Consider the following 60,948-nt stretch of genomic DNA (forward strand, 5'->3'; position numbering starts at 1 on the left):
CACGCAATTAATTGACAATCTTTATCGATCTTACAATCCTATAGGCAGGATATCTATGTGAGAAATAGGCGAGCAGTGTTATATAGAAGCAGTTTCATTGAGGCGAGTATTAGGACCTATTATTTGCCTACTGATTTTAATGAATATCGTCTGGGTACTTCAAACAGTAATACATCATGCTCACATAATCCAGAATTATTATTAAGTCTTATAGGCATATTGTCTAAGTGATTGACAGTGGCGATAGTATTCAGAACCAATTAGTAAAATCTTATAGGCGTGATATCTAATGTCGAAATGGTTTCAACCCTATGAGCATGATTTCTAGATGCACGCTGATTTTAGCTTCATTGACATGTTTCATAGCCTTGTATTTTCCTTTAATCCTACAGGCATGCTTTCTAATTACTGACCCGACTTAAATCCTGTAGGCATGATCTCTAGGTTTGAAGTTGATTTTAATCCTATAGGCATGATATCTATTATTGAATTGATTTAAATCCTATAGGCATGATATATTGATTTAGATCCTATAGGCTTGATATCTATCAAGCAGCACAAAGGCAGAAATTGTACATATTACCAGCGAACAATTGAATCAAACATTGGGGTCCTATAGGCATGATTGCTAACACATATTGATGCGGCCTATTGGCAGGATTTCTAATGTATACACCATATAAAAGTTTTACGAGTTTAAGCGAAATTGACATCGCCAATAAAAGTCCTACAGGCAGGGTTTCTAAACACATTGCAGAACTTCACAGTTACGACAAATGAGCAGAATTAATAGCATAGATGAATCCCTACAGGCAGGATTTCTACCCAGTTTAACAAAAGGAAATAAGAAATCCCCCCCCCCCTTGATTTTACTAAATATCCCAGAGTCTGTTTATTACAGACCAGAATAGCAAACAAATTACAAAATAGTAATAAGATACACTATAAGGAGCCTTAATTAGGCCCAAACAGACCTGGAAACTAGGTCTTCAAACCAATCAACTTCGAGGCTCAATTTATAGGTACAACATAGCCAAATATGAATGTCTCACCCATAACACATGTAGAACCAGGTTTCCAATATGTCAAAGTTCCCAAGGGCTTCAGGGAACCAGGGCAATGCTCACACCAGAACCATATATTCAGAAATGATTCAACAGAGATTGGGAACCAGTTCCCAGTGCGTCACAGTTCACAAGAGTCTCACATGGACCCTGAGCAGTGCTTGCACTAGGGTGGTTGAGGACAAACCCTAAAGGACTAAGGCTGGGAGTTTTTCTTTTAAAAGAGTGACAGCATACAAAAGGAGGTAGAGGCAGTTTAAAACAGTTTTTGATTTCAGAAGAGAACAAAGTTTAGAATACAGAACTTGTAGGCAGGATTACATTATGAAAACAAGCAAGGTTCATGTTCAAACACACAGCCCAAATAAGTTGAAATTTGGAAAAAACAGTCTAGTTAAGCTTGGTGTTTAATGCTAGCATTTAGGACAGCCAAACAATCAGAACACTTACATGAATTTCAGACATGTTAGAAAGAAAATTATCAAACATATAAACGACAGAACAAAAAACCTAGTGACAATACAAGTTCAAAGGCTTAAGACTGATTGACTACTTAACCTTCTAACATTGTCCTAAAGGTGCTCAAATTTAGAATAGGTTCAAAACATACAGGAGACAGATTGAGCATATTTTCTTATGAGGATTCATATTATTCAAAACAACTAATCTAAATTAATAATGTTAACTATAGGATTAAAAGAAAAGCATGTAGACAGGCAGAATCATGCTTCGAGAGGGATTTTAGACATGCTGGATTAGAAACACAGATCAGGAACACATAAAAAAATAGTATGACAAAGGATAGTCACTCACCAGTTAAGCGAGCAAAACCAGAATAATACCACGAAGTTGAGAGTCCAGAATGTTTGGCCTTAGCTTTCGGTCGGCCAAGACCAGTAGTAAGTGAGAGAACAGAGAGAGTATAGAACCAGAAACTTTAAATATTAGTGAGAGTCTATAGAGTTCGAGTCTCTCCAAAGGGGAAAGGGAGAAGGGTTTAAATAGTATTCAACTAGGCGAGCAAATAGGGAAACAAATCAAACACACATAAGTAAGGAAAGAAATTAATCACAGAATCAACTGAAGTCTAGTTTAAGGACAAACAATACATAGTTCAGTAAATTATCAGGGAATAATGGCGTGTAATTAGGCGAGTAACACTTAGAATAAGGAAAATATAATATGGAATCAATTAACAATCAGTTTCAAGGCAAAATAAGGTAAATGAATAAAGAAAACACGGTAGACTGAACAGAAATAAGGAAAATATTAGTCCCATATAGAAAGGAAAGAGTATCAAAAAATCATTAAAAGTTCCGAACCTTAGTTTTAGGTAAACCTTCACAAAATCGGCAGAAAAATAAGGCAATGGATCACATAATGCATACAATGAATGTAGACAGAAGATTATTCAAAAAAAGAGTTAGTACCAAAAAACCCCTCTTGGCGAAAAGTCAAGAAATCCACAAAAAAGAAAATTGAATATAATTAGGCTAATTTAGGGGATAGAGAATACGAGATAGGGAATATAGATTCTTTTGCATCTCGATTCAGTTTTTGAAAAAAAAAATGATTCATCGAAGAAAAAAATCAGAAACAAGAATCACATTCCAGCTAACATTTCGATTTTAAACAGAACATTGTTAAAAAAGCAATCTATATTCTATGAGAATATATATATGTTCTGGGACGGAAGGATTCGAACCTCCGAATAGCGGGACCAAAACCCGTTGCCTTACCACTTGGCCACGCCCCATTTAGATTTCTATTCGATACTAAGAAAGTATATTGTTGTCGACCGCTAGAACTAATGGTTTTAAAGCCCGAAATAAATAGGCTTACTTTTTCTTCACTTGAATCAAAATTACAAGAATCTAGATTTGAGTGAATCTAGATTTGAGTATCGTGTCGTAAGAAAAAAAAAATTGAAATCGGAAAAAAAAGATTTCTTTTTGTATTGAATTGAACGTGTTCATTCATTTTGACTACTTTAGCATATTTTCTCATACTAATTTCTACTCTACCTTCCCGGAGTTCATTCTCCGGGGAACTCCATTTAAATTATTCTGGTGGACCCTTTCCAATCTACTTCCTTTATGATTTCGTTCGAAATCATATAAAGACAATTCCTATTTGATAAACCAGAATCGAACCAGATTTGGTTCAATCAAAGATCTGAAACCCTTATTTTAGTTAAACAATAAATCGATAAAAGATAAAGGCAAAGAATCATATATTTTAATAGAATGAACATGGACAGGAGGTTATTCAGAAGAAACATAAAATCGAACCGGATTTCGTTCAATTAAAGAAGATCTGAAATCCTAATTTGGGTAAGTAAAGGAATAACGGAAATAGGCAGATTCATGCGTAATGGAGTGAATATAGACGAGATAATGCTAAAAATCAATGGTTGAACCAGTTTAGGTTCGAATCAAAGAGAATCTGAAACCCTAACGTTTAGGGCGGAGTAAGAATCCACAAGAGATACGTAGAACAACCGTACCCACAAAAAACACAAGATGAACACAAAAAGAATACACAACAGGTTAAGGATTTTGAACCAGATTTGGTTCTAATCTCTTAAGATCTGCTTTACATTTTAGGCAAGCCATTAGGAAATATCAAAATCGGGTAGCCAGTAAAGAGAAGGGGCCAAATAATGTAAGGAATCATCGATTGATTCCATTTTTGGGTTTAGAATCAGGGAGGTTTGCCTGATGGCGCTATGGTTTTGAGAGGAAGAAGATGAAGGAGAGGGAGTGTATAGAGGCAGCGAGTTGGGGTAAAAATGATTAGGGTTTGGGCAGATGGGTATAATTAAAAAGGGGTGAGGTGATATGAGCCGTTGATCTTCAGAGATCAACGGTTGTGATTTAAAAAGGAATTGGGTCAGGCTTTTAAAAGGGTGTGGGTCTGGGTATTGGGTGTTTGATGTGGGCTGGTGTATTGGGCTGGGGTAATTGGGTAGTGTAGGTAATTGGGCTAGGTCCGAAATTGGAATTTTAGGGGGCTATATTTTAAATACCTAATTTAACAAATAAATAATTTATAAAAAATAATTAATAAATAACAAAAATATCACTTGTGCATGAAAATGATTAAAATAATTACTTAACATTATAAAAATATAAAAAGTTATTTTTTGTGTAAATAATGTAATTATGTATACATATGGGCTATTATTGCAAAAATATGCATTTTTAGCCTAAGGATGCAAAATAAGTATATATAAAAATATTTAAAGCATAATATGGATATAAATGATGAAAAATTAAATAATAAATCATTGTAAATTTATTTGTGATACAATTAATAATTATTTATATAAAAATACAGGAATAAATTGATTAAAAGCCTTTAAAAATTATAAAAAATTATGAAAAAATACTTGGTGATACTCATGCACTATTTTGAAGGCATATATGTGTATTTGAGAGATATGAGGGAAAAATTGGGTATCAACACCATGTCATGCTATTTTGGATTTTCACGCTATGACCGTGACATTGGCAATGCCGGAATTGCCTAGGATTGAGTGGAGAGGTTCTCTAGACTATGTTCCCGGTAGGGTGATCTCGTATTTGAAGGCCCAACGGATGATTGGGAAGGTTGTCTGGCATATTTGGCTTTTGTGGGGGATATTGGTGGTGATACTCTTACTATTGATTTTGTTCCAGTGGTGCGAGACTTTCCGGATGTGTTTCCTGTAGCCTCCTGCTTATAAGTGTGGTGCACGACACACCCATAAACAAGACTCTACTAGACACGACTTGTAGACTCCCTAGGACAGAACTGCTCTAATACAACTTTCGTCACGACCCAAACCGATGGGCCGCGATGGGCACCCGGTACTTTATTCAATCGAGTACCAACATAACGTATCTTTTCATATCATACTAGCATAGATAACTGAGCCGGAAGGCTGCCGTGAGATAAGTAGAATACAACATATGATATCAACTTATACATAAGACATACGGGCCTATAAGACCAAAATAACCACTCGTACGCTTAATATGGGCCGACGAGGCCATACAATCTTTTACGTACATGACATCTGTCTACAAGCCTCTAAGAATACATAATTTTCATAAAGGTCGGGACAGAGTCTCGCCAGACCAAATAATACATGTCTAAATCATACTAACCAAACAAGAAACTCCAAAGCAACTGGAGCGCACCAACATCTTCCGCTGAGCTGATAGCCTACTTGGAGGGATCTCGACCTGTCAATCGGGACCTGCGGGCATAAAACACTGCATCCCCATGCAAAAGGGACGTCAGTACGAATAATGTACCGAGTATGTAAGGCACATAAATAAGTACATAATAGACATGGAAGAAATATAGAGTAAATGACTCAACCAGTAAGTCTGGATAACTCTGTAATTCATGAAATAATTATAGTGCCATGCATATGCGTATGAATGTCATGTCATGCATAGGTACATGTTTCATAGCATCATCAGGCATGAATTGCATAAGAAATACGTTAATAAGATTTTCTCGGAATGCCATAAAAATCAATATGCCTTTCGGATAAACTTTATCAAATACGTATTTTTCTGAGACCCATGAACAGAAGATATAGTAATAATTCACATGGGGAATCAAGAATATTGACACCCCTAGTATTTCTATGAATAGAGTCATTTATGAAAGTTGCGTATTTTGCTCGTTTCATTTGTATCGTATGGATCATGCCAAAAAATAGAAGGGATAGCCTTAACATACCTGGAGTATGGAAAAATCCGTGTGATATTCTTGAGAAGGTTTACACCGTACTCCCTTAAAATTACAAAATCTCCGTTCGATCTTTTAAAGATCCGTACATAGGCGTAAAGGTTAACACCTTCTCTGTTCGGTCTGTTCGATCTATTGCAAAATATTCTTGCATTTTTTTGGGCTTCAGGTAGTCTCTTGGAGAGAGATCTTTTCTATGAAAGATATTCCTTGGTTTATCATTTTTGGAATCTGATACCATCATTCTAATTGTATCTAACTAGTCACTCTAATGACATTGCTATTATATTGTTTTGCTACTTGGGTGTGTAGTAAACTTGGATGACACAAAGAGAGAATCTTAATATAAAGTTTGCATTATGGTTTACGTAAGGGGGGTGAATGGGAGAGGTGATGACTAAGCCTCCTAAATTCTAAAAATGTGACATTTAAGCAATGACTCACTCAAATGGGATAAGGGGCTGCCACGTTCATACTTTGATGCTTATCCAAAGTTTTCAATTAGTATATGGGTAATATCCCGCTACCCGGTAATTAACCAATTACCCACAAAATTAAGAATTGCCTCAAATTACTTAAAATTCTACTTATTTTTAATAAACTTTTTACATCCCACTACCATGGTCATATGGTACCTTGTATGGTACTAGTTCACAAATATCGGGTATTATTGCTCGGCCTGTATTTTATCCCAACATGCCAAACTTGGACGAAAATTTCTTTTCCTTGACTTGCTTCCCCTCTCACCTTCATGAATTTACTCATCACTTGCTTGAAATATCATAATCTTTATAATCTCCAAATAATCTTTTCCTTGGTACCTTACGACAAATTCAACGCACAATACTACAGGGTGCAACATCGTCGTAATTTAGTAGTGCGAAGCGTAACATCATCTTAATGTAATACTGCAAGGCGTATCATCATCGTAATATAATACTGCAAGACGTAACATCAACGTAACATTGTGGGGCGTAACATCATTCCCCCCTTTGGAACATTCATCCTCAAATATTGACTGATGCTCTTATCATTCTCATAACCCATAGGTCTTGCGAGTACTTTAGTACTCGTCTTACTATCTAGGCGACTTTTCTATGAATGAATCTCAAAGGCTAGGGCATTCCCCCTTTAAGCCTCTTTCTCACACCACGACTTGTAGTCGGAATCCTTCTAATCTCGTAACTGTTGCTACCTTCTATCATGCAACCTTTACGACTTTAACTTTGTATGTGCGCCTGACTCTTCTCTTCTCTTCCAGCGTTTAGCCAATCTCTAGGCTTCACTTTGTGAACATATACAAAATTATGTCAAAGCTGTCCCTCTGGGCGTCATTAGCTTTACTACATCTAAGTAGGACATACTATACCAAAATTCTACTTCGATTTATCGTTACTGAGGTCTGCTACCGAACTCCAGGTTACTCTCGTTGCTTATCCTATATGCATAAAGCTAAATCCTTTAACGCTTTCTCATTACTGTTCATCTTAAGAATGACAGCCTAATCTCAACTCATACTTTGTGACTTGTGTCCATCTATTGTTGATTCGACTTAATATTGATCTACAATATACAACCGATAACTTGGAACCTCTTATGTTATCACTAGGGCTCATGTTGCATCGTGGAACATTTTGAAGTGATTTTTCTGATCCACCTGGGTGATACGATACTATACTTCCATAATCGTATTTCATAGCATCCCAATGTGACTCGCCTTACGTAGCTATTTTAATTCTGTCCAATTCATGAAATCCCTTTTTTTTCGTCAGACCATTACTCAACCAAAGGCCCAAACGTCGTCCTTTATCTATCACAATCACACCCCCATTCTACTGCATCCCATATCTTCTAAATGCTATTAGTCTTAGACTCATTTGAGTTCATTCAGGCTATATTGAGCTTCCTATAACTTAGAGGAACCATCAGCTCCTTTGTTTTCACAAGCTTAATCCTGAGGACTTATCTATTTTCGTCACCTTCTCACTTGCCCTTTCTTATCCTTACTCCCGTCTTCTAGAACCTTGTCTCTTCACCATACAATAGCTTGCGACCTACACATATCTATTTATATTACTTGCAACCTTTCAACTTAGTTTCATCATAGATTTCCTTATGTAATTCTGGAACATCAAGCGAGACATTACATAGTCTCTAACTCTTCTTTACTCTCTTAATCAGGCTTCTCGATACCTAGACCATAGGCTGGAGGATATGCTACTAACGATGCCGCTATTATTCCTAGATATTGAATCCCCGCACTTCTAGCCTCCTGCTTATAAGTGTGGTGCACGACACACCCATAAACAAGACTCTACTAGACACGGCTTATAGACTCCCTAGGACAGAACTGCTCTGATACCACTTTTGTCACGACCCAAACCGATGGACCGCGACGGGCACCTGGTACTTTACTCAACCGAGTACCAACATAACATATCTTTTCATGTCATACTATCATAGATAACTGAGCCGAAAGGCTGCAGTGAGATAAGTAGAATACAACATATGATACCAACTTATACATAAGACATACGGGCCTATAAGACCAAAATAACCACTCGTACGCTGAATATAGGTCGACAAGGCCATACAATCTTTTACGTACATGACATCTATCTACAAGCCTCTAAGAATACATAATTTTCATAAAGGTCGGGACAGAGTCCCACCATACCAAACAATACACGTCTAAATCATACTAACCAAACAAGCTACTCCGAAGCGACTGGAGCGCACCAACATCTTTCGCTGAGCTGATAGCCTACTAGGAGGGCTCTCGACCTGTCTATCGGGACTTGCGGGCATAAAATGCAGCGTCCCCAGGCAAAAGGGACGTCAGTACGAATAATGTACCGAGTATGTAAGGCATATATATAAGTACATAATAGACATGGAAGAAATATAGAGTAAGTGACTCAACCTGTAAGTCTGGATAACTCTGTGATTCATGAAATAATTATAGTGTCATGCATATGCATATGAATGTCATGTCGTGCATAGGTACATGTCTCATAACATCATCAGGCCTCTGAGGGCATCCCATCATATCATCTCGGCCACTGTGGACAAATCATCAACGTATACCAGCTGATCAGGTGGTGGTGCATATATAACGCCATAACCTTTTCCCATATTCCATATATATATATATATATATATATATATATATATTAGATGAACTAAGGACTGTGATACTTTTAGAGACATTTGAAATAGAGTTATTTTAGAAAACATAGTGGTATACAATATCAAGTAAATTAGATGAACTAAGGACTGCGACACTTTTAGAGACATTACGACTTCTTTGCATTAGAATTTTGAGGGTCCTCCTCAAAATTCTGCCCCAGTTTAGTAAGTGATCCTTCGGCCGTTTTGCATGTAACGAAGTTTGTTGGACCTGCTCCGAAATTTTGAGAATCCTTCTTAAAATTCTGTCCCAATTACTTAACCGATTCTCTGACTGTCTTACATATGTGACGTCGGCTAGACTTGCTCCGAAATTTTTAGGGTCCTCCTCAAAATTCTGCCCCAGTTTCTGTTTCTGGGAAAATGAAGATTTTATTAAGATGTGACCGAACCCACAGGGCTACCTACGTATCCCCTCTTAAATGGGAATCAAGTCAAGCGTAGTTCAGTTACATCAAATGAAGAAATGTAAACAATCTAAATATAGTATCTCTTGACTGCGTCAGAATTGATAGGTTTTGGCCAAATTTCTCCGTCCATTTCTGCAAGTATGAGTGCTCCTCCTGTTAATACTCGATGAACCATGTAGGGCCCATGCCAATTGGGTGAAAATTTTCCTTTGGCTTCATCTTGATGTGGGAAGATTCACTTTAGCACCAGCTGCCCCGGTGTGAATTATCTTGGTTTGACCCTTTTATTGAAAGCTCTGGACATTTTATTATGATAAAGCTGACCATGACACACTGCATTCATCCTTTTTCCATCTAATGAGGGCTAATTGCTCATAGCGGCTCCTTATCCATTCTGCATCACTGAGTTCGGCTTCTTGTATGATCCTTAAAGAAGGAATTTCTACCTCAGCGGGAATGACAGCTTCAGTACTATAAACCAGCAAATATGGAGTTACCCCACTTGATGAGCGGACTGTGGTGCGGTATCCCAATAAGGCGAATGGTAACTTCTCGTGACATTGCATGTGATTTTCTACCATTTTCCTTAGTATCTTCTTGATGTTCTTGTTGGCAGCTTCCACGGCTCCGTTCATTTAAGGCCTGTATGCTGTAGAATTATTATGCTTCATCTTGAAGGTTTCACACATAGCTCTCATTAAATCGCTATCGAGGTTGGCGGCATTGTCGGTAATGATGGATTCTGGCACTCCAAATCGGCAAACAATACGATCCCTGACAAAATCTGCGACGACTTTCTTGGTTACAGCCTTGTAAGATGCAGCCTCAACCCATTATGTGAAGTAGTCTATGGCTACTAAAATGAACATGTGCCCGTTTGAAGTGGCAGGCTCAATCGTATTGGTGGGTAGTTTATGAGCCACTATATATAGATGTCCTCAAACTAGTCATATCATCGTAAGACCATGTGAAAATGTCCTCATACTCCTTCAGGAAACAGGTGTATTCTTCCTTTTCTGATGGTGACAAGCAGATACTTATGCGAGTTTCTTTAATGGTTTCAGAATCTCCCAAATTGACCGTCTCGGTTTCGTCCAGGTTGGACATATGCTTATTCTCAAAATTCTCAACTTCTCTGATAACTTCCTCAGGTATCTCATCTTCTTCTTCCGAGTCACTATCCTTATATTGCGTTATCTCATTACATATCACGGTCTTTGGTTCATCAAGGTTAGAAATAGTAATGTTGTAGAGGAAAAATATAAAAGATAATAATAAATACTAAAATAACGATGCATTAATTAAATCTCGAAAACATCAAAACAGGTACGGCTCGATGACTCGAGCAATTATTTCAAAACAAAATACGTCTTTAAAACAAAATACTGGAAATATCTTAAATGCTTAAAATGGCTTTTAAAAACAGATCATGCTAATTGCCAGGCTACCCAGGAACTCGACGGACCCGGGATGGTGCAGCAGTCCAATTCTTGAGAATAGCTCCCTTCTCCATGGTCTGAATGGTGAGGTCTTCTTCCTCCTCCTCCTCAACTATTGCATTGCAGTCCATGTGTTCATCATCCAGAAATAGATTCCTCAGGCCAGATAAAGCCTCATCTTCTTCAGATCCCCATATCATGTCAGTCTGCTGAAATGTCTGATGCAGATGCGGTATCGGATGTTCAAGAGGGTAATAGGGGCCACGCCATGGCGGCGACCAATCATCGTACTCCTGCCAGGTGTACTGATACCCAAGTCCAAAGGTGGTACCATGACGTTTTGGCTGTATTGGCTTAGTAATACCCTGGAGATTCTTACCGAGACCTTTACCGGGTTCATACCCTGACCATGCCAGTATGCTTTCTATTTTGTTGCTCCACCATTTATCTTTCTCAATTGCATTGACACGCTCGATGTGGTGATAAGTTTCTCCACCCAACTTTCTTCTATTCTCGACAACCGGGACGGTTTGACTGGTGTAAATGGGATTACTTCCATCTCCATGAATGATTACCTCCTGATGGTTCCATTCGAACTTCACGGCTTGGTGTAGCGTAGAAGCTACAGCTCCAGCAGCGTGTATCCAAGTTCGTCCCAATAAAAGATTATACGTAGCAGATATGTCCAATACTTGAAACTCAACATCAAACCAAGTCGGACCCATTTGCAAACAAAGGTTGATTTCCCCAATTGTGGCCCTTTGAGACCCATCAAATGCTTTCCCATTCATACTCCCTGCTCGTATCTCATGGAAATCTTTACCCAATCTTTTCAGAGTAGTCAACGAACAAATGTTGAGGCTTGAACCCCTATCTATTAGGACTCTGGCGATGAATTTATCCTCAAACTGTACCATGATGTGCAGTGCTCTGTTGTGACTTAGTCCTTTAGATGGTAATTCATCTTCGTGAAAGGTGATCTTGTGGCTTTCCAGTACTTGCCCTATCATGTTGGCCATTTCCCCACTGGTGATCTTGTTGGGCACATAAGCTTCATTCAACACTTTCATTAACGCATTCCTATGCGTCTCAGAATTCTGTAGCAGCGATAGAATGGAAATCTGAGCAGGGGTAATCTCTTGCATGTACCTTCCTCCAGAGATCATCTGGACCAGTTTCAATAATGGGTTGTTTGGCAGCAGCTTCCTTGCTTGTCCCTCCCAAATTTTCAGGTGTATGGATTCTTCCAGTTCTGGTCATCCCTTGTGCAGCACCAAACTCCTCCATTTTTACTTTTCCTTTTCTCCTAGCTTTGGCAACATAATACCAAGGTATGGCATTGGAATCGAAGGGTGGTGTGGATTCTACCGTCACAGTGAAGGGTGTGGCTACTTTTACTTCAAATGGAGTGGTGTAGTCGAAGGTGTTGTCACTTTGATTTCAAATGGAGCTGATGCGGCTACTTTAACTTCAACTTGTGGTTGTATCTGTACCATAATAGGAGTGAGTGTGACTGCAGGCTTTTGAGGGCCGTCACCTTCCCGAATAAGCCCAATCAACTCTTCAGGATCCCATTCTTCATTAGTTTCTAGCACATTTACTCCTTCAACCCTATGATCTGGGAGGGGATTGTTGCGGACATTGGGTGCGGCTTTCTTTGCTTGTATGACTTTGGTATCAATCAGGGTCTGAATTTTGTCTTTCGGAGTGCGGCATTCATCAATAGTGTGCCCCTTCATGCCAGAATGGTACGCACATGTTTTGTTCGGGTTGACCCGTTGGGAGGAATTTTCCATGGCGACACCGGGAAAGGGGTGACATATCGGCAGCCTTCAGTCTTTCATATAGTTGGTCGATGGGCCCCGAAATAGGGGTGTATTGTCTGGGCGGCCTGCGATCGAAATTGGGTATGGGTTTTTGATAGTTTTGACGGGTTCGAGGTCAATGGTAATAGGCTGACTGGGTGTTATAAGTGTGATAGGCGGTAGTGGGTTGAGGATGTCTGGAAGGTGAAGGTTGGTATGTGGGTGGAGGTGTTTGGTATGTGAGTGGGGATTTCGAACCTTGGGCTACCATCACTGCCCCTACTTCCTTCTTCTTTGATATACCCCCTGACTGTAATGCTTTGTTCGTAGCCTGCAATGCCTCAAAATTAGTTACCATCCCGCTCTTGATCCCTTCTTCAATCCTTTCCCCGAGTTTGATAATGTCGGAGAATTTGTGATTTTCGATTACCATTAATCTTTCATAATATTTTGGATCCTAAGCCCTGACGAAGAATTTGTTCATCTGCTCTTCCTCTAGTGCCGGCCTCACCTTTGCAGCTTCTGACCTCCATCGAGTAGCATACTCGTGGAAAGTTTCCGTTGGTTTCTTTTTGAGGTTCTATATATAGAAAACGTCCGGTGCATTCTCTGTATTAAACCTGAATCGGTCCATGAAGTCTGATGCCATGCTTACCCAATTAACTTACTTCTTTGGATTTTGACTCATATACCAAGATAGGGCGTCTCCAGTGAGACTCCTCATGAATATCTTCGTACGAATTCTTTCATCTTTCCCAACTCTCACGAGCTTGTCACAGTACGTCCTCAAATGTACCTTTGGGTCACCTGTTCCGTCGAACATCTCGAGTTTGGGAGGTTTGTAACCCTCTGGCGGTTCTACGTCTGACTGAATGCATAGATCTTCATAATTCAAACCCTCAATTCATTTGCCTCCTTCAACACCCTAGACTCGGCTTGTGAGCTTCTTCAACTCCTCCGCCGTGTTCTTGATGAGTAGGTCCTTCTCAGTGGATTCTGGTGTGTATGAGATTGGTTGAGCGGAGTGAGGTAAGGTTTCTACGTATATGGGATTGTTTTGGTGGGTGTCGGGGGTTTGAGTGTAGTGGTGATCATTAGTTGAATTTTGCGGATCAGGGGTAGGTTATGGGGTATTTTAAGGAGTATGGTAAGTGGTTTGTGGGTATTGAGTCGGGAGATGCTGGTGTTGAGGAGGTGTAGGTACTGGTGGAGGATTAGGATTTTGGGGAGGTGTTGCATATTGATGGGGTGTGGGAGGATTTTGTGGACGTTGGTTTGGTGTGTTTTGAGGAGGTGCTGGGTTTTGAGCATTTTGCTGGTTAATATCCGGGACGTTTAGGGTGAGGGAGAGGTTTGCCAAGTTGCGGACCTGCTCAAGTTCCCCTTGCAATTCTGGTATCTTCTATTCCAATCGTAGGACCAAATCATTCTGTGCAGGAGTACTCCGACCGTCTGAAGTTTCAATATTCTCAGGATGTGTAGCATTATCTTTGCTGACACCACTCATATCATCCATCTTAGCCTTTCCTTTGCTTTTTGGGTTGCTTGGATGAGGAGGAGGTGGAGGGCCTTTGGATCTGGTGTGATATGCTGACGATGCCAGTATGTGCGAACCAACCTTAGGGGATGGGAATAATCAAAATAAAGAAAAAATGCAAAAAGGTAAACAAGTCAGTAAGGATTCTGAAAGGTGTCTGCAGTATTTAAACATGCTTGCAGGAATATAAACTCGCGTCCTAATTTGGGAAACCTCGGTGTGCCCGCGGTAAGCCTAGCGAAAAAGTATATTTGGAGAGATTTAATGCCGATAAATGCCTCATTTCATTAATGTAATAAATAAGACGAACCTAAAAACGACAATAAATAAATGAGTTACTAATTGCATTTGCCTTATTACACTCGAATTCCAAAAAGATTCAAAAAACAGCTAAATCTAATCTACTTGGTCCCGGAGGGACCTTCTCCGTATTTAACCTTCTTGGCTCCGTCGATCAGATTCCCCAGGTCATGCATGTCCAACAGCAAGTACGCCCTCGCTAGGTGTCCTCCCTCGTTGCCCTCTGCATTCTGACAGTCTACGACCCTTTTCCTCATCTTTCCTTCTAGTTCCATTAGACCCTGCTCCAAATATTCCAGCCTTTCTGTCGACCTTGTAGCCATTTCCTTCCACTCGTTAATTGATTCTATGTCGAACTTGTGTTGTTCCAAATGCCTGGCTTCGGATTCAAGGACTTTTTGCGTAGCCTCTCATACTTCACTTGTGCTTTAGCAGCTTCATCTATGACCCTGTTTCCTTAACCAACCCCTGGCTCGACTATTCCTGCTATGTTATCTTCTAACCATGATGGGTAGAAGTACACATGACCTACATGATATCGATCTGGCTCGATGGTATCCTTTTCCATGATAATCTTCAAGTGCCACATATGCTGGGCCTCACATTTCTATGGAATCGCATCATCCTGAAAATTGGCTCTGTAATGACTCATTTTGGAGACTCGTGGTATGACTTGTTTTCTACCAGCTTGTCTCATGACCATGATAGGAACATAGGGATGTATTCCCCTAAACGCAATCAACACCAAATGCGGAACATCCCTGGATTGGATGATGAATTCATTAGTAGGGAACCACTCGAACATCCAATGAACCTTGTCCTCGGTCAAATTGCTGAAAAAATGTGCCCATTCTGTAGCATTCTCTGGTTGTGCAAACCTGTCTGGGATAAATGTCATTCTTTTCGAATGGTGAAAGATATGTGATCATTCCATGGTCTCCGTGGAAGCTCTTGGTGGTATTGGCCCCTCTGAAGATCTTCTAACAACCAAATCTGCAGCAGCAAGTTACAACCCTCAAAATGTTTGAACCCTTTCTTGCAACGATCCATAGTCCGGTATATTTCTGCGACAATCATCGGAACAATAGTGTATGTTTGTTCCTCAATTCCCTCCATCAAAGCTTTAGTTACCATGGCCAACCTAGTGTGAATTTTTTCCCCTTGGCTTGGAAACACTATCATACCCAGAAAGCAGACGATAAATACAAAAACCCTACGATGATTCCAACCCAGGGAGGTGATGGAGAATTTATCATGAAAGATACGGTAAGATTTGCTATGTCTGTATCGTTCATAGAGGAAGTCGAAGGGTATGTAGGACTTCTTCAGGCATGCCAAGTCATCATTCTTTCTTAGACCCATCATCTTCAAAAAACCCCTGGTAGTGCGATTTTTCGGTACTAGTAAATCGGGACTATCCCATGGTAATCCAGTGAATCTTCCTATTTCCTCCAATAGAGGAGTCATTTCTATATTGCCAAAACGGAATACAGCCCTTTCTCCGTCCCAGAACATAGTAGCTACCTCGATCAGCATGTTGTTTGGATGGATGTCCAATAAGGAGGGTAAGTTTCCAAGAACCCTTTTCATGTGATTTTTGTCGCTTGGAAAAAGGTTTTCCCACCAATCCAACAATAGCGGTGGTATACTTCGGACCATGCCGAACCTGGGGACTTCGTGCCACATTTTCTGCAAAATAAACAGAATTAGACCCGTGCCCCCTCCAGATTCGACTACTTACACATTAACGATTAGCATGTCGACATTTATCTCTCCAAATAATGCACATATTGTGGTTGCGCCCGTTGGGATTACGGAAATCCCGGTGGACTTTGGACAAGGTTTTTCTTAGAGGGTTATTATGCGGACAACATATTAACCCAGGCTAGGTTTGATCATGATGCATGTACATTCATTATCAGAGTAAGGTTTCTATAGAAGTCTAGACCGGTACCCTCAAGTGGACAACTTGAGAGGGAAAGGCACGGAACCGTCGACTGCACCGCTGATCGACTAGTTTTACCACAATAAGCCTTTCCAAATTTAAAGGGTGATTTTAGGAAGAGCGCGGACACTCATCAAGTGCCGCTATGGCATTAGTACACACGAGTAGAATATGATGTTGAGCACTATGTAAAAAAGAAAAATAACACATTGTCAAGTATTTTCACATGTTTGAAAATAAATGTAGTATTGAATAAACGTAAAGACATAAAGGAAAAAAACAGGGAAGAAGTTAGTTTGTGCAATGAAGAAATTATAATAAAGTAAATAAAGGGGGTAAGGATTAGGGAGAGGCATGATATAGCAGAATTGAAAGCCGGGAACATGATTAGGAAATAAGGGGAAACACACGTTTTAATTGAATTAAACGAAGAATTGCATGTGAGTTCATAAAAAGGGAAATAGGGAAAAGGATGTGCATGCAGCAAATAAAAGGAAAACAAGAGCAAAATAACAAAAAATACGCTTATCGGGAAAGACTAATTCATGTAGATCAAGTTCATAATGGTCAGGGCCTAAGGATATCCCCAGCAGAGTCGCCATGCTGTCGCGCCCCTTTTTCTCGCGAAATCGGGTTCGACATTTGATGACACCTTTTGAGAGAGTAGGGAAAAGGAATTGGTTAGAGTCGCCACCTAACGGATTAAGGTGTGTTAGGGCACCTAGAGCAGATAACTCATATCTTACCAGTTTGCATCACCAGAGATCGGGTAAGGGTTCGAAATTACCTTGAGGGGAAGGTGTTAGGCACCCCCCGAGTTCAACAACGGTGGTCTCGGCCGAACTTAACTTATGAATTAGCTAATAAAGAAGCGAGAGGAATATTTAATAGAGATGGGGGGTCCTAAATTTTTTAGCCTAAACGATCACCTCGTGCAACATAAATAATACTTCGTAACTCCCTCGAGTCGGGGTGTTACTCGTATTATCCAGCGGGCATAGACTATCATCTCCCGCTACCCGATTACTATCTTTAAGTTGTTACTTAAAGCACTTTAGTTGATTCTATTGTGTTTCCTATGCGTGCACTACCCGTCCCTTACCTATAGTCCTGGAGGCATTAGGACTTCTATTGGGGATAGTTCTAGACTAAGCCTAGGTTGCTCAAAATGTAAAAAAACTAGGCGACAAACAAAGCATGTTAGGACTTGCAAATACAAAGCAAATATGGGCTCATGTTAACCTCCGCACATAAACAGCAAATGCACGCAATTAATTGACAATCTTTATCGATCTTAAAATCATATAGGCAGGATATCTATGTGAGAAATAGGCGAGCAGTGTTATATAGAAGCAGTTTCATTGAGGCGAGTATTAGGACCTATTATTTGCCTACTGATTTTAATGAATATCGTCTGGGTACTTCAAACAGTAATACATCATGCTTATAGAATCCAGAATTATTGTTAAGTCTTATAGGCATATTGTCTAAGTGATTGACAGTGGCAATTGTATTCAGAACCAATTAGTAAAATCCTATAGGCATGATATCTAATGTCGAAATGGTTTCAACCCTATGAGCATGATTTCTAGATGCACACTAATTTTAGCTTCATAGACATGTTTCATAGCCTTATATTTCCCTTTAATCCTATAGGTATGCATTCGAATTACTGACCCGACTTAAATCCTGTAGGCATGATCTCTAGGTTTGAAACTGATTTTAATCCTATAGGCATGATATTTATTACTGAATTAATTTAAATCCTATAGGCATGATATCTATTACTGAATTGATTTAGATCCTATAGGCATGATATCTATCAAGCAGCACAAGGGCAGAAATTGTACACATTACCAACAAACAATTGAACCAGACATTGGGGTCCTATAGGCATGATTGCTAACACATATTGATGCGTCCTATAGGCAGGTTCTAATGTACACATCATATAAAACTCATACGAGTTTAAGCAAAATTGGCAACACCAATGAAAGTCCTATAGGCAGGGTTTCTAAACATATTGTAGAACTTAACAGTTTCGACAAATAAGCCGAATTAATAGCATAGATGAATCCCTACAGGCAGGATTTCAACCCAGTTTAACAAAAGGAAATAAGAATCCCTCAATTCCCCCCCCCCCCCCCCCCCGTGATATTACTAAATACCCCAGAACCACATATTCAGAAATGATTCAACAGAGATTGGGAACCAGTTCCCAGTGCATTAGAGTTCACAAGAGTCTCACATACACCCTGAGCAGTGCTTGCACTGGGGTGGTTGAGGACAGGCCCTAAAGGACTAAGGCTGGGAGTTTTTCTTTTAAAAGAGTGACAGCATACAAAAGGAGGTAGAGGCAGTTTAAAACAGTTTTTGATTTCAGAAGAGAACAAAGTTTAGAACACAGAGCTTGTAGGCAGGATTACATTATGAAAACAAGCAAGGTTCATGCTCAAACACACAGCCCAAATAAGTTGAAATTTGGAAAAACCAGTCTAGTTAAGCTAACACTAACACGAATTTCAGACATGTTAGAAATCAAATTATCAAACATATAAACGATAGAACAAAAAGCCTAGGGACAATACAAGTTCAAAGGCTTAAGACTGATTGACTACTTAACCTTCTAACATTATCCTAAAGGTGCTCAAATTTAGAATAAGTTCAAAACATACAGGAGGCAGATTGAGCATATTTTCTTAAGAGGATTCATATTATTCAAAACAACAAATCTAAATTAACAGTGTTAACTATAGGATTAAAAGAAAAGCATGTAGACAGGCAGAATCATGCTTAGAGAGGGATTTTAGACATGCTGGATTATAAACACAAATCAGGAACACATAATAAAAATGGTATGAAAAAGGATAGTCACTCACCAGTTAAGCGAGCAAAACCAGAATAATACCACGAAGTTGAGAGTCCAGAATGTTTGGCCTTGGCTTTCAGCCGGCCGAGACCAGTAGTAAGCGAGAGAACAGAGAGAGTATAGAACCAAAAACTTTAAATTTTAGTGAGAGTTTATAGAGTTCGAGTCTGTCCAAAGGGGAAAAGGAGAAAGGTTTAAATAGTATTCAATTAGGCGAGTAAATACGGAAAGAAATCAAACACACATAAGTAAGGAAAGAAATTAATCACAGAATCAATTGAAGTCTAGTTTTAAGACAAATAATACAGAGTTCAGTAAATTATCAGGGAATAATGGCGTGTAATTAGGCGAGTACACTTAGAATAAGGAAAATATAATATGGAATCAATTAAAAAAACCAGTTTCAAGGCAAAATAAGGTAAAGGAACAAAAAGAAAACACGGTAGACTGAACAGAAAAAAGGAAAATATTAGTCCCATATAAGAAAGGAAAGAGTATCGAAAAATCAGTAAAAGTTCTGAACCCTAGTTTTAGGTAAACCTTCACAAAATTGGCAAAAAAATAAGTCAATGCATCACATAATGCATACAATGAACGCACACAGAAGATTATTCAAATAAAGAAAACCATAATCGAACCAGATTTCGTTCAACCAAAGATCTGAAACCCTTATTTTAGGTAAACCACAAATCGATAAAATATAAAGGCAAAAAATCATATATTTTAATAGAATGAACATGGACAGGAGGTTATTCAGAAGAAAAATAAAATCGAACCGTATTTGGTTCAATTAAAGAAGATCTGAAACCCTAATTTGGGTAAGTAAAGGAATTAACGGAAATAGGCAGATTCATGCGTAATGGAGTGAATATAGATGAGATAATGCTAAAAATCAAATTTTGAACCAGTTTAGGTTCAAATCAAAGAGAATCTAAAACCCTAACCTTTAGGGCTGAGTAAGAATCCACAAGAGATACGTAAAACAACCATACTCACAAAAAACACGGGATGAACACAGACAGAATACACAACAGGTTAAGAATTTTGAACCAGATTTGGTTCGAATCTCTTAAGATCTGCTTGCCATTTTAGGCAAGCCATTAGAAAATACCAAAATCGGGTAGCCAGTAAGGAGAAGGGGCCAAATAAGGTAAGGAATCATGGATTGATTCCATTTTTGGGTTTAGAATTAGGGAGGTTTGCCTGCGGCGCTAGGGTTTTGAGACGAAGAAGATGAAGGAGAGGGAGTGTATACAGATGGCGGGTTGGGGTAAAAATGATTAGGGTTTGGGCGGATGGGTATAACTAAAAAGAGGTGAGGTGATATGAGTCGTTGATCTTCAAAGATCAACGGTTGTGATTTAAAATAGGAATTGTGTCGGGCTTTTAAAAGGGTGTGGGTCTGGGTATTGGGTGTTTGATGTGGGCTGGTGTATTGGGCTGGGGTAATTGGGTAGTGTAGGTAATTGGGCTAGATCCGAAATTGGGATTTTAGGGGGCTATATTTTAAATACCTAATTTAACAAATAAATAATTTATAAAAAATAATTAATAAATAACAAAAATATCACTTGTGCATGAAAATGATTAAAATAATTACTTAACATTATGAAAATATAAAAAGTTATTTTTGTGTAAATAATGTAATTATGCATATATATGGGCTATTATTGCAAAAATATGCCATTTAGCCTAAGGATGCAAAATAAGTATATATAAAAATATTTAAAGCTTAATATGGATATAAATGATGAAAAATTAAATAATGAATCATTGTAAAATTATTTTTGATGCAATTAATAATTATTTATATAAAAATGCAGGAATAAAATGATTAAAAGCCTTTAAAAATTATAGAAAATTATGAAAAAATACTTGGTGATGCTCATGCACTATTTTGAAGGTTATATGTGTATTTGAGAGATATGAGGGAAAAATTGGGTATCAACACCATGTCATGCTATTTTGGATTTTCACATTATGACCGTGACATTGGCAATGCCGGAATTGCCTAGGATTGAGTGGAGAGGTTCTCTAGACTATGTTCCCGGTAGGGTGATCTCGTATTTGAATGCCCAACGGATGATTGGGAAGGTTGTCTGGCATATTTGGCTTTTTTGGGGGATATTGGTGCTGATACTCTTACTATTGATTTTGTTCCAGTGGTGCGAGACTTTCCCGATGTGTTTCCTGTAGACCTGCCGGGCATGCGACTCGACAGGGACATTGATTTTAGTATTGACTTGGTGACGGGAACTCAGCCCATTTCTATTTCTCCATATCATATGGCACCATCAGAGTTGAAGGAATTTAAAGAGCAGCTTCAGGAGCTTCTTGATAAGGGGTTCATGAGGCCTAGTGTATCTCCTTTGGGTGCACCGATTTTTTTTGTGAAGAATAAGGATGGTACTATGCGGATGTGCATTGATTATAGATAGCTGAACAAAGTTACAACTAAGAACAAGTATCATTTGCCATGCATTGATGACTTATTTGACCAGCTTCAGGGAGCTAAAGGGTTCTCTAAATTGATTTGAGGTCTGGGTATCACCGCTTGATGATTCGGGACTCTGATATTTTGAAGACGACACTCAGGACCCTCTATGGTCACTATGAGTTCCTTGTGATGTCTTTTTGGTTGACCAATGCCCCAGCAGCATTTATGCATCTAATGTACAGTGTATTCCAACCATATCTTGATTCATTTGTCAAAGTATTCATTGATGATATCCTGGTGTACTCACGTAGCTAGGAGGAGCATGCACAACATTTGAGGATTGTACTACAGATGTTGAGGGAGAAGAGGCTTTATGCTAAATTCTCCAAGTGTGAGTTTTGGCTCGGTTATATGGCATTCTTGGGGCACGTGGTGTCCACTGAGGGGATCAAAATAGATCTGAAGAAGATTGATGCAGTTCAGAGTTGGCCCAAGCCGTCGTTAGCTACTGAGATTCGGAGTTTTCTTGGCTTGGACGAATATTATTGCCGCTTCGCGGAGGGTTTCTCGTCCATTGCTGCACCTTTGACTAGGTTGACCCAGAAGTATTCCCCATTCAGGTGGTCTGATGAGTGTGAGGAGAGCTTTCACAAGCTCAAGACTGCCTTGACCACAGCTCCGGTTCTAGTTTTGCCTTTAGTAACGGGTTTATATACAGTGTATTATGATGCTTCTCGGATTGGTATTGGAGGTGTCTTGATGCAGGAGGGTAGAGTGATTGCATATGCTTCACACCAGTTGAAGCCTCATGAGAAGAACTACCCCGTTCATGATTTAGAGTTAGCAGCCATTATCAATGCATTGAAGATTTAGAGGCATTATCTCTACGGCGTGTCTGGTGATATACATAGATCATCGGAGTCTACAGCACTTTTTCAAGGAAAATGATCAAAACTTGAGGCAATGAGATGGTTGGAGCTGTTAAAAGACTATGATATTACCATTTTGTATCATCCCGGGAAAGTCAATATGGTGGACGATGCCTTGAATAGAAAGGCGGTGAGTATGGGTAGCCTTGGATATATTCATGTTGGTGAGAGACTATTTGCATCAGATGTTCAAGCCTTGGCGAATCAGTTCGTGAGGTTAGATGTTTCGAAGCCTAGTCAGGTTCTAACTTGCGTGATTTCTCTATCTTCTCTATATGAGTGCATCATATAGCGTCAGTATGATGGCCCCTATTTGCTTGTCCTTAAGGACATATTTCAGCACAGTGCTGCCAAGGAGGTTTCTATTGGAGATGATGGGGTGTTGCGAATGCAGGGTCAGATTTGTGTGCCCAATGTGGTTGGGTTACGTGAGTTGATTCTTGAGGAGGCCCACGGTTTGCGGTATTCCATTCATCCAGGTGCCACAAAGATATATCAAGATTTGAGGCAGCAGTATTGGTGGAGGATAATAAAGAAAGATATACTGGAGTTTGTAGTTTGGTGCTTGAATTGTCTGCAGGTGAAGTATGAGCATCAGAGGTCGAGCGATTTGCTTTAAAGGGTTGAGATTCCTAAGTTGAAATGGGAGCATATCACCATGAACTTCATTGTTGGATTCCCACGGACCTTGAAGAAATTCGATGTTATTTGGGTGATTGTGGACCGGTTGACTAAGTCCGCACATTTTATTCCGGTGGTGACTACGTATTCTTCGGGAGCAGTGTGCCGGTGTCCATTATTTTTGATTGGGGCACGCAGTTCACATCGCAGTTTTGGAGAGCAACACAGCGAGAGTTGGGCACACGAGTTGAGTAGAGTGCAACATTCCACCCTCAGACGGACGGACAGTCCGAACACGCCATTCAGATATTGGAGGATATGCTACGCGCATGTGCTATGGATTTTGGGGGGTTCTTGGGATCAGTTTCTACCGCTTTTAGAGTTTGCCTACAACAATAGCTACCAATCGAGTATTCAGATGGCTCCGTATGAGGCCTTATATGGGAGGCAATGTCGATCTCCAATTGGGAGGTCCAAGCCGGGGGAGGCTAGGTTGTTGGGCACGGATATGGTCCAGGATGCCTTGGAAAAGGTCATGTTAATTCAAGATCGGCTTCGCACGACACGGTCTAGACAGAAGAGTTATGCAGATCGAAAGGTTCGTGATGTTGCCTATATGGTGCGAGAGAAGTTATTACTCAGAGTTTCACCCATGAAGGGTGTTATGAGGTTCGAGAAGAAGGGTAAGTTGAGCCCTCGGCATATTGGCGCTTTTGAGGTGCTTGAGAGGATCAGAGTGGTGTCCTACAAGCTTGCATTACCACCTAGTCTATCGAGTGTTCACCCAGTGTTTCATGTTTCCATGCTCCGAAAGTATTTCTGTGATCCGTCTCATGTTTTGGACTTCAGCACGGTTCAGTTAGATGGATATTTAACTTATGATGTGGAGTCGGTGGCCATTTTGGATCGGCAGGTTTGAAAGTTGAGATCAAAGAATATAACTTCAGTGAAAGTGCTGTGGAGAGGCCATCCAGTCGAGTAGGCTACTTGGGAGACCGAGCGGGAGATCCGGATCAGCTATCCACACCTATTTGAGACTCCAAGTATGATTCTAGACTCGTTCGAGGACGAACGTTTGTTTAAGAAGGGGAGAATGTAACAACTTGGTCGGTCGTTTTGAGTATTATAGCCCTGACCCCCCCATTTATTGCTTATTCTATGTTCTTTTGTGGTTATGAGGCTTGTCGGGGTGGTTGGTTTGGTTCCGGGGATGTTTTGGAATGAATTGGGATACTTAGTCCCAAGGTTGGAAGCTTAAGTTGAAAGAGTTGACCGGATGTTGACTTATAAGTAAACGACTCCAGAATGGAGTTTTGATAGTTATGATAGCTTTGTATGGTGATTTTCGACTTAGGAGTTTGTCCGGATATCAATTTGGACGTCCGTAGGTGGTTTTGTCTTGAATTGGCAAAAGTTGAAAAGTTGAAGGTTTGGAGAGTTGAGAAGTTTGACCGAGAGTTGACTTTGTTGATACCGAGCTCGAATTTTGATTCCAGAAGTTGGAATAGATCTGTTGTGTCATTTATGACTTGTGTGCAAAATTGAGGTCAGTCATAGTTGATTTGATAGGTTTCGACATTGATTGTAGAAGTTAAAAATCCATTAGTTTCAATAGCCTTGAATTGGGGTGTGATTCGTGTTTTTGATGTTGTTGGATGTGATTTGAGGCTTCGACTAAGTTTTTATTGTGTTTACAGATGGGTTGGTATGTTTGGATGGGGTCATGGGGTTCTCGGGTGTGATTCGGATTGAAATAGGAATGAGAATTTGACCTGTGGAATTTCTGTTGTGATCAACTTTGGTGCAACCGCACCTGCGAGAAATGGGCCGCAGGTGCGGAGCCGCAGAAGCGGCCAAGGGGTCACAGAAGCGGCTCTGAGTGAAGATGGGGCTTTGCGCAGCTGCGAGGAGGATGTAGCACCTGCGAGCTCGCAGATGCGGGTATGTGGTCGCAGAAGCGGATTTGGACAGGGAGGCGGATGCCGCAAAAGCGGAGGGTACTCCGCAGGTGCGGTCCCGCAAAAGTAGACCGTTGACCGCAGGAGCGGGATTTGGACCGCAAAAGCGGCTTTTCGGGGAGTTAATGAAATATCATAGAAGCGAAGGATTTGTCCGAAAAAGTGGAGCCGCGGATGCGGCTGGTGAGCCGCAGAAGCAAAAATGCTGGACATAGATTTAAGAAGGGGGGTTAGAGTATTTTCTTCATTTTTAGACTTTGGGAGCTCGGATTGGGGTTGGAGGGGTTTTCACCTAGATTGAAGAGGTAAGTGATTTTTTATCACTTTTGTCCATGAATATTGAATACCCATTGATAATTTCACCTATTCATCATGATTCTAAGTTAGAATTTGGGGATTTTTGACTCATGTATTGGAGAGTAAGTTTTGGGGATTTGAGGGTTTATTTGGGGTCGAAATTGGATGATTTTGGTATGGTTGGACTCATTATTGAATGGGTGTTCGAATTTTATAAATTTTATCGGGTTCAGGGGCGTCGGCTCGGGGTTGACTTTTTGAATTTGGTTAAAAAAAACTTAGCTTTATCGTATGGGATCGATTTCTATAGCTTGTATTGATTATATTAAGTTTCTTGTGACTAGATTCGAGTCGTTCGGAGACCGATTCGCGAGGCAAGAGTTTGTTGGAGCATTGAGTTGCGCACTTCGAGGTAAATAATACTTCTAAATTTGGTACTGAGGGTATGATTCCCTTAAATACGTGTTGTATGGTTCGTATTGAGGTGACACATGCTAGGTCACGGGCGTATAGGCATGCACCGTGGTATTTATCACTCGATTAATTCTGTGGTACTGTGTTGTTATCTAGTCTTGTTCTATCCATGAAATTTCTTTGTTTTAGAGTAATAGAGCTGTGATTCATGCTAGAAATCATGTGTTAGGCTATGTGCTTATTTTGTTGGGACCCACTGAGGTCCTTTCTGCTGTTGAGTTATTTTCTTAAATTGCAATTATAAACTCAGTAATATTCATTCATTTGTATATCCTACCTCAGTCTCTATTAACATTTACTGTCACATCATGTTATTATCTTCGGGCTGAGTGGTATGAGATTATGAGACTGTGAAACTAGAAAGATTGATGACTGAGTTGGGGCCTGAGAGGCGGATTGTTATGGGATCGGGTTGCACGTCGCAGCAGACCTTATTAGTCATTTATGGGACCGGGTTGCACGCCGCAGCATGCCTTATTGGTCATTTATGGGATCGAGTTGCACGCCGCAGCAGGCCATGTTGGCTATATATTAGCGCTTGGGCAGGATTCACCCCTCCGGAGTCTGACATACCAGTATTGAGCGTAGGTACCATACATTGCTAAGTGATTGTGTGTGATGAGTGGGAGTTGAGACAGACAGATTGAGTACTCTGAGAGCGTGAGTACCTAGGAGTATCACTGTGACGCATTACATTTACATGCATAATTGACATATAGTCATAGAGATGTAACATTCCTCATGTTAGTTGTACTTGGCATATTTTATCAGTGTTGAACTGGAAAGCATGTCTACATTTCCGCACTGTGTACGAACTGATTATGAATGTTCTCTGAGTTTTTACTATCATTTCCCTGTTATATCTGTACTGTCATCTGGATTCAGACTGTATCTTCTTGAGCTCGCCACTGCTTTCAGCCCAAGGTTAGTCCTGTTATTTATTGAGTACATTGGGTCGGTTGTACTCATACTACACTTTGCACTTCGTGTGCAGATCCAGGTACATCTAGATACGGCGGTTGCTAGATTTGGTGCAGTATCTGCTCGGAGACTATTGAGGTAGCTGTTATAACGCCCACATACCTCGACTCTCCTTCCTTTCGATTTATTCGGTATTGTTCTATTTTTCAGACAGTTGTATTAGAGATTTAGACTGTGCTAACACTTAGTAGCTCATGTACTTGGTAAACCGGGAATTTGGGATTTTTTTGTTGTTGAGTTTCAGTTATTTTTTTATCAGTTATCTATGAGATTTTCCACTATTGAACCTGCCAAGCATGTCTTTAATTTTGAATGCATAGTTATTATGTAATTGTCGGCTGTGATAGGCGTCATCACGACAGGTAGAGAATTGGGTCGTGACAAATTTGGGTGCAAGGGAGAGTATATGATCTTAATGAGGTCAAATTCCTCTTCTGGGGCTTTCACTGCCCCATGCAAGGCAGTAGCACATCATTAATAAAGAAATATATATATTTTTAAACTCTCTAAGAAATAATAGTTGAAAAAACATATATTTTTCATATAGCACCCAAAGGTATGGCCTAATGATCAATAAAGTGGGCGAGAACAATGAGGTTTCAAGTTCATATCCCTGTGGAGACAAAAAACACTAGGTGATTCTTCCCAGCTATCCAAGCCTTGGTGGATAGAGTTACATGGTACCTGTTGCTAGTGGGAGGTGGCAAGTGCCCCAAGCGAATACAATTAATGTTGGCCGACTAGCCAATTTTTTATTTTTTCCATTAATAAATGATTTCATACATAGTTTAACCCTTGACTTTATAACCAATTTCCCTTACACACCCTTCCTTCACAGGAAATCTTTTATACACCCAACTTTTTTCAAAGTGTGTCTAATATATACCATTTTGTGTTTGACCACGATCAAGTTCACGGACTAATCATAACTTGACATGTGTCACAACACATAAAAAAATACTTGAAATGTTGCCGAAAACATCAAGAACATATTTAAAAAAAGCTCAGCTTGTTCTACCCAACAAATTTAAAAAATAGATAAATAAAGCTACATATACACATTTTTTTACCTCTTCACGCGCTCATTTTGTTTGAAAAATACGCACAAGCCATGTGGACAAAGTGGTGTATATTAGAGTTTGGAAAAGGTAAGGTGTGAAAAAAGCTTTCTGTGAAGGAGGTGTGTGTGAAAAGATCAGTGGATAAACTATGTATTAAGCCTTAATAAATAAGATAGCAAGGCGTCGTTCTGGGCTAAAGATATCTCCATTCAATGGGTATAAGCCACAGATTTTTGAGCTTCAATGATCTTCGATCAGTTAGAGTACAATCAGATGTTAAACTAGACATAATGAATTCCCCAGCATTCATCTAATCTCTATCAACCTCCCTACAAAGAATTTTCAGCCTATTCTCCTGACAAGGATTGGTATTCGAGAAAAGAAAAAGAATAAAAAAATTAGAAAGGGAAAAATATTATTTACAATAATGCAGGGGACAGGACTAAATTAATGGACAGTAAATTTCTACAAAATTGTGTTGGAAGTTACTACAAAGATGAGAGTGTCCGTCTGAACCACTCGGACAAACGTCTCACTTTCATTGTTAACTCAGCATTTCTTCCAAAATATGACTCCGCATTTGAGAGCATCACCTCAATGTCATGCTTCATTCCCTCCAGACTCCTATAGTAATTGTTCTCTAACCTAGCCCAAATGATTTCAAGTGACAAGGGAACAGGGAACCTGCAAATTATTAATACGGAACTTTACATTACGAGTATTCTGATAATAAACAACAACGACAACCCAATGTATTCCCATAAATGGGGTCTGGGAGTATTCTGATAATCAGAGATTCACAATACACACTGCCAAGTAACTCAACTAGTGAGAGCATGAAACTAATGTAAACGGAAAGCAACTAGTGTACCTGTTAATGAAGTTTGACTTCTGTGAAACTTGTCTCAATTTTTCAACCCCATAATAATCCTGCAAAAACGAACTATTGAGACATGTTCTGTCAATAATATGAGTTAGTACCACATGCAAAAATTGCTACCTGAGCTTTATTTCCAGATTGCTCCAGCTTAGTAAATGCACGCATCAGCTTCTCTCTAGTTTCATCATCTAAACGGGGTTGTTCCCATTGGGTATCAGCATCATATAGTTCCCAAGGACTATGCTGATGAGTTTCTGATGGATCACTCTTGTATCGGACAATATACCTTTCCCAGGGGCTGTCAGGATATTCATGAGATTTAGCTTGCACATTTAGAATCCTACCTTCCCACCAACTCCCGTCTTCATCACCTTCATTTTTCCACCAAACTTGGCATTTGTCCCGGGAAGTCCAGTTCCTTTCTATAGCAGCATCATATCTGCTTCTTTCAACAAGAAAATCAGGGAAACCAGTCACTTCAGGCAGTGTCAACTGAAATGATTTCCCCACCACACCAGATGCAGGATCTACAAATTTGAGCTTTATTTTAGCGCAGCTTTCTCCAGAACCTGGCCGTGTTGTGTACTCAAGGTTTTCAACCATACAAAATTCGACTGCTCTTATATTCTCTTTTATTGTTTTCCAGGGGCCTAAATCCCTCAAGTTATTCTGATTTATGTACTCCTCATGGCCCTGTACAAATTACCAAGTGCAGATTAAGGACCAGTTTCTGTTAGAGAAAAGTATTCTAGACACACAAATCTTGGACACTAATATAAATTCAATAATACCTGTCTTAAATACACAATTTCATCCCCTCGCTGAGGTATATACCGGGATCCCTCCTCATGAGCTACCAATGTTAACCATGAGCTTCTTGCCGCCTGATTTGATTTCCTTCTCTCTGGAGGACTAGGTTCACGGGCATAATAGCTGCCTCTCCGCGTTCGGGTAGATCGCAACCCAGCAGCAACAGCTGAATCAATTAACCGTTCTTCATACGAGCTTTCATCATCTCTATTACCTGAAGTCTTTTCCATTGATGTTCCCTCTGAACCGTCATGTGGCTGCACAAATCTGTCATTGCTGTGTGCAGGATTCAAATCGCAAGTTGCTGACCTTAATCTAATAGATCTAGCTCTTCGAACTCCCTCAACATTGGCCTCAGATCCCTCAGCTAAACTATGGCTCCCCACATTTGAAGTGGTAGCTTCCATATTCCCACTGAGACTTTCTCTACCACTTCTACCCCGACCAAATTTTGACCTTCTATAGACAGCTCGGAACATCATATCATGCGACCGCACATTCTGTGAGTCTTGCAATTCAGTCCCAGAAGTTCCACCAACATTGTCTGCATCTAGCCTCTTCTCACAGTCTCCATCATCTAGAGTTGGTAAATTTCTATCTTCTTCAGTGGGGGCTTCTGAACTTAATACCTTCTCAGTGTCCTGAGGTTCAGAAAAAGTATCACAAGCAGTGCACCCAGCATCCTCCAATGAAGTCTTCGCATCTGTCTTGCCACTGTTATCAATATGACTAGAAATAATCTTTGACCTAATACGCAACCTCATTGGGACAGGAGTAGCATTTTCTTTAAATGGATGATTACAGTCAGTTTCACCAAAAAGCTTAACATATTCTGCCTCCTGTATAGCATCCTGACAATGACTATCATTGCCATGAATGATACCATTGATTTCATTTCGGATCCCTGAACAAGAAGAAACTCTGTGGTGGTCCTTTTCAAGCATTGAGTGCCCATTAACAACATTTTCTTCCTGAATCGCCTCATTAAATGAGCTAGGTCCAGTCACAGAGCCTGATGGCAACAGTTCTCCCATTCTAGAACGTTTGGCTGAGCGTGATTTGACCCCTCCCCATCTGATGTTCCCATCTTTGCACCCTACCAAGAGGTCCAAGTGGTTTTCAGTTTTTGTTGGTTGATCAATTTCATTCTTTTCTATTATGTCACCACTAGCATCACTCAGGTTGTTATCCTGACAGCCAAAGTGGTTTTGACTGGCTTCAGCAGCTTCCTCAGGAGCCAAAGACGGACCAGCTAGACCAGGCTCGTAATTCTTAGGAGGTCCATATTTACTTGAATCACGATTTGGCAATTTTAGGACCAACCTTCTCCTAATTCCACCATTGAGATTAGGAAACGGCTGGAGCTTATTTGTCTCATCAGAGTGATCAACGCATATTTCTTTCCCCTTTGAATGCCCATGTTGTTCACTGTTTAAGGACACATCTGAATCTTCATTTCCATCGTTTGAGTCCTGAAGTGTGGATTCACTTTCTGATGAATCACCCTCTGAACCATATTCATCTTCTCCTTCAGTAGATGTTCCCGTAATTCTGGAAAACAAATGAAGGGCATTACGAGCAGCAGCTCTCTGGGGCCGCAAGGACTTCGATGAAGACTTCTTCTTTACTTTTCGACCATGTCTTGATTTCCTAGTGCGATTGATCCTATGCGAATTGTTATCACACTCGTCCAAGTTCTTCCTCTTTACACGCCTTCCAGAAGATGTCATAACTTCCACCTTAAGAAAGAAGCAAAATGATTATCAAGCACTGTACATAAAAAAAGAGAATGCTAAAACAAAATATGGGAAAGCCTTTTACTTCTGCTTTCTGTTTCTTCCTTCTTGATCTACGGAGCGCATCTTTTTGGTCGCCTTCAGCCTCACTGTCTTCATCAGTGAATTCTGGATTTGCAGAGGCGTCGGAACAGAAACTCCCTTGCTCTTTTCCAGAAGAAAGCTCTTCAGTTACATTATACTCTGAATCTGATTCATCACTTTGTATCTCAATTTCTGGTTCCCAATCCATTGCATCCACAAATCCTGGAAGTGGCTCCATTAACATCTCCAAGTCTACGATGGGAAAAGTTTGGTACTGCTGGTCCATGTTGAAATCAGTCCCAATGGAAAATCGGAATGACGAGGGTCTCCATTCGATTCCAAGAGCTCCTAAACGTCTTTGTTGGTACATGCTCTGGTATGGCTCTGGATAGGGAATCATGCCTGCCATCATATCATACATAAGACATTTGGGGAAAAAGAATGAATGAAGATATGATATTGTTTAAGCAAAAACACCAACCTGCATCACAAAGGAGATCTTGCATGTTCCTCCTGTACGGAGCAAGTTGCGTTTCCTGTAAAATTTATCAATTAAGCAAAAGCATAAACAAAAGCTGTCTTTCAAATTCGTAGAAGTTGGTGTAACCGGTCCAACAGAGAGAGAAAAGAGACTTCCAGTTTGAGAAATAAAGTTTAAAAACTTAAAAGAGGCATTGTTTCAGCAAGAAAGCAGTGGTTTACAGGCACATCTATTATGTCCATACAGCTTGACGAAAAACAATTTATAATAACCATTATGCACCCAAAACTTAATAGATTAGAGGCTCTTTCATCACAGAGAAGCATGATATGTGCAGGAAAAACCACTCCAGAGTAATGAAGAACACCCCAGAATTGAAGACCATGAGAAGCAGGCACCTCATACATATGGAGCAAACTGATGAACTGGCATATCAAATACATCTCTATGTACCAGATCAAGAAAACAAGTATCTTATGAAGCACGAACCATGCAAGCCACTGCAGCACTGCTAATAACCATCCATGGATAGTTATACCAATAATTTTCAATTTCAAATTTATACCATTGATAGACTGCAACAAAAAGATTGAATAATTTCAAATCTCTATTCCCAATCAATATTTGACTAGGATGAGTTAATGCTTGCATCATATTTTCTTGTTTTCTTTCCGTCTTCCTGAGCCGAGGGTCTATGGGAAACAGCCTCTCTGCCCCATCGGGGTAGGGGTAAGGTCTGCGTACACACTACTCTCCCCAGACCCCACTTTGTGGGATTTTACTGGGTCGTTGTTGTTGTTGTTGTTGTTGTTGATGATGATGAGTTAATGTTTGAATTTACTAAAAAGTTCACTTTAGATTGTTTTGAATTGAAAGGTGCTCCATCAACAGTGATACCAATAATTAACAATGTCAAATTTGAACTATTATAGAGGATAATGAAAGATTGAATATTTTCAAATTTCAATTCTAAATCAATATCAATGAGGATAATTTCAAATTTCAATTCTAAATCAATATCAATGAGGATAAGCTAGCGTTTAAATTCACTAAATGTTCACCTCAAAATGTTTTGAATTAAAAAGTGCAGCCCTGAACCTATCCAGCACCTAATCTCAAACATCCTTTCTTAACTTGTTTCTTGAATAGACAGCACATGAGTACAAAGACAAAACAGTGTTTAGACAAGAATTGATGGATCACCAACCTGGTCAAGGACATTTCCATGTGTATCCTGAACAAGAGGGCGATAATCTCCAAGAAAAAACTGTTTAAGACATGCAGCAGAAATCATTTACTATATCCGGGACGATCCAACCAAAACACATGTGGAACTCCAACAAACCTGGTCATACTTAGCATCCTTCTGGGATTCTCCTTGCCCTGTATTCAATATGTACAATTGGCCGACATCATCTGAAAGTATTATTGACGTCCCATCCCTGTAATATAGAAAAGAACATACATCAAAGCTAACAACTTGTCCATGACTGATTCAAAACTTTTGTGCACGCAATATCAAATTGAGTGTAATAAATCTGCATCTCTTCTTCCAAGTAAAACAGCTGTACAGTGTACATCCCATGTTTTTGACTCACATAACCTGTGGTTGAGTCTCTTGAGGTTGAAGTAACATTAAATGTACAGAGAAAAGATGTAAGAAGAACAAGATCATTGACTTACGGAGAAAACTTCCCATCAACTAGCTTGAATCGTCCAATTTCATATGTCCGAATAGGTGCACCTTCCCATATCTAAAAATTGAACGATTTTGTGGAGTTTTGGTACTAAACTCGACACATATGTACAAAAAAATTTAGAATGAGTAAATAAAACAAAACAAGGAGAAGTAGACTCACATCCCAGACAATTGTTTTCCCATCATACCCAGCGCTCATTGCTATTCTAGGATTAAAAGGATGAACATCAAGAACATAAGTCTGCAATCACCAAATGCACACAATGAGACACAGTCCAAACAAAAAAAAGTAAATGCAATCAATTGTAATCAGTTCCTACTTAAGTTTAATTTCATGTTCAAGGAGCTAAAATATACTACATAAAAGGAGAAAGTGAGCCTTTGATCCAGTTTATTACAATCGGGCAAGTCTTGCTCACAATCTCTAAAGTCTTGTCATTTAGAGACAGCCTATGATAATCGGATAGGTCACCAGACACCGGTGGAGATCTGCAAGTTGGATGCATCATCACCTACACCTAAATCTTAGTATTCAGCTATACACATAGGAGTATGGTTATGGGTGTTAAGAGACAGCCTTTAAATGTATTTTACAATATATACAAGTATAAATTTTGTCAATTAATTGAAGTTGTTAAATTAAAGGTAGCATAATTAATTTTTTTGTAACACTTAGTACTATTTTATTCATAAGTAATCTCGTATAATAGCAAAGCGTTCTAGTAATTATGTGCATATATTTATATATATGACATAAACCCAAAATAAAACCAAATACCCAATCAACATATATACTTCTTCGCAATAGGTGTAGTCAAAAGCACCCAAATTAGGCTGACCAACTCCAGTGCGGATCCCACGCCCCACCCAAATCGTGTCTGACAAAGATTTTGAAGGATCTGAGCAACATAGATGACAGCAATCATGACAAAACATTACAAAATTCCAGGAGATAACTTACAGATTCAGTATGACCCGTCAAAGAATGCACTAAGCTACCATCAACAGCATTCCACACGCATATTCTGCAATCTGCAAATAAAGCAGTTCCATAAGAGCTACTTAAGGTCAAAAACAAGGTTCTATAGGTGGAATGTAAAAGCCAAAAAAAAAGAAAGAAAAAAAAGAGAGAGAAAGCTAGAACTCAAGCCTCTTGGATGAGAACAAGCTGAAGTTGAATTATCAGAACTATTTTACAAGGAACAGGACCAAGAAGTCTCATAAACAAAAAGGAACAGGACCAAGAAGCAACGTAAAGAATACCATTGAAGGGTGAAAATCTACAAATGTAACCAATAAAGAAATCTGGGAAAAGAAATGAAAACAGTGACCAAGAGTTGCAATTTCAAAAAGCAGCCCCTGCCCAAAGAATTGTAATTTTGTCAGCTAATTTAGATGCTTTCCACACTGAGAAAAATGTATAAATACAACATACCCATGATAGCGGCAAGAACAAATCGATTATCCAAGCTCCAGACGATCATATTAACACCACGTGGAGTTGGAAGAATTCTTTGACGCGGACCTCCTCGAGGAGGTTGAGGTGGCATTGGTGGTGGTGGAACTTTCAAATGGTAAGCTTTCTGCCAACGTCCACCCTTTCCCTTAAAAAATGAGTATATGGTATAAGAAAGATGAAGTGATATGAGAACAGGACAAGATATTGCTTCAAGCTTAACCAAGAAAACAAAGGTCGAATGGGGATTTAAAGAGAACTCACATGAGATCTACGAGATCTTGGGATCCAAATGATTGCACTGCCATCACGGGAACAAGTAACAATGTTGTCATGATTAAACCTGAAACACGAAAACTTCGGTTGTCAAACTTCTTTAACAAATATCACAAGCAACATCTATGACAACAGAATTCACAGTATCTAGCTGACATGTAGAGAGAAGAATCATTGTTGTTCTCCATTTTCTCTTATTTTCCTGAGAACATTCCAACATACCATGAGTTTTTAAACTTTGGGACAGAGTCTTCTTTTGATGCATCGGAGGGAGAAAATCTGGATGCCACAGCGCAGCCACTGCACTCAAAAGAGAAGATCATGAATCACAAGGAATGCAAATACACTTGAATGAATGAACACATGAAACCTTTTCCTGGGACTATCAACCTGAATTGCACATAATTTACATCATTTTCATGACCAGATAAAATCTCTATCTCATGATTAGGCTGCTCAGAGTCATCCGAGTTGGATTTACAAGCATTCCAGACCTACAAGTAAATAAGATTCTTGTAAGCAGCAACACATCAGTGTCAGAACTACAACCACGGGGTAAGTACAGTGAAATACAAGTCAGACAAAGTAATCCAGGCTTACCCTCGCACAGGTGTCTGAGCTTCCAGTTACAAAGAATGTTCCACTAGCATTAAATGCACAACAGAAGATCTGATGGCTTTGCAAAACAGTGCTTGATGATGGACCAGCGTTCTTCCCTACAACCATTGAGGCAAATGTAAATAACCTTCCATATTATTGATGTCAGAATGCTGGAAGATAAATATTGCGACTTACCAGCAACTGTTTCAGGGGGTTTTGGTATGTACAAGCGTGGAGTAAACTGGGAATATCTAGAATCCCAAATCCGACATGTTCCATCATCAGATGACCTGCGGTTATGGTAGCAATGTTGCACATATAGTGGTCAAGGAGTGACAATACAGAGCATGCAAAGAGATAAAATATCCCTATAAGTAGTAAGTTTATTTTGTTATTTCTTTTGGGTAGGTTCTCTAATTTTTGGTATGCCGCTTGTATAAGGGAGTTTTTTCCTCCCATAGTTAATAAAAGAAGTTTACCTTAAAACATGTCTCATGAGCAATTAAAGCATGATACAAAAAATCAAGTTATTTCAAGGAACAAGACTCATTTATGTTGAATTCGTAAATATATTCATAATTCAAAATAACACTCTACACCGAAAGACTGATAGTGTTCTTGGGCCATAATACAGATGCGGATGGGGTTGAAATAGTTAACAACTTCACGGAACAAGATCTACTGAGGAGGAAGGTAAAGGAAGAGATTAACCATTTGAAGGCAAACTGCCAAGACTTAGTTAGCTTTGAGAGCAGATAATTTGGAAAACACAATCCAGATGATCTGGCGTCAGACCTCGAATGAGCTTTTGTGAATTACACAAACATTTGCAAGCTTAAGTCTATGTCAGGCTATTGACCAGGTGAACAGTTACTTTTCGCAATAATTAACATCAACTAAGCCTCAATCTCAAATTAGTTAGGGTTGGCTATATGAATCGTCTTATTCCACCCTATTCTGGGAGGTTACAATTTTGTTTGAACAAAATCACACTTGGAAAGGATTTGGGAAAAGTAGTGTGACCAGGTGTCAATGGACAGATTTCTCTAGACCCTTTCCCTCTATTAGATTGCAGAAAAATAACACAGAAGCTTTGCAGAAGTTGGAGCTACTTTCTTTAACTGGAAGTAAGGCACAATGGGTGCTGCCTTTGGATATTCAACCTCATGTAAAGAACTGCTTAGAGATGGAGATATCCTCTTGCCATGATAAGATTTGTATTGAACTTTTCATAGACACAAGATATGAATCAGAGATCAAGAAAGTTGTATAGACAATAAAATGGCCTTACGATAAGAGCTGATAAATAGAACTAGGTCTTGGATTAAATGCTATTGCCGTAACAGCTCCGGTATGACCGCGCAACACCGAAATTGGCAGCCCGTCAGCCAAGCGCCACTGTTATAACGAAAAAAGAACACTCCGATGACCACTCAGAAATATATAGGAACTCATGTAAATATAAAAGAGTATCTTACAACTCTGATGATGCAATCATTTGAAGCAGATGCTACTAAAGTGTTGTTGGAGTTAACAGCTAGGTCAGTGATATCACCCTGAAAGCAAAACAAGTGAACTCAAAAGACAGAAGATCGGGGGATGAATCAAGATAACTATAGCAACAGCTTACTTCATGCCCACGGCAGCTGGCCAAGCAATATGCTGTTTCCATTGACCAAATCTTTACAAGTCGGTCATCTGAGCCAGTAACAACATATCTCCCAGAGCGATCAAATATTGCTGCAGTCAACATTCCTCTTAATCATTCAATTGAATCATTGAATAAGATAATAGAGCCCCTCACTAAACGAGGTTCATTAACTAAATTACTCAATGAGTCAGGCCAAAATAAGAAGCAAATATAAACCTGCCTTGACCTGATGAAAATTGAAAACATTCACAACAGTACATAACAGCAAAAGCAGAATCATAATAATCAATACAAAGCTACTTTATGATTACCCCATGTCAAAATCCACACCCACACCATGTAGGAAAATTCGCAAACAGTATAGCTAAAATGGGACCACTACTTCCTTCTGCTTTGGGGTATAGCATTCTATTCTTGTACAAAAGATCAGGTGATAACTATACACACGAAGTTATGAAGGTATATAACTCATTCTCAGCGCACTCAGCCACTCTTAGAAAAGTGGTTATCGTTCAGTCCCCAGAAGTGATAACATAAGAATAAGACATGCAAGCCAAAGACATTACCACAATAAACTGCATTGCGATGTCCTCGAACTTTTTTAAAATTTTGCATCTTCTGCACCATAGTGGATGGCTTTGCAATGGCATAACATGCCGCACGAATAGATGGTGCACGGTGGTGTTTGGAAAATCCACCACCAATTTCTCTCAAACCTAGTCCACGCACCTGATCTACTAGCATGTGAGGCCACCGCAAGTGACCTGGAGGCTTAACTTCATTATTTGTCTGATCTTGATCACCTGAGAGAGGGGAAGAGAGTTTAAGGGCAATGAAGAGCTAACTGAGGAAGATGAAAGTAAAACCCTGTGATTTATCAAGTGGTGCATAATGATTCCACTTGTCAAGGATATAAAACTACGCCCCCTCCATTTGCCAGTTTTGGCACCTAAAAAAACTAGGCAGAATTCTACTAATAATATTACTCTATAGGCTTCTGCATAATTCAGAAACAAATATTGAAGTTTGATGTGAAGCATTCCCCAAGAACTAACTTTAAATCATTGTTTCCTTCAACATATTTTAATTTATTGTGACACAGACGGAATCGTAAAATGTACCACATCGAAATTCGCTGTGCATGAAGAACTGACAAAAATTGAAGTTACTACATTAAAAGTAGTGAAACTAGAAGACGTACTGCTGAGAAGTGAAAAGGAACCAGTTCCCAGCAGAGTTGGAACAGCTGCTGCATTAACTGTATTGCCACCAACCATACCCTGAGGGGAAGCTCTCACACTTAACAATAATTGCTTTAGAAGCTTCACCAAGTGATCCTTTCCCACGTGAGAGTACCTAGACACATCATACACGTTATAACTCAAGGAAAGAATGAGAAGGTGATCCCAGCCTCTTTCATTTTCTCAACAGAGGAGGACGAGGAAAATATCATAAGGACTGGAGATATTAACTGGCCAAACAAAAGCTACATGTTCCGAGTAGCATAATAAACCAGATATTTTTTTGTATCTGCAATTTGTACAAATGACTTCATTCTTGAATCAAAGCAACTGAATGATCTCTGTTCTTCACAAGCATTTTGATGTTTATAAAATATAGTAACAGATAAAGGCCTATAACAGAGAGTAACATCTTTTAATCTGACAGCATTTCATAAACTGTACGCTGATGCTATTCAGAAAATATGATACAAACATGGAAATATAAAAGAAACATTACATGATAGATATTGGTTAAAAGGGAATTGATAAGCCATATGTCATTGACAATTGATGAATAAGGCAGTAAAAGTTACCTTTCCACCAATCTATTGTAGCTTAATGGGAAAGACATGCCATCATCATTTTCGTCACCACTTGGTGCCCCACTCCTTGAATACCAAGCATGGTATCTACGGGGTAAAAGTTGATGCTCCAGAAGTTCATTCCAGAATTGCCCATAAGTTCTGTGACATGGTCCAGCTGATAGGAAATGCATAATCAAGAAATAGACCTCACCCATGTCGATGTCCACATCAGCCTCCGTTGATCTTTGTGGATCAGATGGTTGAGAATTTTGATTTGCCTTTCCAGATAAGTTCAATGACTTCATACTTCCAGATGGTGCATCAGAAGGGGGAATATACTTCCGAAAAGACATCTATCCGATATAACCTAATATATATCCAATACATTCATTAAATCCTTATAAAACATGATGTCAGGAAAATGAAGAACAAAACAAATAAAAGAAAGAATTTCTGAATTGTCACTTCGCTTTGTAACTTGCCGCAGAGCCTTGGGTTAAAATTGCAAATTCTTGCACATCCTTGAGAAAAGCCTCAATTACGAAAAATAATTGAAGAAAGGAACAAAGAATTGATCCCGTGATTAACACACAGCAGTAATTGAATTGCCATCCCAGGGACCAGTTCAAAAACCTCTTCTTTCGACGACAGTTACAAAGCTCAACAAATCTGGACCATGTTGCCTCTTTACCCACAGCAAGAATCTAATTCGAGTCTATGCATAATACAATAGAGGCACCGTAGAGCTAAGGGATAGTGAGTTTGGACTAAAATTCTGGAACCCTTTTTTTCTTGTTTGATAAATGTAAAATTCTGGAACCCTTTATATATTGTTACACTCAAGTTGGACTTTACTGTGGGGAAGATGCCTATAATCTGATATACTATCCACATGGACGGCGTCTGAGGAACCTGGGATTCCTTGGACGCATGAGCATCATTTCTGAGAATAAGTATATGAGTAAGAACACTGAAGAAGGGAGCTGAGGAAAATATTTTAATATCAACTGCGGTGTACTTTTGTTCCACGGTAAATTTAATCTTGCTCTAGATAGATGGGAAAATTTAAAAGATTTCAGCATTTGTAGTCCAAATCTAGAGCTCAAAGACAAATTTTTGAGATCGAAGTCTAGATACATTGAAGTCCAGTGGAACCCTTAAATACAGTTAAAATGACAAGCCTGATCCACTACTGTCAAATGAAAGAGAGCTTGGGCACTCAATGGTTGCTCTTAACTTTTGGCTTGACTGGTTAATTGGCCGCTATCTTTTTGGCCAACTCTAAACAATCAATCAATCAAGTATCCTCAAGCATAAACTACTATCGGCATCAGCTGTATGAATCGTCTGTTCGACTGTTCCTGTTGATGTATTCGGGTCCACTTCATTCTAATACTGAATAGCTAGTGTTCAAAGGCGTATTAGGAGTTCTCTAGATCTCACATTTATCCTTACACGGATACGAGTCTCTAACTAGACTAAAAAGTTTCTGACATACAGTGGACTAACGTAAGTGAACGACAACATCTAATCCTTAGTTCATAATAGTTGGTAATGGCTATATGGATCTTCTACTTCCATCAAAAAGTCCTATCTAGGTTCAAATTGATTTTGTGAGATTGTAGGTCTTGTGCGACAACTTCCATCCCAGTGTTTTAGGTCTACCAGACACTCTTTTTTATCACTTGGTAGACCTAACACACATTTTTATCATCTTTAACCACTACATCTTCGTACCTACAGACTGGTGTTTGGAGACATCGTTTGTACCTATGGCCAAACCATCTCGGGTGACTTTCTCCCATTTTATCTTCCATGGGTGCTACTTACACCTTCTGTCATATGGGATTATTTCTAATTTTATTCAATCATGTATGACTGTGCGTCCATCTTAACATTAGTATTTTTACAACATTTATACTTATGAATATATTGGACTGACCAATTTACAGACCCAACATTCACTGCCGCATAAATAATATTATTGGTTTTCACAAATTTTATGGAATTTACCTTTCAATTTGTCAGGTATCTTTTGCAAAGCGCTCCTCCACTTTAGCTATCATATTTACTTCTATGCATTCATCTTCACATATTTTATCATTCATCTAAATGATTGAATCCTAGATACTCCCTCCGTCCCAACTTATATGGCATCATTTGACTGGGTACGGAGTTTAAGAAAGAAAAGAAAACTTTTGAAACTCGTGGTCTAAAACAAGCCTTAGACATTTGTATGGCTATAAATCATCTTATTATGGGTAAAATAAGATTTGTAAAATTATGTTGTTTCTAAATGTAGAAAGATGACATTCTTTTTGGGACAAAGAAAGTTTGCCACATATAACAACAAATCCAGTATAATCTCACAAGTATGGTTTGGGGAGGGTAGCGTGTACAAACCTTACCCCTACCTTGGGACAAAGGGAGTATCTAAATTGTCTATTAGGCACCATCATTCTATCTAATCTGAACTTCACCTTCATTCTTATCATGAAAGCTAAACTTGCGATGTATATAGTCTCTAATGTAAATCTACAAGGCATATACCATATTGGTTCTTTATTACCTATTGTATTGGCCCTAAGCATGTATTTTATCACCATTTCCCCATTTTTGAATAATTGGAAGAAAGGTGCTTAGTTGGATGGACTAAGGAATGTATTAATAAATGAAAACGCCAGAGGTAAGTTCTCAAGGCTCATTTGGGTTGAAAACTGAAATTGAGCGAAGAGGTGACAAATTTTGGCCAATTTTTGCAATGGATAAAGGTGCTTAGGACCTATTTTACGCAAATCCTTCACTTGCCTTGACTTACCCTTGTTGAATGGGGGTGATAAGTGAATGGATACTTTGTTCTAATCGTTCAAAATACTCTAAATTAGCAAAGAACTTGACGTAGCCGTACCGATTCTTGCACAAACTTGTATTCAGTATGTACTCACAAAAGAATCTGTGTAACATAGCTTAGAAGAGACCAAGGATCACATTTATAAACTAAAGCAAAAGAGGTAAGTTGTGAGGCTTCATTTCGGATGAAGAAAAGAAAAAGAACGGAAAGGTGGAAAACAACTATATACGCCAAAAGGAATTATTCACTACTGACTGGATAAGGATGAACAAGGCATAAATAAATTCTTGAAGATTTTGTAATTCTACTAAGAGTGTTTTAAATAAACTATTTTAATCATAAGTTACAACACTAGATGTTAGAGTCATTCTATCAATACTAGCCTTTCTTCAACCTGTTCTTCTTGTTCTTCATGGAAGGATGTTTTAGGAGTACCACCTCCATCTCAGAAAAGCAAACAATGCCTTATTTCATTGCTAAATTTAGTTTTCCCAATTAATCAACCGTGCCTCAATCCCAAAGTCTGGGTCGACTACATGACTCCTATTTATCCATTCTTTTTTTCAGGCCCATCTCAATACTAAATAATACTACAGCAACAAGATTGTGATATTTTTCCACTTCCCTAAGATGGAGACATAGTAATACCATTCCACATAAACAGAAAATCAAAATAATAATAATAAAAGTTATAGTAATTAACTAATTCATAAGAAGTCTAAATCCAGTCAGCCTAGCAGAATAGCACTAGGCACCCTTCCCTTTTTTTTGATAACCGTGGTAAGTGGGCCAGCTTCCGCGGCTGGACTATTTCCAAGGGGTACTTGCTACCTCCACAAGGTACCGAGTAACTCTGTAACTTTGTCCACTAAAGCTTGGACATATGGGATATTAGGCACCCGTACCCTTTTCCAACTTATCTTCATGAAACCCTAATATTCCAATACTGGAACCAAAATAACCTCATTCAATGACACAAGTGATCTGACGTATCTTTTGTTCCAACAATATCGATCTTAGCACAACATACATACATACATACATACAAGAAACAAAAAGGAGTACATAATTTACCCAATCACTAAAAAAAACAAAACCAAATAGCAAAAAGATTGCACCTTTTTTATTCTGAGTAAGTTAACCAGATGGGCAATCACCAGAAAGTAGAAACTCGGCCACAAGTGAGCGACCATAACCCATAAGCATTCCACTGTAGCATTGAAACAAACCAAAAAATTAAGTTATTTACACTTCAGACCCCATTAAAGTACAAAAATAAACCAATTCAATTGCAAGAAATAGCCCAATTTGAGATCTAATAATAACCCGCATGCAAAAAGAAAGGGAAAAAAAGGAGTCCCAATTTTGAGTACTCTCAAACAAGAACAAAGAACCTCTTTCTATTTTTTCCTACATTATTTCCCAAATTGGAAACTAAATTCTCACCTACAGTATAGTTCTTTGAAACGACGGCGTTTTGTTTCTTGAGTGGAATTTCAGCAAAAAGAAAAATGGAGATCGAAGGAAAAACGAGTTCTTTAAAGTTTCTTGAAAAATTTAATAAAAGACAATATTGAGGCGAAGGGAACAAGAAAAGACACAAAAGGAAGAGGATTTTAGATATAGAGGAGGGAGCTCTGAGATTTTATGTGTTGAAGCTCTGTGTAGTGTGTCTTGGTTTTTGTAGGAAAGAGAAGAGAACAAGAAAAGATGTATGAAGAACAGAGTAAGAGGGGACAAAAGAGGGTTGAGTTAGCATTTTATATCTTTATGCCTTTCTTTAAAATAAAACAAAAGGAAACTATTTTTTATAATTATAATTATGTGAAAAAATTTAGTATAATTGTAATATACTTCCTTAATCACAGGTCTAAGTCCGATATTCAAATTTATGATACCTTTTATAATGGACTATATGACCTAATACGAATTAGTCGAGACTCAAATATTGAAACATGGGCTGGTATATATATATATATATATATAGTGCAGTAAAACAATTAAATTGTACATTGCTTTAATTTTTTATTATTGAATATAGTGTTCTTTTCTTTAACTTTTCATTTGCCTTCCTTTTTCATCTTTTTGGTGGTTGAAATATAACGGTTTTTGCAGTTGACAAGAGTGGGTTAGAGTTTCCTTCTCTTTTTTTTCTTCTGCTGAGGGGTTAATTGGTTATGAAAAAGTGAGCTTCTATTCTTCCAATGTTGTTTAGAAGCTGTAAGGTAGTACATTGGACATTGATTCTGTGGGTCAGCTAGCGTGAGACTTTTTTTGTTGTACTTTCCTTTTTTAGATTTATTGAAGTGATGGCAACTCTCAACAAATTCACTCCCCAAAAGAATTTTAGTGATTTATTGTTATTTTCTAGTGTTGATGAAAAACATACTACTATCGAACAGTGTGGTTACTTAGGAAACTTTTGCATCTCTTACTTGCACGAACAGTTTTCAATATAATATATATTATATATGTACTAGTCTTATATTACGCAAGTTGCGCGTGTAATCACATCTCAATAAATATATAATTTTAAGAAACAAGTCTTAGAATAGATGTATTGCGCGTGTACCCAATCTCAATGAGTACAAAGTTTTAAAAAATCACATAAAATATTAATGTTCGGCCAAAAGTATGTATTTTTGTATATGAATCGCCTCACATTTTTCTCTATTCTTTATTGTTCTAATGTGTAATTGCAATGAGGTGAGCTAATATTTTGATTTTTTTATGTGTTGGAGTCAATTGGAAGTGATATTGAAGGTTTGCATGCAAACTAAAGTAAAAACGGAAGAATTTGGAAGAAGTACAAGTTTGGTGCACAGGTTCGCGCCATGCACCAACCAAAACGCCGTTGACAGCAGGCTAAAAAGTTCACTGTCCAGCTTCCCGCCAGGCACCAAGCGAGACGCTGAAGGGCGGATTTCGTCCTAATTCGGGTGGGATTTGGTGGTTTCAACCTTACATGCCCCCAACTTGTATAAAAGAAGTTCTAAACCTAATTTGGAGGTGATTGAACATACTTGGAAGGAGAATTCACGAGGGGAAACACAAACCACGCTTGAAGGAGGCTTACAACTAGTTTTTCTTCTCTTCTCTTCCTTTAACTTTATAGTTTATTAGTTCTAGAGTTGTGAGTGCTACATGAACGATGTAGTTTGAAGCTTGAATAGTTCTTATTATTTTATCATATTAGTTTATTTATTCAATCTTGCGCTTAATTATTTGATTGCTTGATCAACAATTGGATATTATCTACAAATCTAGGATTGAACTCGGGAGAGGGAATTCTAGATTGCATATAAGATTGAGTAGAGCGAGATCTTGAACCTGAGTATCGGGAATGGATTTGCAGTTAGGATAGGGATATACCTAATTGTCTTGCTTGGTTATTATGCAGGAATTATTAATGCGTTCTTGTTAATCCTAATTCCATAGGAATATAGGCGTTAGGTTAGCTTGAATATGCGAGTAGTATTTCGGGAGAATACTACGCGTAATATTAACCCTGTCAACCAATAAATCATATAAATTAATTAGACAATTTAGGTAGAAGACTCAAGGGGATTGTTAGCTAACCCATAGCTCTAGAATATTTTCTCCCATTGAATTCGTCTCTAAGCTTGCCGACTTGTTTTCTGTAATCGCTTAGTTTGTTACTCTAGATTAGCTTTAGTTAAATAATTGCACTTCAGAAAATCGATTGAGACGGATCCTCAACATAAGAAAAATCCTTGTCCAAGTGGACTGAGCTGAAATCTAACACATGAGACGGATCGCCGTGGTACTTCTGGAGTATAGAAACATGGAATACTGGATGAACTCCCGCTAGACTGGGAGGCAAGGAAAGCTCATAAGCAACCTCCCCAACTCGCTGCAACACCTTGAATGGGCCAATAAACCTTGGGCTCAGCTTGCCCTTCTTCCCGAACCCCATAACACCCTTAATGGGCGAAACCCGAAGCAAGACCTGCTCCCCAACCATGAATGCAACATCGCAAACTTTATCCGCATAACTCTTTCGTCTGGACTGGGCTGTGCGAAGTCGATCCTGAATCACCTTCACCTTCTCCAAAGCATCCTGAACCAAGTCTGTACCCAATAGCCTAGCCTCGCCTGGCTAGAACCAACCCACTGGAGACCGACACTGCCTACCATACAGAGCCTAATACGGTGCCATCTAAAAGCTCGAGTAATAACTGTTGTTGTAGGCAAAGTCCACAAGTGGCAAGAACTGATCTCAAGAACCCCCAAACTCCATCACACAAGCACGGAGCATATCCTTCAGTATCTGACAGTGCACTCGGACTATCCGTCCATCTGAGGTGAAATATCGTGCTCAACTAAACCCGAGTACCTAACTCATGTTGTAGGGCCCTCCAAAAACGTGATGTAAACTGCGTACCCCAGTCAGAGATGATAGATACCGGCATGCCATGAAGCTTGACAATCTTGCGGATATAAAATGAGCCGACTATGTAAGCCTAACAATTTCGGAATAACTAAAATAATAACAAAATTTAACAACTAAACTTCAACAGATAACTGTATAGCTGAAAAATGCCGCTCATCATGTACAAGTAAAACCAACAATTCTGAGTATAAACAACTCCCCAAAGACCCGGTAGTCACAAGTCACAAGCTCTAAGGAAAACTCTAACTGTTTCTATACATCAATGTTTAGGAAAAATAAGAAAAAACAGCATAAGGGATAGAGGGGGATTCCGAGGTCTACGAACACTTGCAGATATACCTTGAAGTCTCCAAAAGCCGCAGCAAATACTCTTGACTAGTAGCGGGGCTGGTTGGAGGTACCCGGGTCTGCACACAAAACATGTGCAGAAGAGTAGCATGAGTACACCACAATGGTACCTAGTAATTGTCAAGCCTAACCTCGGTAGAGTAGTGACGAGGTCAGGTCAGGGCCCTACTAGAATATAATACTTTAAGGCAGAAAAAATATAGCAATGTAATAAGAGACTGGAAATTTAACAATGAGAAATACAGAAGGAAAACACACAGCACATAGGGGTAAACTACAGGGGCGCTCCCGAGATACCTTCTCGTAGTCCCAAAATTAAATATGCAATGGGGATCTCCCGAGGTACCGCCTCGTAGTACCAAAAGTAAATATGCGACAGGGGATCTCCCGAGGTATCACCTCGTAGTTCCAAAATTAAATATGCGACAGGGGATCTCCCGAGGTACCGCCTCGTAGTCCCAAAAGTAAACACACAACTCAAAATCTATGGAAACAACAATTACAGAAAGAAATCCTACAGTTTAAGACTAAATACCGGTCAAGGAAAAATAGGAAATCAACTAAGCATGCCGTACGGATTTCAAATAAGCAATTAAGATACATAGACATGCGATAATAGGCAAAATAGGATAACTACACATGCTGGTATAACTCATTTAAGATGTAACAAGTTACTGCTCAGTAAAAACCGGATTTTACAATAATTAGCTCGTGTACGCACTCGTCACCTCGCGTACACGGCACTCACATATCAAAGAAGTATTACAACAGTTCCAAATCCTAAGGGGATTTCTCCCGCACAAGATTAGGCAAGCCACTTGCCTCGAACCAAGCTCAATCAATCAGTAATAATGCCTTTTCCTCGACTTTCGACTCCGAATGGCCCAAATCTAGCCAAAAGCAATTACATACCATAAATATAACTATAAGAAACTAATCTAATTAATGAAATCAAGACTTCAACAAGAAATTAGAAATTTGACCCAAAAAGTCGACCCGAGCCCACATCTCATAATCGGGCAAAAGTCACAAAATACAAACACCCATTCAACCACGAGTTCACTCGTACCAAAATTACTCAAATGCGACCTCCCATCAGCTCCCCTTCACTAACACGGAACTCCCCTCGCGAACGCGAAGAAGGAAACCATCAACTGAAACGTCAGATTTTCTACTATTCTAACAAGTCCAACTCTAGTCCGTTAACCACTCGGAATCCACCCAAGGCCCCCGGGACCTCAACCAAACATACCAACAAGTCCTAAAACATCATACGAACTTAGTAGAGCCTTCAAATCACATCAAACAATGCTAAAAATACGAATCACATTCTAATTCAAACTTAATGAACTTTGAAACTTCAAACTTCTACAACCGATGCCGAAACCTATCAAATCATGTCTGATTGACCTCAAACTTTGTACAAAAGTCATATTTGACATTACAGACTAACTCCAACTTCTGGAATCGGAATCCGACCCCGATATCTAAAAGTCCACTCCCGGTCAAACTTCCCAAAAATTCAACTTTCCCCATTTTAAACCTAATTCAACTACGGACCTCCAAATCACAATCCGGACACGCTCCTAAGTCCAAATCACCCAACGTAGCTAACGGAATGACAAAAGACCATTCTGGAGTCATCTTCACACAGTACTAACTACGGTCAAATTCATAGAACTTAAGCTTCCATTCTAGGGACTAAGTGTCCCAATTTACTCCGAAACCAAAAACAAAACCTCCTGGCAAGTTACATAAGTATAAAATGATACAGAGAAAGCAATAAATAGGGGATCCAGGATAATTCTCTCAAAACGACTGGCTGGGTCGTTACATCCTCCCCCTTTTAAAACAATCGTTCGTCCTTGAACGAGCATATAGACATACCTGAAGTGATAAAAAGATGAGGATAACGGCTGCGCATATCATGCTCGATCTCCCAAGTCGCCTCCTCGACCGGCTGACCCCTCCACTGAACCTTCACGGAAGCAATGTTCTTTCACCTTCAAACATGCCTGTCCGAAATAGCCACCGGCTCCTCAACATAAGACAAATCCTTGTCCAACTGGACTGAGCTGAAATCCAACACATGAGATGGATCACCGTGGTACTTCGGGAGCATAGAAACATGGAATAATGGATGAACTCCTGCTAGACTGGGAGGCAAGGCAAGCTCATAAGCAACCTCCCCAACTCTTCGTAACACCCCGAATAGGCCAATAAACCTTGGGCTCAGCTTGCCTTTCTTCCCAAACCTCATAACACCCTTCATGGGCAAAACCCGGAGCAAGACCCGCTCCCCAACCATGAATGCAACATCGTGAACCTTCCGATTCGCATAACTCTTTTGTCTGGACTGGGCTATGCAAAGTCGATCCTGAATCACCTTCACCTTCTCCAAAGCATCCTGAACCAAGTCTGTACCCAATAGCCTAGCCTCTCCCGGCTCGAACCAACCCACTGGAGATGGACACCACCTACCATACAGAGCCTCATACGGTGCCATCTGAATGCTCGACTAATAACTATTATTATAGCAAACTCTACAAGTGACAAGAACTGATACCAAGAACCCCCAAACTCCATCACACAAGCACAGAGCATATCCTCCAGTATCTGAATAGTATGCTCGGATTGTCCGTCCGTCTGAGGGTGAAATGTTGTGCTCAACTCAAACCGAGTACCTAACTCATGTTGTACGACCTTCTAGAACCGCGATGTAAACTGCGTACCCCGGTCAGAGATGATAGATACCGGCACGCCATGAAGCCTGATAATCTCGCGGATATAAACTTGAGCCAGCTACTCGGAAGAATAAGTATTCATCACTAGAATGAAATGAGCCGACTTGATCAACCTATCCACAATCACCCAAACTGCATCAAACTTCTTCTGAGTACGTGGAAGTCCAAAAATGAAATCCATAGTGATCCGCTCCCATTTCCACTCCAGAATCTCTAGCTTCTGAAGCATTCAACCTGGCCGTTGATGCTCATACTTCACCTACTGGCAATTTAGACATTGAGCTACATACTCTACTATGTCTTTCTTCATTCTCATCCACCAATAATGCTGCCTCAAGTCCTGATTAATCTTTGCGGCACCCGGATGAATGGAATACCGCAAATCGTGAGCCTCCTAGAGAATCAACTCACACAATCCATCTACATCGGGCACACATACCTTGCCCTGCATCCTCAATGCATCATCATCTCCAATAGTAACCTCCTTAGCATCAGCGTGCTGAACCGTGTCCTTAAGGACAAGCAGATGGGAGTCATCTAACAAACTCGGCTCGGCTCAGCAATAAAAGCAAGGTGACAAAGGACAAGCGAGGTGACGAGTGCATACACGGGCTAAGCGAGGTACCCACATTTGCTTGTCCTTAAGGACACGATGATTCTAAGGAGGTCAATATTGGAGATGATGGTGTATTGAGGATGCAGGGCAGGCTATGTTTTCCCAATATAGATGGTTTACGTGAGTTGATTCTCCAGGAGGCTCACAGTTCGGGGTACTCTATTCATCTGAGTGCCACAAAGATGTATCAGGACATGAGGCAGCATTGGTGGAGGAGAATGAAGAAGGACATAGTGGAATATGTAGCTTGGTGTCTAAATTGCCAGCATGTGAAATATGAGCATCATCGGCCAAGTGGATTGCTTTAGAAGTTACAGATTCCGGAGTGGAAATGGGAGCGGATCACTATGGATTTTGTTTTTGGGCTTCCACGGACTCAGCGGAAGTTTGATGTAGTTTGGGTGATTGTGGATAGGCTGACCAAGTCAGCTCATTTCATTCCTGTGATGACTACTTATTCTTCCGAGCAACTGGCTCGAGTTTATATTCGCGAGATTGTTAGGCTTCATGGCGTGCCGGTATTCATCATCTTTGACGGGGTACGCAGTTTACATCACGATTCTGGGGGGGCCGTTCAGCATGAGTTGGGTACTCGGATTGAGTTGATCATAACATTTCACCCTCAGACGGACGGACAGTCCGAGCACACTATTCAGATACTGGAGGATATGCTCCATGCGTGTGTGATAGAGTTTGGAGTTTCTTGGGATCAGTTCTTGCCACTTGCATATTTTTCCTACAATAACAGTTATCAGTCGAGCATTCAGATGGCACCGTATGAGGCTTATTATCGTAGGCGGTGTCGGTCTCCAGTGGGTTGGTTCGAGCCGGGTGAGGCTAGACTATTGGTATAGACTTGGTTCAGGATGCTTTGGAGAAGGTTAAGGTGATTCAGGATCGACTTTGCACAGTCCAGTCCGAACAGAAGAGTTATGCGGATCGGAAGGTTCGCGATGTTGCATTCATGGTTGGGGAGCGGATCTTGCTCCGGGTTTTACCTATGAAGGGCGTTATGAGGTTTGGAAGAAGGTCAAGCTGAGCCCAAGGTTTATTGGCCCATTCGAGGTGTTGCGGCGAGTTGGGGAGGTTGCGTATGAGCTTGCCTTGCCCCCTAGTCTAGCAGGAGTTCATCCAGTATTCCATGTTTCTATGCTCCGGAAGTATCACGACGATCCCTCTCATGTATTGGATTTCAGCTCAGTCCAGTTGGACAAGGATTTATCTTATGTTGAGGAGCCGGTGGCTATTTTGGACAGGCAGGTTCAAAAGTTAAGGTCAAAGAACATTGCTTTAGTGAAGGTTCTGTGGAGGGGTCAGCCGGTCGAGGAGGCGACTTGGGAGACCGAGCATGATATGCACAGTCGTTATCCTCATCTTTTCACCACTTCAGTTATGTCTCTATACTCGTTATAGGATGAACTATTTTTTTAAGAGGGGGAGGATGTAACGACCCGACCAGTCATTTTGAGACTAATAGCCCCGATCCCTCATTTAGTGCTTTCACCATTTCTTTTTATGCTTATGTGACTTGCCGGGAGGTTTTGTTTTTGGTTTCGGAGTGATTTGGGACACTTAGTCCCTAAAACGGAAGCTTAAGTTCTAGGAATTTGACCGTAGTTGTAATTGTGTGAAGACGACTCTAGAATGGAGTTTCGTCAGTTCCGTTAGCCCCGTTGGGTGATTTTGGACTTAGGAGCGTGTCCGGATTATGAATTGGAGGTCTACAGCTGAGTTAGGCTTGAAGTGGCGAAAGTTAAATTTTTGGGAAGTTTAACCGGGAGTGGACTTTTTAATATTGGGGTCGGATTCCAATTTCAAAAGTAGGTACGTAATGTTGAATATGACTTATGTGCAAAATTTGAGGTCAGTCGGACGTAATTTGATAGGTTTTGGCATCAGTGGTAGAAGTTTGAAGTTTCAAAGTTCAATAAGTTTGGATTGGAATGTGATTCGTGTTTTTGCTGTTGTTTGATGGGATTTGAGAGCTCGACAAATTTTGTATGGTGTTTTAGGACTTGTTTGTATATTTGGTTGAGGTCCCGGGGGCCTCGGTGTGTTTCGGATCATTTTCGGATTCGTTTCAGACTTGTGAGAATTGCTGAAGTTTTTTTCAACTTCTGGTGTCATCGCACCTGCGGTGAGGTTCACCGCAGGTGCGGACACGCACGTGCGGAAGGTAGCTCGGAGATGTGGCCTTGGTTTGGGTAGCAGTGGTCACAAGTGCGACAAAAGGACCGCAGAAGCGGAGCCGCTCCTGCGGAGAAGTGATCGCAGAAGCGAGAGTCAAGCTGGATGAGGATTTTTGCAAAAGCGGACAATTATCCGCAGGTGCGGCCACTTGATCGCAGAAGCAGACCCAAGTGTGTTACGTCAATTCCACAGGTGCGGTGTCGTAGGTGCGGTTGGGGGTCCGCAGGTATCACTGGGCAAAAAAGGGGAAATTACGAGGGGTTGATCTCATTTTCACTTTGGGACTTTGAGAGCGAGGATTTAGGCGATAATTTGAAGGATTTTCAGAGGAAGCTATTGGGTAACGATTCTTAACTCGTTTTTGGTTATATTCCCCTAATCTATAGTTAATTTCATCATTTAATTAAGGATTTGGGTTGAGAAAATTGGGAAAAAAGTTGAAAATTTCTTCCACCAAGTTTTTGGGTTTTGATTGAGATTTTGGTATCGGATTTGAGTGATTTTGATACGAGTGAACTCGTGGTTGAATGGGTGTTCGTATTTTGTGACTTTTACCCGATTCCGAGACGTGGGCCCGGGTCAACATTTTGGGGTGATTTTCTAATTTCTTGTTAAAGTCTTGATTTTATTAATTAGATTAGTTCCTTATAGTTATATATATGGTATGTAATTGCTTTTGGCTAGATTTGGGTCATTCAGAGTTGAAAAATTATGGAAAAGGCATTCTTACTGATTGATTGAGCTTGGTTTGAGGTTGTGGCTTGCCTATCCTTGTGTGGGGAAAATCCCCTTAAGATTTGGTACTGTTGTGATACTTCTGTGATATGTGAGCACCGTGTACGCGAGGTGATGAGTGCGTACACTGGCTAATTATTGTAAAATCCGGTTTTTACTGAGTAGTAACCTGTTACATCTTAATTGAGTTATACCAGCATGTGTAGTTATCCTGTTCTAACCTAATATCGCATGTCTACGTGTCTTAAATGCTTATTTGAAATCTATGCAGCATGCTTAGTTGATTTCCTGTTTTTCCTTGATCTGTATCAGTCTTAACTGTAGAATTCTTGCTGTTAATTATTGTATTCATCGATTTCGAGCTGTGTGTTTACTTTTGGGACTACGAGGCGGTACCTCGGGAGATCCCCCTGCACATTTACTTTTGGGACTACGAGGCGGTACCTCGGGAGATCTTCCCGCACATTTACTTTTGAGACTACGAGGCGGTACCTCGGCAGATCTCCTTACATATTTACTTTTAGGACTACGTGACGGTATCTCGGGAGATCCCCTGCTGTTTATCCCTATGTGCTACACTGCTATTTTTATGTGGTTTTCTCTTGTTAAATTTCCAGTCTCTTATTACATTGTTATATTATTCTGCCTTATTTATTATATACCAGTTGGACCCTGACTTGACCTCGTCACTACGTAACCGAGGTTAGGCTTGACACTTGCTGGGTACCGTTGGGGTGTACTCATGCTACTCTTCTGCACATGCTTTGTGTGCAGATCCAGGTACTTCTTATCAGCCTCGATATCAGTGAGCAGTGAGAATGTGGAGACTTCAAGGTATATCTGACCGCGTCCGCAGACCTCGGAGTGCTCCTCTATTCCCTCCTATATCATTTATTTTTCCGTACTTTCTTAGACTCTGGTGTATAGAGATACTTAGTTTTCTTCTATAGCTTGTGACTTATGACTATCGGGTTTTGGGAATACTGTGAATACTCGAGTGCTGGTTTACTTATATATGCCTGATAACTACGGATTCTGACGTGTTTCATGCTCCTTCTTGCTTACGCTTTGAGTATAAATTCTTACAAAATAGACCCAAAGGGCTCATAAGTGTGCTTGATTGCAGGTTTGATCAACAAAGTGACGAGATGTCAAGTATCGGCTCAACAAAGAGTGAAACCTGCACAAGTATCAAAGACAAAGAGAACTCAGGACAAACTAGCCTAGTGCGGCCGCAGTCCACTTTATGCGGTCCGCACTAGGGAGATTCAGAGAACTGGCAAGTCAAGTGTTAAAGCAGTGCGGCCGCAGTGGAGATTGTGCGGTCCGCACTGAATACTCCGCGCCGCACTACCATTCTACGCGGTCCGCAAAAGCTAACTTCAGAGAGATGTCCAGAGCCTATCATCAAGCCTATGCGGTCCGCGGTCGACTCTGTGCGGATCGCGCTAGCTGCCTCCACGGCCGCGGTCCGTTCTGCGCGGTCCGCGGAGCCCGAGTTCAGAGAAGTGAATTTGAAGAGTCAAAATCCTAGTGCGGCCGCAGTTCATTTTGCGCGGCCCGCACTGACCCCGCAGGGGTATTTTTGTCCAGTTTTTCCAGTTAGTATAAATAGAACATTTTTTCCATTTTTAGGGTAAGCAGCTATAACCAGTTATTATCAGACATAAGCTGCGCTCGTGAGAAGCCATTTTGTAGCCATTTTGGGCATTTTAACGTAGTTTTAGCAATTGCATCATTATATTTACTTCAGTAATTTAATATTATGTCTTTCTCTTCATCTAAGTCTCTGATTTTATCTTCAACCATGAGTAGCTAAACCCATTAGCTAGGATTGTGGCTCAACCCTAGTGTGGGTAACTTATGGGTGTTGTGATTTAAGGTTTGATTGATTATGGGTGTTTGTTATTTCGGTCACTTTTATGGTTTAATTTATGAATTAGTGGTTGCAAACACTAGTTTGTGCTTAGTAGACTTGGGCTCTTCTTAAGAAAGAGAGCCTAAGTCTCCAAAATTGACTCAACAAGGAATTGGGATGGACTCAAGAGATTTGATAGTCCCAATTAAAGGGTTAAACCTCGAGAGAGTAATTACCCGACATGAACCCTAGTTGCTCGGGCAAATATGCATATCCAATTGGTCTCGAGAGAGTCAATTGGGTAGAGTGGGTAGTATTGAGCAACGGTTATAACATATTTCCCCAATCATGTCAATCGTGCCTTAGATGCAATTACCCGTCAATTAGCCACCTAGGTGAAGGTCACTACCCTAGTGCCTTTTTAAACCATTAGATACAACTTGTAGCAATTTATCTCTTAGCTTAATCTAGTTGCATTTTCAATTAGTAGTTTGATAAAAATAGAATTATAAAGACAATCCAAAAATGAATAGAAGACCAATTAAGAGCACACACGCAATCCTAAGCTAAATAGATATTCGATTTCAATCCTAGCTCTTTGTGGATTCGATCCCGACCCAAAATCAGGTAAAAGCTATTGCGACCCTCTCTCGCTACTTTTTAGTGGTGCGGAGTTGGCAGCCAGCAAGCAGTTAGATCCTACCTCCCATGACTAGACTCTCCCCCTCCACCGGGCCATATTGGTTGCTTCCATCATGGCAAGGTACCCCATCAATGTGGGGAATGTGATGTCCCGCATCATTTCTCTTGTGTGCTCTGAGACTGACCGGAACTACCCTTTCCCTAACACCCTGACCATGTACTCTGGGACTTGAAGGTGGAAAAGAGGCCATTTGACATCAAGGTCAAGGCAACGACTCCGTTCTCCTGGTATAGCTTGAAGGGGCCGGACAACCCCAAGGACAAGAACTACAAAGCCCCTGCTTCTGCCCCAATTGGCCAGTCTGAAGAGCCAGTTGTGGTAGAGGCCCCCACTGAGCCTGCCTCCATTACTGCTGATATACCTCCAGGACCTTCCACTTCTATTGACATTCCTCCTGGTCCTTCCACCTCAGCTGGCCCGGAGATTCTATCTACCCGGGCCCATCCTATCACTGCCCACCGGCTGAGCCAGACGCTTCAGAGTCTAAACAACTGGATGTATACTGCTTCGTCTAAGTTGTCTACCTTGACCTCCACCATTGCAGCTCAGTCGGCACCTCAGCCGGCACAGGTCCCACAGTCCATTGAGGATGCATTGAAGAAGATACTAGAAAACCAGGAGAAGATTCTCAGTACTCAGGGTGCCTTGGCTAAGGCAGCGGATTCACATATCAAGGCTCTCAAGGAGCTTTCTCGGGAGCACAAGAAGCTTAGAAAGACACGGGCTTCCAAGGAGTTCGTGAAGGAGTTGCGGGCGGATGTGGATAGACTGAAGGCAGACCAGCTGCCTTTAGACTTGTTGTTTGAGGACCCAACTCCAGCATTAGTGCCAGCAGCAGATACACTGCCAGAGCAGGCACAGAGGCCTCCAAAGAAGAGGAGGAAGATCCCTAGAGCAGATGATGCCATCATCTAGTTGGCGGACCCACCGGAGGCTTCCTCCAGTCAGCCACAGGATGTACCAGAGCCAGAGCCAGTACAGGTCCAGTCCCAGCTCCCAGCAGCTACGCAGCAGGTTACCGGGAACCAGTCTGAGGTTCCCAAGCACACAGAGGACCCAGGGACTGCCCATGATCCTATGCCGACAGACGAGGCTTAGGGAGTCTTCATATCCTTTCTTTATTATTTTTTTTGGTGCTTATTTGGTTTAGTTGGCATTAGGGATAATGCCAGCTTTTATTTGAGGGGGTGGGCCCTATATTTTTGTTGGATGACTGTATATATACTGATTCATTTTATACTTTCTTGCTTTTCATTTGGTCTGTATATAATTTTACATTACATTTAGCTACTTTTATCGCACTTTTTATCTTTCCTTGGGTCTGTATATAAAGTTACATTTCCTTGTATATATTCATCCCGTCTATTGTATATTCAAATCCCCTCTTGTATATATTTATTCTATTTTCCGCAAAAAAATTTCGTTTTTAGCTTCTTATTTGTGATTCGTAGCTTCTTGTTTTTGAAATTTGCTATAAGCCTTTGGTTTTCTTAATGCCACGGTTCTTTCCAAAGGTGGAGTGTTGTGTGAACCGGGTTGCTCTTCCCAATGTAGATGGCGTGACAACCTTATTAAGGGTTTGAGTCCGTTTTTCTTTTTGTTTTTAGTAGTTTGTAGTTAAGGGTACCTCAAGCAAAGATTCACTTGGGCCTAGCACATTTGCCTTTGATCTTATGGTCAAAAATAAATTGTTGTGTTTAGGATGGTGAAAGTCGTGGCCTTGAGACTCTTGTGTTGACCGATAATCATCAAGTGGTTTTTCGGGACCATTGGTGCTCAAATCGTATCTAAGGTCGTTGTGGGCCCCCGACTCTATGTCTTTAGCAATCCCCTTGCTTGTGTGGTGAGTAATTGAATTGCGAGTCCAAGTCCCGAGCCATTGGTCTAGAACTTGCCCTAAATGTTGGTTGAGGCGAAATCCTAAGTGAATTTTGACTTGAGATAGGCTCTCCTTGATCGAAATGATAGAGTGAACAATTCCATAGCCTACCAATGATAAGATCCCTAGTTAACCCTTTTGAGCCTTAGACCTTTTTCTATCAAGAACCATGATACAAGCCTATACCCGTTCTAAAAGATACTCTCTCTTGGCACCCAAATCTTTCCTTTAGCACATGGCAAAAATATAAGTTTGGGGGGAGAGACGAGGATTGCAACAAAGTGGTAAAAAGGCACAAAAGTGAAGAAAAGGAAAGGCAATGAAAAAGAAAGAAAAGCAAAAAGACCAAAAAAAGTTCAACGTGAAAAAGAGTAAAAAGGGATTCAAGAAATGCAATGAAAAAGAAAGAAAGGTGTGGAAAGTAAAAAAGGAGAAAAGGATTGAAATGCATAAGAAAGAGTGACAATGTGTCTCTCTAACCCCTTAAAAAGAAGTAAAATGACTCAAAGAGTCAAGTGAATTGTGCCAAATGAATCAAAAGAAGTGCTTAAGGGAAGATGGAACCCACTTGAACAAAAACATGACCTACCCTAAACCAAAAGCCTTCACAATGGCTCCACAAAAGCCCTATATGATCTTGAGTTGAATGAAGCTTACATTAGTGGATACTTACATAAGGGGCAAGCATATGGTACCTAGAGCCGGACTTGTGACCTTTTCTTGAGAGAGATGAGTGAATTCCCATTAACCTTGTTTTGTGTGCCACAATTCTAAAGGTGAGGTTTGCTTAGGGAAAGTTGAGGATGTGTGATTTTGGGTTCCACAATGACCAAAGTAATTGAGAGAGTTCTTTGATGTGTTGTGTCAACTCTTGATGCTCTTGTGTCGCACTTGATCCTTGGTTTTTCAAAAGTTAAATGTTGTTAATGATTCGTTTGTATTGAGGGCAATTGTTAGTCCCAATTGAGGCTAGTGGAGGTTACTTTAGGATAGCTGTAAATTCTTGGATTTTACCTCAGGGGGTAGGTCTTATTTTGTTTGCTTGAGGACAAGCAAAAGCTTAAGTTTGGGGGAGTTGATAACTACAGATTCTGACGTGTTTCATACTCCTTCTTGCTTACGCTTTGAGTATAAATTCTTACATAATAGACCCAAAAGGCTCATAAGTGTGCTTGATTGCAGGTTTGATCAACAAAGTGACGAGATGTCAAGTATCGGCTCAATAAGGAGTGAAACCTGCACAAGTATCAAAGACAAAGAGAATTCAGGACAAACTAGCCTAGTGCGGCCACAGTCCACTTTGTGCGGTTCGCACTAGGGAGATTCAGAGAACTGGCAAGTCAAGTGTTAAAGCAGTGCGGCCGCAGTGGAGATTGTGCGGTCCGCACTGAAGACTCCGCAGCCGCACTACCATTCTACGCGGTCCGCGGAAGCCAACTTCAGAGAGATGTCCAGAGCCTATCATCAAGCCTATGCGGTCCGCGGTTGACTCTGGGCGGATCGCACTAGCTGCCTCCGCGGCCGCGGTCCGTTCTGCGCGGTCCGCGGAGCCTGAGTTCAGAGAAGTGAATTTGAAGAGTCAAAAGCCTAGTGCGGCCGCAGTTCATTTTGCGCGGCCCGCACTGACCCCGCAGGGGTATTTTTGTCCAGTTTTTCCAGCTTAGTATAAATAGAATATTTTTTCCATTTTTAGGGTAAGCAGCTATAACCAGTTATTATCAGACATAAGCTGCGTTCGTGAGAAGCCATTTTGTAGCCATTTTGGGCATTTTAACGTAGTTTTAGCAATTGAATCGTTATATTTACTTCAGTAATTTAATTATTATGTCTTTCTCTTCATCTAATTCTCTGATTTTATCTTCTAGCATGAGTAGCTAAACCCATTAGCTAGGGTTGTGGCTCAACCCCAGTGTGGTTAACTGATGGGTGTTGTGATTTAAGGTTAGATTGATTATGGGTGTTTGTTATTTGGGTCAATTTTATGGTTTAATTTGTTAATTAGTGGTTGCAAACACTAGTTTGTGATTAGTAGACTTGGGCTCTTCTTGAGAAAGAGAGCCTTAGTCTCCAAAATTGACTCAACAAGGAATTGGGATGGACTCAAGAGATTTGATAGTCCCAATTAAAGGGTTAAACCTCGAGAGAGTAATTACCCGACTTGAACCCTAGTTGCTCGGGCAAATATGCATACCCAATATGTCTCGAGAGAGTCAATTGGGCAAAACCACTCTTTCTACCTAGAGGTGTAGAGTGGGTAGTATTGAGCAACAGTTATAACATATTTCCCCAATCATGTCAATCGTGCCTTAGATGCAATTACCCGTCAATTAGCCACCTAGGTGAAGGTCACTACCCTAGTGCCTTTTTAAACCATTAGATACAACTTGTAGCAATTTATCTCTTAGCTTAATCTAGTTGCATTTTCAATTAGTAGTTTGATAAAAATAGAATTATAATGAAAATGCAAAAATGAATAGAAGATCAATTAAGAGCATACACGCAATCCTAAGCTAATTAGATACTCGATTCCAATCCTAGCTCTCTGTGGATTCGATCCCGATCCAAAATCGGGTAAAAGCTATTGCGACCCTCTCTCGCTACTTTTTAGTGGTACGGAGTTGGCAGCGATCAATGTCGAGCGGCATTTTATCTTTATATAGTTATCCGATGCAGTCTAGTTGTTAAATTCTGTTTTTATTTCTGTTATTCCGCAAATTATTAGGCTTACCTAGTCGTAGAGACTAGGTGCCGTCACGACATCTTACAGAGGGAGATTTGGGTCGTGACAACTAGTCTTAGGGTACGCGCTTTGCGCGTGTACTTATATCAAGGGGTACACAATTTTAAAAAATTACATAATGTGTTTGAGTTATAAAACAAAAGTTTAAAAACGGTAAGTTCTTGAAAATAATGAATGTTAATCTCATTTAGCCTACACAAAAGTCCTTAGATGCCTTATTGTGATTTAAAAATTATTATTTTTTACCTAATATTGAACACTTAAATAACAAAAGTACTTTTCAAATAAGACAAATTAAAAAGTTAAATCTTTTGTTATTTTAGAGATT

The 60,948-nt window shown here is 40.0% G+C and overlaps 1 protein-coding gene and 1 non-coding gene across 3 annotated transcripts; both read right to left on the reverse strand.

The window, feature by feature from the left end:
• Positions 1–2,748: 2,748 nt before the first annotated feature.
• TRNAQ-UUG lies at positions 2,749–2,820 on the reverse strand. Its single transcript has one exon. It is a non-coding gene; the product is annotated as a tRNA-Gln (tRNA).
• A 25,425-nt stretch (positions 2,821–28,245) lies between these two features.
• LOC109244960 (PH-interacting protein) lies at positions 28,246–44,131 on the reverse strand. Of its 2 annotated transcripts, none has more exons than XM_019412132.1 (25): positions 43,840–44,131; positions 43,512–43,603; positions 39,552–39,909; positions 38,937–39,091; positions 38,302–38,538; positions 37,715–37,824; positions 37,563–37,640; positions 37,376–37,482; positions 36,280–36,374; positions 36,085–36,200; positions 35,875–35,978; positions 35,707–35,784; positions 35,473–35,551; positions 35,188–35,356; positions 34,714–34,784; positions 33,913–33,993; positions 33,737–33,807; positions 33,399–33,495; positions 33,261–33,320; positions 32,054–32,108; positions 31,574–31,974; positions 29,734–31,491; positions 29,063–29,635; positions 28,934–28,992; positions 28,246–28,746 (listed from the first exon to the last, which is right to left on the reverse strand). In XM_019412132.1, the coding sequence occupies exons 3-25, from the start codon at positions 39,893–39,895 to the stop codon at positions 28,551–28,553; spliced, it is 5,094 nt and encodes a 1,697-aa protein (XP_019267677.1). In that variant the 5' UTR covers positions 39,896–39,909; positions 43,512–43,603; positions 43,840–44,131; the 3' UTR covers positions 28,246–28,550. The 2 variants fall into 2 exon arrangements, with proteins under 2 accessions (XP_019267677.1, XP_019267678.1); XM_019412133.1 differs by having other exon boundaries at positions 43,844–44,117.
• Between the last annotated feature and the right edge of the window lie 16,817 nt (positions 44,132–60,948).

The sequence above is a fragment of the Nicotiana attenuata genome, unplaced genomic scaffold, assembly GCF_001879085.1.
Source record: "Nicotiana attenuata strain UT unplaced genomic scaffold, NIATTr2, whole genome shotgun sequence".
Lineage (NCBI taxonomy): Eukaryota > Viridiplantae > Streptophyta > Magnoliopsida > Solanales > Solanaceae > Nicotiana > Nicotiana attenuata.

What these genes read in the sequence shown, in the direction of transcription:
- LOC109244960 (XM_019412132.1), bottom strand. Translation starts at nt 39,895, where the DNA reads ATGTCTTTTCGGAAGTATATTCCCCCTTCTGATGCACCATCTGGAAGT. An exon ending in TGACGGGTCATACTGAATCT is followed by an intron (nt 33,994 to 34,713) that starts GTAAGTTATCTC and finishes TGGTGATTGCAG; the next exon opens with ACTTATGTTCTTGATGTTCA. An exon ending in GTTGATGGGAAGTTTTCTCC is followed by an intron (nt 33,496 to 33,736) that starts GTAAGTCAATGA and finishes TCTATATTACAG; the next exon opens with GGATGGGACGTCAATAATAC.